The sequence below is a fragment of the Ipomoea nil genome, unplaced genomic scaffold, assembly GCF_001879475.1.
Source record: "Ipomoea nil cultivar Tokyo-kokei standard unplaced genomic scaffold, Asagao_1.1 scaffold2971, whole genome shotgun sequence".
NCBI lineage: Eukaryota > Viridiplantae > Streptophyta > Magnoliopsida > Solanales > Convolvulaceae > Ipomoea > Ipomoea nil.
Genome location: NW_017619399.1, coordinates 180,792 through 252,880, shown reverse-complemented (window position 1 = coordinate 252,880; position 72,089 = coordinate 180,792). Strand labels below are relative to the sequence as shown.

At 36.6% G+C, this 72,089-nt stretch overlaps 6 protein-coding genes and 1 pseudogene across 8 annotated transcripts in view; 3 read left to right on the top strand and 4 right to left on the bottom strand.

The window, feature by feature from the left end:
* Window positions 1-25,313: 25,313 nt before the first annotated feature.
* LOC109162947 lies at window positions 25,314-28,115 on the top strand (annotated as a pseudogene).
* Window positions 28,116-28,782: 667 nt separating this feature from the next.
* Window positions 28,783-32,472, bottom strand: LOC109162955 (serine carboxypeptidase-like 45). Its single transcript, XM_019311663.1, has 10 exons — window positions 32,172-32,472; window positions 31,949-32,053; window positions 30,872-30,967; window positions 30,656-30,748; window positions 30,289-30,377; window positions 29,881-30,150; window positions 29,674-29,798; window positions 29,475-29,564; window positions 29,243-29,360; window positions 28,783-29,103 (listed from the first exon to the last, which is right to left on the bottom strand). The coding sequence occupies exons 1-10, from the start codon at window positions 32,401-32,403 to the stop codon at window positions 28,897-28,899; spliced, it is 1,425 nt and encodes a 474-aa protein (XP_019167208.1). The 5' UTR covers window positions 32,404-32,472; the 3' UTR covers window positions 28,783-28,896.
* A 5,697-nt stretch (window positions 32,473-38,169) lies between these two features.
* On the bottom strand, window positions 38,170-53,758 carry LOC109162954 (serine carboxypeptidase-like 45). Of its 2 annotated transcripts, XM_019311661.1 has the most exons (11): window positions 53,424-53,758; window positions 53,117-53,221; window positions 52,858-52,953; window positions 52,673-52,765; window positions 52,505-52,590; window positions 52,121-52,423; window positions 51,892-52,025; window positions 51,708-51,800; window positions 50,739-50,856; window positions 50,478-50,637; window positions 38,170-38,291 (listed from the first exon to the last, which is right to left on the bottom strand). In XM_019311661.1, exons 1-11 carry the CDS (start codon window positions 53,659-53,661, stop codon window positions 38,266-38,268), a joined length of 1,452 nt encoding a protein of 483 aa, XP_019167206.1. In that variant the 5' UTR covers window positions 53,662-53,758; the 3' UTR covers window positions 38,170-38,265. The 2 variants fall into 2 exon arrangements, with proteins under 2 accessions (XP_019167206.1, XP_019167207.1); XM_019311662.1 differs by lacking the exon at window positions 38,170-38,291 and having other exon boundaries at window positions 50,336-50,637.
* Window positions 39,187-41,811, bottom strand: LOC109162958 (serine carboxypeptidase-like 46). 2 transcript variants are annotated; one of them, XM_019311667.1, is made up of 6 exons: window positions 41,722-41,811; window positions 40,378-40,485; window positions 40,211-40,303; window positions 39,989-40,074; window positions 39,402-39,701; window positions 39,187-39,307 (listed from the first exon to the last, which is right to left on the bottom strand). In XM_019311667.1, exons 2-5 carry the CDS (start codon window positions 40,463-40,465, stop codon window positions 39,603-39,605), a joined length of 366 nt encoding a protein of 121 aa, XP_019167212.1. In that variant the 5' UTR covers window positions 40,466-40,485; window positions 41,722-41,811; the 3' UTR covers window positions 39,187-39,307; window positions 39,402-39,602. The 2 variants fall into 2 exon arrangements, with proteins under 2 accessions (XP_019167212.1, XP_019167213.1); XM_019311668.1 differs by having other exon boundaries at window positions 40,378-40,481.
* A 1,607-nt stretch (window positions 53,759-55,365) lies between the features above and the next one.
* LOC109162957 (probable CCR4-associated factor 1 homolog 10) lies at window positions 55,366-56,258 on the top strand. Its single transcript, XM_019311666.1, has one exon. The coding sequence runs from the start codon at window positions 55,650-55,652 to the stop codon at window positions 56,127-56,129; it is 480 nt and encodes a 159-aa protein (XP_019167211.1). The 5' UTR covers window positions 55,366-55,649; the 3' UTR covers window positions 56,130-56,258.
* A 582-nt stretch (window positions 56,259-56,840) lies between these two features.
* Window positions 56,841-60,259, bottom strand: LOC109162956 (pectate lyase-like). Its single transcript, XM_019311664.1, has 3 exons — window positions 59,946-60,259; window positions 58,686-59,334; window positions 56,841-57,753 (listed from the first exon to the last, which is right to left on the bottom strand). Exons 1-3 carry the CDS (start codon window positions 60,146-60,148, stop codon window positions 57,277-57,279), a joined length of 1,329 nt encoding a protein of 442 aa, XP_019167209.1. The 5' UTR covers window positions 60,149-60,259; the 3' UTR covers window positions 56,841-57,276.
* Window positions 60,260-69,448: 9,189 nt separating this feature from the next.
* Window positions 69,449-72,089, top strand: part of LOC109162945 — a 6,149-nt gene continuing 3,508 nt past the window's right edge. The window contains exon 1 of the mRNA XM_019311651.1: window positions 69,449-69,750. Coding sequence (XP_019167196.1) covers window positions 69,449-69,750 — 302 coding nt within the window. The remainder of the gene's footprint in view (window positions 69,751-72,089) is intronic.

Here is a 72,089-nt window from a genome sequence, read left to right as displayed (position 1 = left end):
ATTTCGCAGCTTAGAAGTGGACAAATTTGAGATTTCAAAGCTTGGGGGGAAAAAAAAAAACCTTCGATTGTAGATTTGTAGGTATAAAAAGAAAAGAATGACTGTTGCGCAATGGGTTTCAACATAAGAATGAGATTGTAATTGGAAATTCCTATTTTATCTTTATATTATTAAATTGTTTTTAAGTTTTCCGTTATCTGCAGACGGAATATTAACGCTAGGGACCAAACTCACCACTTCGCTCATAACTGATTGACTGAACTCAGATACGGCCATAATTTAAGGATTGAGTCGGAACTTGGTTATAATTCAAGGACTAAAGATGCAATTTTCTCTAAATATAATCTTATTTAAAATCTATTTGTAACCTCCCATAACAAACCATCAATTCTGTAAATAACAACTAATGTTATAACCGTTACAACCGTTAAAATTTTGGAAACTAACGAGTACTTAATTACTCTCAATATAATTAATTTTGCTGAAAGAGATTATACACCAGTAGAGGTTACTATAATGGAAGACAAGTCTTAATTGGTATACCGTGAGGCAATTCAATTCGATAGACTAGCCGGTAGAACACCCAAAGGCTATCACCGATTACCCTTGCCAACAAACCCAAACGTTGCCCAGTCAGCGGACCCAAGGTCTGTCATGTTCAATAGATCGCGATGTATGTCCAGTAAACCACAAGGTCTCCTGGTACGTGGCAATTGAGCAGTCCAGCTTCTATAGTTTGGAAAAAATATAATAAGTTTTAAAATTTGGCAAAATATTAGCGCACAAAGGTTGCCAATATTCATTTACGCAAGTTATAGGTGCACATGAATCAAGCATTTTTATGCTCATTTTGGGATTGAATTTATAACCCCTGCGCACGAGAAAAAGTTTTAAGGTACATAATTGCATAACATAAGACACAAAAATGCATAACACAAGACACATATATATGCTTTACAGTAAAAAAAAATAAAAATAATAAATCTGTAACGTGAATTGAACAACAAACTGTCGCTATCAAAATTAAAATTCAAAACTACGTCATTTAGGACCAGAGTCCATAGTGCACTATGGATCCTGATCCACACTATAACCATTGGTGTGTTGCATTTTACATCTAATATATATTAATATTTTTATTTTAACATAACGATTTGACCAAAATTTTGACTCCACCCCTGTTTCTACTCATTGTATAAATACCAGTGTTACATAGCGCCTAACTCGGCCAACTAGGCCGAATTTGGCCGAGTTAGCCCAGTTAACCTGGCCGATTCGGCCTTGTTTTTTTTTTTTTTTTTTTCCATGTATATGACACACACACACACACACACACACACACACACACACACACACACACACACACATATATATATATATATAGGGAAGGGATCAGGTGCATTTGTGGCTTCTCGTGCGGTTGTGCGGTTGATTAATGTGCGTGAGTTTTATACTTAATGTGCGTGAGTCTTGTGCTTAATGCGCCTGAGATTTGTACTTAATGTGCATGAGTGTGTAATGTTAATGTGCGTGAGTTTTGTACTTAATGTGCCTGCGTATTGTGCTTAATGTGCGTGAAGTTTGTGCTTAATGTGCGTGACTTGAGTTTAGAATTACGAGCTCAGAAGGAAGCAGAACAGAAAGAGAAGGTGGGTGAAGCTTTTCTGATTGTGTGTGAATGGATGGATATATGTAAACGCACATATGGCTGTTCTGATTTTATGTTTTATCTATACAGGAGAGAGAGAATGCTAATGAGAGCGAAAATGTTTCAATCTGTGAGAGCATAAAAGACATTGTGAATGAGGCTGAAACAAAGGAGACTTGGGAGGGTGGTAAAAAAACTCAAAAGGCCCCTTAGTATGCAAAGAAAAACAAGACAAAATCCATTCCTCCACCACTTCGAAACAAAAACAAGAAGAAAATGCAGCAGTGGATGCGCATAATTTTCACAACAGTGGATGAAGAACACACTCACTCACATTAAGCACACAACTCACGCACCTTAGGCACAAGACTCACACACCTTAAGTACAAAACTCACACACATTAACATTACACACCCACGCACATTAAGTACAAATCTCAGGCACATTAAGCACAATAATCACGCACATTGAGTACAAACCTCACGCACATTAATCAACCGCACAACCGCACAGGAAGCATTCAACCGCACGTGAACCTTTCACATGCTACGATTCTTTGTTTAAGCACCTAAACAAAGAACACGGCAAACAAAGCAAAGCTTAGAATACTGCTGGGTAAAGAAGAGAGTAGAAGCAAAAGTTTTGAAGCAAAACAGTACTGGAATTCCTTTGGTTTTGTGCTGTGTAAAATGCTTTTGTCCTACCTCTCTTTATATAGGGATATGCTTTTGTCCTACCTCTCTTTATATAGGGATGTTGGAGGGATAGCATTCAACATGGCCATTAAATTGGTATTAAAACCAATTGTGTAACACCCACCCACTGAGTAGGATTTCCGGACGACATTCGTGCCGGCGCACGCGAGCTCGGGCTTGAATCAAGCCTTTTCGATCTCTTCTAGTTGGATTTTGATTTGCACCCCACCCACCCCCCGCGCGCGCGCGCGCGAGAGAGCCTCTATGCTATACAATTCTACAAGCTTCAAAAGAGCTCTTGTATATAAGGGGGGCAAATCTTCATTCCAAACCAATGTGGGACAAAGTCCACTATTTCCCTTCATTTCCCAACTCAAATGGGTCTACTTTGAGAATCAATATCTCATTCACCCATTATCCGTTTTGAGCGTACAATATATCAATCTCTTCGTCTCACTACGAAGAATCCGAATCCAATTTGACCCGACCCAAATTGAAAGTGGACCCCACTGATAATTGTACCACAAAATAGCCACTTAATATGCCATTTTATGCCATTTTAAGCTAATTTTTCCAACAGGCGACCACCTAGACCGCTCAGGCCCCCCGCCTAGGCCGTCCGCCTAGGCCGTCTAGGCGCTAGGCGTTACTCTACCGCCCGACTAGCGCCTAGCACCTATTGCAACCATGATAAATACTTGGCTCCACCCCTGTTTCTACTTATAGTATAAATACTTGAATACAAATTAGTGGTGGAGATCCCTTGAGAAATGCCTTAAAAAGTGTGAGAGCTTTCGAGGGAGATGAAGATGGCACATAATGAACTCCACCCCTTACTGTTACAAATGTCAAATTTCCCACCTTTTTACATCCACCCGATTTTCCAAATGTTTGACTCCATCCTCCAATCTACAAAAACCAAAACAAAACAACCAAACTTATCCAATTTCTTTTCTGTTTATTTATTTTTTTGTTTATTGCATTTTGTTTTAAAATTTTCAACTTTCTTGAGTTAGGTAAAGTGGTATATATTGTTAGAAATAATTATTTCCTAATAATGATTTATATAATAAAGGTTGTAATTCAATAAGATACTCACGTTGATGATTAGTGATGTGTAAAGCGGAATTACTGGGTGAAATTCCCTCCATCTCATTCTGATTGTTAGAAATAATTTATTTCTAACGTTGATTCATATAATTAAGGTGTCATGCTTATAGGAATCAAGTGGGGGACTGTTAGAAATAATTATTTCCTAACAATGATTTATATAATAAAGGTTGTAATTCCATAAGGTACTCACGTTGATGATTAGTGATGTGTAAATGCGGAATTATTGGGTGAAATTCCCTCCCTCTCATTCTGTTAAAATTTAAGTTTATGAGGATTAAAAATGTATAATGAAAAATGGTTATGGGTTTCACATTCCTAAAGGGATTTCTATTCCTAAAACGAGGTCACATTCCTAAAAGGATTTCTATTCCTAAAGGAGGTTCCCCATTCTTCTTGAAAAAGGGTTTCTCATCACATCTATAAATAGCCAGGAAAACTCTAGGGATCTTAACGGTTTCAAGTCTCTAAGTTTTCTAGTCTCCATATCATCAGGAGGTGATTAAGGTATAAAGATCAGAGAGGTGAAACATTATATTCTTGATTCATTCAATTAAGAGATTACATCTTCAATGGATTCAAGTTATAGCGCATAAAGGATTCATTCAATTATTTTCAGTAGCAACCTATGCATGGCAGAGAAGAAACAAAGAATTAAGATTGAAAAAATATTCATGATATATATATATATATATATATATATATATATATATATATATATATATATATATATATATATATATATATATATATATATATATATATATATATATATATATTGAGAGAGAGTGAGAGAGGGGTGATGTTTAAATGAGATTACCTCTCCGATTTGGGGAATAACATGAGTAGATTGTGTATATTCATGTACAAGTTCGTACAGTCTCACGAAAGAGGTGGTCTCATTTGATCACTAATATAAATATATATTAGCATTCAAACGCGAAGGAAGGCTTTAGTTCAAAAATAATATTAAATCTCAGACATAGATATACTCCAAATCAACAGTCCAAAATGAAGAAGAATTAAAACATGCGGTGATTTTGTTGTAATTTTGTGTAGGTAGGTTTAGATATCCTTTGTCTTTGAGAGCACATTGTGTCCGTACACATTTTCTTTCTTCGAGTGCATATGTTTTGTCTTAGTGCATAGTTTCTACCATCGAGGGCACAATTTTGGCCTTCGAGTACATATATTTATGTGCCTTCAAGTGCAAAATTATAGGTCAATCTTTATTATATCTTTTGTCTTCTTTAATTTTGCAATAACGTATAACTAATTTTTTAATGAAATTTGTGAGATTTACAAACGATTTGTAAGCGTAATTACTTTAATAACACTTAAGTTAAATAACTTCTACTTTTTGGTACCATAATTGCTTAGATTGCAAATCTTTGTGCCTTCAAGTGCATAATTATGAACCAGTATTTATTATATCTTTTCTTTCTTTTCAACAATGTATAATTAAGTTTCTAATGAAATTTCTAAAATTTATCAATGATTTGTATGTGTAATTTGTTGGTCCCGGTAGGGTCGAAAGAGAGTCTAGAGGGGGGGGGGGGGGGGTGAATAGACTCTACTCAAAACTTGAAAATCAATTCCTTTCGGAGGATAAACGCAGCGGAAAAGATAAGTTCGTTTTAAAATATGCTTTGCACAGTTTGATTATGAGAAACTTAGGGTTTGGTCAGTATGCATGCAATGCCAAATCGATAGTTGTACGAAAGTAAAGAGATATGGAGAGAGAGATTTTTATAGTGGTTCGGCTATTAACGAAGCCTACTCCACTCTTCTTTCACAACTTGTGAAAGGGTTTGCACTATCACTCATAGTACAAACTACTCAAGCTAGCTTCCTTGATCACTAACCCGGACAACTACTTGGAAGATTTTTCAACTCCCTGAGCTTACTCCGCCTCTATCAACTTCTTCTTCAGAGTTGAATGTTGGATGAGAATGACGTGTTTATCCAACTGCTTGAAGTCTTGACTTGATGAATGGATGAATCTTCTATAAAGATGCAAGACTTCTTGAGGATTGTGAATAATAAGATCCTGGATGAGCTTCTTTGAAAACTTCACAACTCAAACACACTGGTTTTGAAAAGCTTTTTGATGAACTTGTTTGAAGAGCTTTTCTTAAGATAGAATCAATTAAAAAACCAGCACCTTCTTCAGTAGAGAAGAGATGTATTTATAGGTGAGGAAAAATTCATCCGTTGGAGGGAGATGAAATTTCAAACCTATTAACCAGCGTGTATAAACCATTGGGCATGGAGCATTTATTGCGGCTGTACTGTGTAGCCGTTGGTGTCAAAAAGCAACATGACTTTTTGTCCTTTTTCGCTGACATGAAGTACCAATCATTTAATACTCCTTGGTTTTTGTGAATATCATTCCTAGGACTCCTTTTGTCTAGGATGATTGCCCATCTGTGAGACATAGACAACATTCTTCTTGCTCGTGTATTAAATTTGTCTATTTAAGTCTGACTTAGACTTAATGGTCTCGAAATTGTCAAATGAAAGATTGTCTTTATCTTTCGTTATCGCTGATGATCAAATGCCTTTCCTTATCATTTGATATTTACACGAGAGCTAGACCCTTCCATCTTTCGATCTATGCTGTTCTCTCGGTCTTCTTCTTCTTCTTCTTCTTCTTCTTCTTCTTCTTCTTCTTCTTCTTCATTTCTTCTCGTAGACCTAATGTTCTAAACACAACTCAGATTCGTGTAGATGTATTGCATGTTACGAATCACATGGTGAGTTGCTATTGCTTTCGTTTAACACGAAAGTTCGAAGATAAAAAATGTAAAACGATGGGTCTACGGTCCTAACAAGATTGGTATCATCAAAATCTAAGTACACTTGTTCATAACATAATTGCTTCAATAACACTTAAATTGAATAACTCACATTTTTAGCACCATAATTGCTTCAATTGCACGTCTTTGTGCCTCAAGTGCATAATTTTGGACTTCGAGTGCACACTTTTGTGCCTAAGAGTGCATATTTTTGTGTCTTCAAGTGCACAGTTTTTGTTAATTCGAAGTGTTTAAAAAAAAGAGTAATAGATCTGGACGAAATTAATGACAGAAATTTGTTCGCACTTTTCACCTGGGAAGTCCTTCGCACCTAATCCTGAACATATATGATATACTGTAACAAAAAAAAATGGTAATGGAATATTCCGTTAACTATTTATTATTCTTAACATACTCATTAATTTATATAAGAAAGTTCTTATGTTCAAACCGCATCCCAATTAGAGTTGACATAATTGTTAAACATATATTATGAATATGTTAAAATGTATTAAAAATATATATAATATAAAATTTAGCACAAACTTTGGTCAAATAATTAGTTCGACTAAATACATAGTATTAGGGCTGTGCAAACCCGACCCAACCCGACCAACCCGTCCGATCCAAAATCCGAAACCACCTCATCCGACCCGCCCGTGGTCCGATTAGCCATATCCGAACCGAAGGCATAAACGACGTCGGATAAAGGAGGTCGGATAGGGTTTGGTTTTTTCCCATCCGACCCGTCCGACAATCCGATCTAACCTAGGGTTAGGTTTTATGTGTATGCTAGACGATGTCGTATGAGGTGAGTATATATGTATGTTGAAGCCCTTGTGAAGCCAGATGCGCAGCCCTACTCTTCTGATTCTTCTCTGAGACTCTCTCACTCTCAGATCTCTTCTCTCGTTCTCTGCTCTCTACTCCTCTCAATCTCATCCTCTCATTCCTTTGAGTCTCTCACAGTCTCACCTCTCTCTAGTCTGTACTCTCTGAGACTGAGAGTCTGACTGTATGAGACTCTAAGTCTCTGTGGACTGTGGAGTCTTCGACTGTCCAATTGTCCGATTGTCCGGTGGGCGACTGGTGGAAGCCCTTCTCGAGTTGGTGGTGGAACGTGGACTGGTGATTAGAGGCCCTTGTTCTCCGGGGAATATTAAGGGGAAACCAAGTAAATCAGAAACCCTAGTTTTTGTTTTTGTGATCTGTTGATTCTTTCCTCTCTGTATGTTCATATGCTCGTATATTTGTGTTAGATTATGCTATGTTGTGTTCTATTCTCTTATCTATTATGGTGGAAGCAGAAACCCTAGTTTTTGTTTTTGTGATCTGTTGATTCTTTTCTCTCTGTATGTTCATATATGCTCGTATATTATTGTTAGATTATGCTATGTTGTGTTCTATTCTCTGATCTATTATGGTGGAAGCAGAAACCCTAGTTTTTGTTTTTGTGATCTGTTGATTCTTTTCTCTCTGTATGTTCATATGCTCGTATATTATTGTTAGATTATGCTATGTTGTGTTCTATTCTCTGATCTATAAAGGTGGAAGCAGAAACCCTAGTTTTGTACCTGTGATTTGTGTGGACTGTGATATTGTAATCTGTTGAGAAGTTCCAGATTGCATCTCACTTGTCTCTAATTTTGTACTTGTGATTTATGTGGACTGTGATATTGTAATCTGTTGAGAAGTTCCAGATTGCATCTCACTTGTCTCTAATTTTGTACTTGTGATTTGTGTGGACTGTGATATTGTAATCTATTGATACTTGAGAAGTTCCAGATTGCATTTATTGGTGGAAGCCATTAAATGTTCAAATAAAAGTTCAAGGCTTGAATGTGAAATTATCAAGTTTCAAACTTGAAATTTCCATTTATTGGTGGAAGCCATTAACTGAAATCCAGATAATGATGAATTGGATACAATTCCTGAATCTGGATTTCTTTCATTATTTGAGTATGTTTATGGATGTATTACCCTTAATTGAATATTTGAATGTAAATATGTAAATATGAAAATGTGAAATCTTGATACATGATGACACAAAAAGTGTCTGAATCCAGATTTCTTTGTATGTTTATGTGAATGTGATTGTTGGCTTGTTGCCTTTGCTGAGTAATTGATGCCCATCATTTTAGATGGAAAGCATCAATGTTCCTGACTCTGGACCTCAACCCTCAACTCAAGAGGGACATGGAGGACAAGCCCAAGGCACTGAGAATCCTGCTCAGCAGCCTCAGGTTGCTCCTGCAAAAAAGAGGAGGGTGGTTGAGTCTAGATCTCCAGTCTGTGATCACTTTGAAAAGATCAAAAACTCTGAAAATATAGTGGTTCAAGGCAAGTGCCTTTACTGCCTGAAAGTGTTTTTCTGTGAGTCAAAGAAACATGGCACATCATCTTTGAAAAATCATATGATGGCATGCCTTAAAAATCCTGTTTCAAAGGATATGAGGCAGTCCCTTCTCACATTCAATACTGTTTCAACTTCTGCAACAGAGGCTCCTGTGAGGGTTTTGGGGACTTGGGTCTTTAATCAAGAAGCCATTAGAAGGGCATTATGTGAGATGATCATAATAGATGAACTCCCTTTTAGGTTTGTTGAGGGTCAGGGGTTCAAGAAGTTTACTCTTGTAGCTTGTCCTAGGTTTCAGATTCCTTCTAGGTGGACTATTTCTAGGGATATCTACCAAATATTCCTAGATGAGAGGTTGAGTCTTAAGAAGTTGTTTAGGGTGGGCACCCAAAGGGTTAGTTTAACCACTGATATTTGGACTTCTGTCCAAAGGATTAATTATATGTGCATTACTGCACATTTTATTGATGACCAGTGGAGGCTTCAGAAAAAAATCATTTCCTTTGTCCCTGTTTCTTCTCATAGGGGGGAGTATATTGCCAAAGTCTTAGAGAGTTGTCTGTTGGAGTGGGGGATTAAAAATGTGTTCACTGTGACAGTGGACAATGCTTCTTCTAATGATACAGCTATGGGATTTTTTAAAAGCAAGTTGTTGTCTTGGGGGGTTCTTCTGTTAGGGTGCAGTATATGCACATGAGGTGTATAGCCCATATTTTAAACTTAGTGGTTCAAGATGGCTTGAGGTTTGCAGATGAGTCAGTTAAAAGGGTGACGGATGCAGTGAGATGGGTTAGGAACTCACCTGCTAGGTTGAATAAGTTCAGAGAACTTGCTGAACTCATTGGGGTGGAAGCCAAATCAGCTTTGCAGCTTGATGTCCCTACAAGGTGGAACAGCACCTACCTTATGCTCAACACCGCAATTCAATATCAAAGTGTCTTTGACTCATATCATCAGAATGATCCTTCTTTTTCTGCTGACTTGGGTTCTGCACCTTCTTTCCTTGATCGGAAGACTGTTGAAAGCTTAATGAAGCTTTTGAAAACTTTTTATGAAATGACTGTGAGAATATCTGGTTCTCTTTATGTCACTTCTAACACATTCTTCTCTGAGATCTCTGATCTCAGTTGCATGCTGGAAGATATGACTAAAGCTGAGAGAACTGAAAAGGTAAAAAACTTGTGCAATTTATTTGTGTAATTCTGTATATCTTGTAAGTTGTTTACTTGTTTGTGTTTTTAAATGCTTATGTTTTCTGAGTTTCTGCATTTATTAGGCAATGGGGACAAAAATGAAAGAGAAGTTTGATAAGTACTGGGGAGATCCAGAAAAAATGAACCATATCATTTTCTTTGCCAATATTCTGGACCCTAGAGATAAAGAGGAGTACATGCCTCACCAGTTTGTCCAGTTGTATGGAGAGGCCAAAGGCAAAGAATGTTTTGCCAAGGTCCAAAATTCAATGGTTGCATTGTACAATGACTATGCAGCTACATACTCTGACAGTTCATCCTCTAACCAACCTGTCCAGTCTCAGCCTACTACTTGTACAGTTGGTAGGCCTGTCTCAAGGATGAAGAGTGAACTTAAAAAAAAAAAAAAAAAGAGATTGGAGAGTGGTGGTGGAAGCAGTAAGCAGACAGAGCTACAAATTTACTTGAGTGAAAATCTGGTTGAGGATGATGAATCTGTGAGTTTTGATGTTCTAAAGTGGTGGAAGAATCATAGTGAGAGATTTCCTATTCTCTCCAAAATGGCTAGGGATGTACTTGCAGTTCCTATTTCCACAGTTGCATCTGAGAGTGCATTTAGTACAAGTGGGAGGGTGCTTGATGCATTTAGGAGTTCCTTGACTCCTAAAATTGTGGAAGCTTTACTGTGTACCCAAGATTGGTTGAGCTTACATAATCAGCCAATCACACTTGAGGAAAATTTAGATGAGGTTGAAAGATTGGAGAAAGGTAAATATATATTTCTTAAATCATTTCTTTTTTACTTTTGTAACTTGTAAGTCTAGAACTAACTACTTAACTGTTTTGCAGAGTTACCCACTGGAGCTGGAACTACTCTACCATCAATGCTGCCATCCATTCCTGTAATGTTTTCAGTAATTATTATTTGTTTAACTAATTATTTATCTTTATATGTTATGGTGTTGTACTGTTGTTTGCTGATGGCCTTCACAAGATGAAACTCTAAGAGTCTTAATAGTCTAAGTGGCTTGGCAACTTTCTATAATTATATTATAGAAATGTTGCCCCACTTAGAGTTGAGCAGTATTCACTATTCAGTACTGATGTCCCATACTCCCATTACATCCATTCTGGATCTCTGGTATTACTCTCATCCTCTTAATTGATCTCTGTTCAGTTTTAATGCATTATTATTTATTCTTACTTCTTTTTTTGGCAATGATGATGCTTCCACCACTGTCTGAGCAAATGGTATAGTGTTGCTATGTTGCTCATGTGCTATAATAACACATTTGAGCAATTTGCCACTAGCCTTGCTTGAAATGGAAAATTGCAATCTAAGCCTATAAGGCTATTAGCCTAATGCCCCTACAGCATAATATTGTTACTTAGTTAGCTGTTTAGTACATAGGTTGTCTAATAATCTAATATTGTGTTAAGTTTTCATATTAACAGGAAGAAGTGTAGAAATGGTGATTGATGATTTGATGAAAAGGCCTAGACTAGATTTCTAGAATGATTGCTGTCTTGCTGAAGTTTAACTGTTTAAGTGATTAACTTTAAATTTTTGATGTTTTGAAAGTTAAACACTTAAACTTATATTCATTTTGTATTGGTTTACTTTTTGCAATTTTGTTTGTAAACTTAAATTATTTAGCTCTGCAAACTGTCCATTAAAAAGTTGTTGCATGTTTTAGTTTGTTAACTTATCAGTTATTACTTATTTTGTTAATAGAAACTTGGTAGATTAGATAATATCATATTAAATTAATCATATTATGTTTTTTCAGTTTTTAATTTTCAATTATCAATGAACTTTTCCAAATCCGAATTAGGTCCGACATCCGATCCGAATAATCCGAAATCCGACATAGCATATCCGATAGGGTTTAAGTTTCAAAAAAGACGGATAGGACTTCAAAATTTCAATCCGCAATCCGATCGGATGAACGGAAAAACCATCCGATCCGATCCGATCCGTCCGTTGCACAGTCCTACATAGTATTCAAACTAACATGCATGTGATGGCAACATGTAAGCCATTAGGCAAACTAACATGCATGTTGTGAGCTTCTTCTTGGTTTTTAGCAGGTTCTTATGGCAAACAATGTGGTGAGTGCCACCACTATCCAAGAACCACTTACTTTCATTATAGGCTACAGAATATGATGAAGGAATCATACCTTCTAGTTGGGCCCCTAGCAGTGGGATGGCAGAAATAGATATGGTGTTAGCCTGTGCCATGGGCTGATCAAATGGGGTTTTCTGATGCCCTCCAGATGCCTTCTGTAACTGCATAAAGTCTAGGAATCTCGTGAAGTCTTCTCGAGTGAAAGACACACTTTTATCATGATATGACTGATGTGTTACCAGAGGTCCTTGAGCCTGGTTGACAGAACCTTGATCTTTGATCTTGGTTTCCAACCCAAGGGGTAGCCATGCTTTTTATAGTACTTATCTTGTGTATGTCCAGTGTAACCACAATAAGTACACACTGGTTTCTTACTGCCTGTTAGGAATTTCTTGTAACTCTATTGATTACCATGGTCTGCACTAGTCAAGAATATGCTTTCAGTTGCTGAACTTTTGCCAGTCTGATGAAGCTGACTTCCAAACCCAGCAATGGTCATCTGAAATTGCCTTTCTTGTTGAGCTATCATAGAGTAGGCTTCACAAACATCTGGTAGGGTGTTGTGGCCACGTGAATTGTTGAAAATATTTTAGAATTAGTTATATTTATTTATTTATTAATTAATTAATTAATTAGGATGACTATCTTTAAATTATTTTAGATTTAGTATGTTAGAATTATATTATTATTTAAGTTTATCCTAGTTTGTTGGTTAGGATTGGTTTATTATATTTTTAATAATTATCTCATTTATGATTTATGAGGTTGTAATATGTTTGTTAATGGCTATTTAAGGCCATTGCATGCCAAATAAAATATAGAGTTGAGAATTTTTGAATTAGAAAACTGAGTGTTTTCTGGAACTCGGAATGAGTTCGGCCGTGAGTTGGTCATGGCAAACCTGACTTATCAAGTGCACAACCACACTTGTGGCGTCATCCCAAATCCTACGTATCACCGTATAACCCGGTGTGGTCGAGGACTTATCAAAAACCACAAAAACAAACCCTTATACCCAGCCTAAATTAAACATTTTAATCAGATTTCACCTAGCCTAATAACCAGCCCCTACGTTAGCCAAATATCATCTCGTGCACCCCAAATCTTAGTTCTTGTTGCTGCTGTGTTTGTGAAGAGAAGATCGGGCCAACCAGGGCCACATCATTTGGTATCAGAGCCCATGGTTGTCTCTTCACGAAGACTCATGGAGCTTCAACGGCGCGCGGCGCGTGGAACGTGGATTCGAGGACAAATCCCTCTAAAGAGAGAGGGAATGTTGTGGCCATGTGAATTGTTGAAAATATTTTAGAATTAGTTATATTAATTAATTAATTAATTTGTTAATTAGGATGACTATCTTTAAATTATTTTAGATTTAGTTTGTTAGAATTATATTATTATTTAAGTTTATCCTAGTTTGTTGGTTAGGATTAGTTTATTATATTTTTAATAATTATCTCATTTATGATTTATGAGGTTGTAATATGTTTGTTAATGGCTATTTAAGGCCATTGCATGCCAAATAAAATATAGAGTTGAGAATTTTTGAATTAGAAAACTGAGTGTTTTCTGGAACTCGGAATGAGTTCGGCCGTGAGTTGGTCATGGCAAACCTGACTTATCAAGTGCACAACCACACTTGTTGCGTCATCCCAAATCCTATATATCACCGTATAACCCGGTGTGGTCGAGGACTTATCAAAAACCACAAAAACAAACCCTTATACCCAGCCTAAATTAAACATTTTAATCAGATTTCACCTAGCCTAATAATCAGCCCCTATGTTAGCCAAACATCATCTCCTACACCCCAAATCTTAGTTCTTGTTGCTGCTGTGTTTGTGAAGAGAATATCGGGCCAACCAGGGTCACATTAGGGGTTTCATCAACATAATTTGGTTTCTTGCCCCAATGTACCTTTCATGTAAACCAATTAGGAAAATAGACAGTTTGTCTTTCTCAGCTAGGTCATTCAGGCCATCTATCTTCTTCCCACACTGGCACTTTGGATTGCAGTTACACAATACAGTAGGTATAAGGATTGAGAGTTCATCCCATAACAACTTCTGTATGGTAAAGTACTCGTTCAAGGAGTTTTCTCCTTGCTTTATCTGGTAAATTTTACACTTTATTTTTGCAGTTCGGAATAGATCTTGCTGGCTGAATCTTCGCCTAAGATCATCTCATATTCCATATGCAGTCTCTATCCAGAGAACACTCCGACCTACTGTAGGTGATAGAGATCGAACTAACCATAATAATACTGTATTATTGCAGCGTTCCCAGACCTCATACTTGCGATCATTTAGGGGAGGTTTGGTAATGGCGTCATTAATGAACGCGATCTCGTTCTTACAAGATAGGGCCATTGTCATAACCCTAACCCAAGGATGGTAATTCTATCCATCCATGGGAGGCGAGACCCGTACTAATGCTAGATTCTCATTGGCGTGTAGAAAGTAAGGATTGGATTGAGTGTCTCGATCAAAGGTTACCTCTCCAGGATTTGATCCAATCACCGGTGCAGGAGGAGGTGCCGAATTGAAAAGAGGAGGTGTCGGATTCTCAATAGTCGTCGGAGTTGCGGTGGCATTGTTGACCGGAGTCGTTCTGTTGCTGATAGGAGGCCAAGTTGCCATGAAGATGTTCTCAAGGAGCACTAATTCAGAGCTCTTATACCATGTGGCGATTTGTGCTGTCAAAGAGAACAAAAAAAAAAAAAAAGAAAAGAAAGATGGAAGGAGAAAATTTGTATTATTCAACTAATTGGAGAAGGGAGAACAGAGAGCTACATATATATAGTGCACACAGTAAGAATGAGGGAAAGGAGGGAAAAATGGTTTGAGAAGCAAACTGAAGCTAACTAACTGTAACAGGAAAAAAGAATTGGGAGAAGCTTGTGATGCTGCCAGGTGTCAACCATCCGCTTCTCCAAATACCAACTGCTCTAAATTCTAGGGCTCTTATCATCCCTTGTAAAATCAGTTTGACAAATTGTTTACCTATTACTGATTAATTTTATGGGAAAAAAAACTTATTTAAAAAATTGGTCCAAAATTATTTAACTTATTATACGAATTAATTTATAAAATACAATTCGGGTAAATAAAAAATTTGAGTCGTGCAGTGTGTAGCATACACTTTCTTTAAAATATTATTTGCTACATCTAAAATTTGTTAGGGTGTTGTAGCCAAGTTTTCTAGGATAACATGGATCTTACAAACAAACTAGTTAAGCATTCAAACGAATTTGTCACCGGCAAACAAGAACAAGGTGGAACACAAGATTATTTTTAGAAGAGGAAGAATATAAGTTTGAGAGCGAGATTTAGTTCTAGAGGAAAATCTATCATATATATATATATATATATATGTGCATGTATAATATTTGTTCATCACCACGGTATTTATAGTAAAAGGTGATCAAATTATCATTAACGTGTCAATTAAATCTTATTTAAAATCTATTTGTAACCTCCTATAACAAACCATCAATTCTGTAAATAACAACATTTGGAAACTAACGAGAACTTAATTACCTTCAATATAATTAATTTTGATGGAAGAGATTACACACCGGTAGAGGTTACTATTATGGAAGACAAGTCTTAATTGATAGACCGTGAGGCAATTCGGCAGACTAGTCGGTAGACCACCCAAAGGTTATTGCCGACAACCCTTGCCAACATGCCCAAACGTCGCCCAGTCAGCAGACCCAAGGTCTGTCGTGTTCAGCAGATCATGATGTCCAGTAGACCACAAGGTCTGCTAGTACGCGGCGGTCGAGCAGTCCTGCTTAGACAATTAGGAAAAAATTAATAAATTTTAAAATTTGGCAAAACCTTAGCCCGCAAAGGTTGCCAATATTCATATACGCAAGTTGGAGGTGCACATTAGTCAAGCCTTTTTTAGGCTCATTTTTGGATTGGATTTACAACCCTTGGGCAAGAAAAAGAGTCTTAAGGTACATAATTGCATAATATAAGACACAAAAACGCATAATATAAGACACAAAAACTCATACACAAGACACAAAATTGGATGTTATATTTACTTTATTTCAGGTACATAATCCATATGCTTAATGTACAGAATTGCATAACATGAGACATAGAAACGCATAACACACAACAAAAAAATACATATGCTTTACAGTAAAAAAAAATATCTGTAACTTGAATTGAATAACAAACAATCACCGTCAGCATTTAAATTCAAATTTACGTTGTTTAAGACCAGAATCTATAGTGCACTCTAGACCCCGATCCACGATATAATGATGGGTGTGTTGCCTTCTACATCTAATATATATTAATATTTTTATTTTTGTAATTAGTCCCCAAATTTTTGGACTTTGTGCAATGGCCCCGAACAACTTCGTAAAGACATGTATGCAAGAATGTCATTAACAATGACATATCTAGTAACTCATCTCATTACTTTGCCCTCAGGAGTAATGGGGCAGTTGTCCCCTCCCTAACCCCTATGTGTGTGTGTGAGAGATCTAATATGGGAAATTCTTTTCACACCACTTCTTTTGCTATTTGCACCACCTATTTAATAGGTGTAGTAACTTTATAGGGGGTGCAAATACAAAAGTGCTATTTGTACCGCCATCATTAATTGTGGTCAAAAAGTAATATTGATTATCAATTTTTTTATCACTCAAAATATTAATTAAAAAAAAAAAAAGTATCCCGTCACCTTCTCCGGTGAGAAGGCAGTTGCCTTCTCACCGGAGAAGGTGACATTTAGTTTGTGTGTGTCTGTGTGTGTCTGTTAATTAATTAAATTTTAAATTAACAAATTATTAATTGCAAGTTTGTCTAGGTGGTGCAAATAGCAAAATGTATCTCCATTTGGCTATTTACACCATCTACAAATTATTAAAAGTTTTCACTTTTTACAATCTCAAGATGTTTTATACCCACTTTTTGTCAAAGGGTGGTGCAAATAGCAACACCCATCACCTAGTCAAACTTGCTATTAATAATTTATTAATTCAATATTTAATTAATTACAATATTAAAAAAAAAAATAAAACGAAACGTCACCTTCTCCGGTGAGAAGGCGAGGGACTGCCTTCTCCGGTGAGAAGGCAACCCACTGTGGGCAAAAAGGTGTGGAGATATATGTGTTGGAATTCGAAGGGAGAAAAGGTGTGGCAACATTGGCCTCGACGCTCCATCTGGATGGAACACCGGTACCCCGGATGCTATGGTGGATTTTCAGCTTATTTGAGGGAAGATGAGAACAGAATCAAGAGAAGTGGTATTAATTAATGGAAACCCAAATTCTTCTGGTGGGGGTTTTAAGGAAAGGGGAAAAGTGAAGCCGAAACCTGTTATTGAAGCTGCATATCACGCTGCTACTGGGCAGCCGTTTGAAGTTGTTTATTATCCACGGGCAAACACACCGGAATTTTGTGTTCGGGCATATCTGTGAATGCCGCAATGGGTATCCAGTGGTGCTCGGGGTTGAGGTTCAAGATGCCCTTTGAAACTGAAGATTCTTCTAGAATAAGCTGGTTCATGGGAACAATATCCTTTATTCAGGTTGCTGACCCCATCCAATGGCCTAATCACCATGGCGACTTCTTCCTGGATCGCCTTCTCCGGTGAGAAGGCGACCCACTTGGCTGCCTTCTCACCAGAGAAGGTGACGATTTTTTATTTTTATTTAGTTAATATGTTGATTGTTTAAAAAAATGAATAATATATATTATTCTTGGACCACATTAATTGATGGTGGTGCAAATAGCACTTTGCTATTTGCACCACCTATAAAGTTATTTGACCTATTAAATAGGTGGTGTGAATAGAATTTCCCAATGTAATACATGAAGTTTATTGAAAGTTGAAGTAACATAGTTGGTTGGTAGCAATGTGTTTTGATTACAAAAGATCTAGGGATCAACCTTGTTGAATATATTTTGAAGTTTTTTCTTTTAATTTTTTGCCCTCGTTGACCGAAATTTCTATCTATCTATCTATCTTGATAATTAAAAAAAAATCAATTTCCTGCCCATGGTAAACGACGTGGTATTTGGAGTACTTTCGGCGATGCATTTAATGAAAAAAATAAGGCTGTCCCATGCCTGTTAGGTTTCCCATAAAGCATTAACTATAACAACAACTATTTAATAATAGCAATTGTCAGACACAGAGCTATATAAGGAACCATTACCCAAACAGTTCTAATCAAACATCAGTAATATACATTTCAAATTCTGCTATGGAAAGGAAATGAAGATAAACTTCTAGATGTTTCTTTTATTTGTGGACTGTCAGATTTGTGATGCTTGGATATATATATATATATATATATATATATATATATATATATTTCGAATCCGGTGCACCCCCCTTGCTAGGTGAGACCGTGAGACCCTCTTTAAAATCGTTGATTTCTTTCAATTTAAGGGTTCAGATTAAGTTTGCTTTTTTTGCCATGTGCTTTTGATATGTCAGGATGGGAAGGGCTATTTTGTACTTTCTTAATGGGTTTTATTACGGTGTATTTAATTCTCTCCCAATTCAAGGGTTCAGGTTCATTGGTTGTCTCTCCCACTTTTTTCCTTTCTCCACGGTGTATCTCCTTTGTTTTCTCCCTCTCCGGGCATAGACGTTTTTGGTGGCGTTCATCATGGATGGTTCGAGTTTCTGGCGATCTAAGAGGCTATGGAGCTCATCTGTGGGTTCTATTGTAGGTATTCTCAATCACCCTTTTTAGTCGTTTCTTTTGTGGTTCGATTGCAAGGGTTGGGGGTTTTGTGGTCTGTGTTCGATTGCAGGGGTTTGGTTTTTTTCGATCAGGTGTTTCGTTTTCGTTGTTATTTTTTGGGGATTCCTTTTTTTTTTTGGGCGGTGGGCGGTGGGTTGTCGCTGCTTGGGCGTCTTTCGAGGGTGGCCGGACGGTGGCAGTTCAAGTCTGCGCGGCGGGTTGCGTTAATCAACCAAATAAATACCCATATGGGGTGTGTGCGTACATCTCCCTTAGTATGTGCATAGTGCTGTAACGTGGCCGGGGTATTGGCATGCCTATGGTATTATAATGTATTTTTCCTTGTATTTGGTTAGAAATCTTTGTTTCTCAGAGTGAGCATGAGTTTTTCACGTATTTCTAGAATCTTTTTGTTTCGAGATCAAATATTTATATTCATTGTATTTTTGGAATGCAAAATTTTTTACTGTGTTTTTTTTTTTACTCTGGTTTGTGCGTAGTGTATGTACGCTTGTGCACTTTACTGTATAACTTTTTATTTCCTGGTCCCCAATGTGTATAGCCGCGTTTCAGCATACTCTGTGCGTGGTCAATTTATGGCATGAGTTTTTGTCGTCGTGTGCATATTAGTGTAGATTTGGTGTGGGGTTTCGCCATTGTTGGTCTGTAATGGATTTTTATATATGCATGTTTGTATTGGGTGTGAGAAATTGTTGAAATTTCTAGTATTGGGTATTGCCATTTGAGGTTTATTCTTTTAAAATTTCATGGTGTGTGTGTTCTTGCATTAGTGTGTTGACAATATTATGTTATTTTAGCTGGTTTTGGGGCTTACAATGTTTGGTGACAGGGCATTTGGGTAGTGGTGTCTCACTGTGTGCGTTGCATTATATCCCTTTGTGTATGTGTATTTAGAATGTGAAGTTAAATTCAATTTTTAAGGTTGGTTTGCACCCAAAAAAATAAGGTTAACTTGTATGTATTGTCATTTTCATTTACAATAGTCTATTGTCAAAAAAGGGGTATAGTGGGTTATAATTGAATGTTTGGTTGCTAAGTTTGTGCGTAGTTGTATGTACACTTGTGCACTTTACTGTATAACTTTTTATTTCCTGGTTCCCGAGATGTATAGTCGCGTTTCAGCATACTCTGTGCGCGGTCGATTTATGGCCTGTGCATTTTTCTGTGTAACTACATACTGTTTGGTTGGGGATTTTGGAGGGTAGTTTTTTCATGTGCGTTTGTTACTGTTTGTTGGTGCATACTAATTCATATGTCAATATATTAAATTCTCCCTTTTACTACTCGTCTTTGTTAAGCAATAGTTGGATTCTAACATTGTAGACTGCTGATGAGATTTTTGCTGACTACGACGTGTTTGCTATGTGTCACATTGAGTCGTATGTCGGACAGTCATTCGGTTCATGGGACTGCGGGCTTCGAAGGGGTGATGCACGGGCCATGCTTGCACTACGCGTGCGCTTTTGTACGAAATTCTACTATTTCTGGCTAACACACACCGTGTATCGAATATCAATTGTGTTGTGTGTTCCGGGGACATGCTCGTTGACACCTTATATGCTGTTTAAAATACTTTATGTTTGTCTCTTCATTTTTATTACGATGACTTTTGACTTATTTCGTTTATTTTAGTTAATTTGAACTGTTTTTTTAATCAACTCTGAGTAATGCAATTTCCCCTCTCGTCGTATTCATTTTTTAACAATTTTGATTGTGTTATTCTATTCCATGTTAATGTTCATATCTGCAGACGCACATGCTTTTCTAAGCATACGCCCGTTCTTATGCAATTACAGACACACCAATTACACGCACATGCCTGCAACTATAAAGCTGCTTGCACAGACTATTACCCACGATCGCACAGACGTGGAACCCTTCAAAAACACGTTCCCACATACACGCACACACCTTCACACATACTCACACACACTAACATGTATAAAAAAAAAAAAAAAAAAAAAAAAAAAAAAAAAAAAAAAAAAAACCGTGGCATAGTAAATCAACCAAATAAATACTCATACGGGTCTAATTCAACCAAATAACTTCCCGGGCACAAATCTACCAACATACACGTACACACTAGTGTCTATAAAAAATATGTTTCATAGCAGACCAACAAATAATATCTATGACGTCTAATTCATTCAAAATGAACTAAAAATATCATTACACGCACAACCCTTTATAATAATTATTTTGGATACAAAATGAAGAACAAACAAATTTCAAACCCCCCTAATCTACAATATGCACATGCCATTTTAAACATACGCACACACCAATAGTCTACCCATTACCCAACTGCTTTTTGCATTCTCCTTTTTAATAAAAATCAGAAACAAAAACCCCCCAATTGCTTCGTGTTCCCATTACATATTAATTGTTCAAAATACATCAACAAAACACAATAACAAATGCGTTAAATGTTCGTTCGCACATGCCATAGGTCCACACTGCACAAACCAACGTTCAAAATCAATTTACAATTCAAAACAGCATCACCTACCCGTGTTATTTCTCGCCATCTTCAACCTCTGGACTGTTTGTGTGCTTCAACACATTTTGTTCACGGTTTGACTGTTACACCTACTAACAACAATGGATTACTACTACTTTCCATTAATTTTGTTGTCTTTTATTATGTCAAAGATTCCAATCTATTTCTAACCAAAATTAGCACATTAATACAATTAATTTTAAACCCCCCTATTTAAAATATGTCCTTATTTATATTATATTCCTCATTCAATCTCATCCATCCATTACAAATTAACAAATGGATGGGATGTCTACGCACATACTTTTTGTTGTCTACGCATCATCCCGCCATCATATCGGTCAAACAAATAACCTTGTACGCACCCACCTGAACACGAACACGCTACGCTCGTCAATGGACTACTACTTCGTCCAACAACCACACCCCCCTCCCACACCCCACCGGAGGAAAAAACCCATTCTTCAGTATATGCACAGAATATGCACACGCAATATATCAGAAACGCACATACCTGAAGGGGGGTCGCCGGAGATTGTTGGTGTTCACTCTGCACTTACAGTCCTTAGTTCTTCCTGTCGGAGCTTGGTAATAGCAGGGTAAGTGCATCAGCCTTTGTAAAGCTGAGAAGCCATTAATTTTCATTGAAGAGCCCAATGCGTAGGATGCTTCACATTCCAATCATAACACACGCATTAATTACGATTAATCAGTCAATTACCCTTATATCCCTGTGTTTGGGGAATAACTTTAATTCCCACCTACATTAACTACAATCTTAGTCATCCATATTAATAAGATCAATGGATATTATAAGGGGCTCATGGGCTCATCTAATATAGGGGGTGCACCGGATTCGAAGCTTTTATATATATATATATATATATATATATATATATATATATATATATATATATATATATATATATATATATATATATATATATATATATATATATATATATATATATATATATATAGACTTTGGTTCCTGTGAGGTCAGGTCTTCCCGTGCGGTCAGTGCGGCATACACCATTAGGTATGCATAAATGCACCATACAGTGTTCGAAAATATACCAGAATGAAATGCAAAAAAATGCACCACACACAAAAAAAAAATACACCACACATATAGTGTATTTACAAACACTGTGTGGTGCATTTATGCATACCTAATGGTGTATGCCGCACTGACCGCATGGGAAGACCTGACCTCATAGGAACCTGACCCTATATATATATATATATATATATATATATATATATATATATATATATATATATATATATATATAACAAATGTATGCATTACACCTGATGGGAATTATACCCTGCACATACGGTGATCTACGGCCGGGCAGCGCCGCGGGAAGAACACTCGGTCAGATGGTTTACAACGCTCCGCTCCGCAGTCGACCCGGGTTTGGCCTGTAACCGAGGGGCAAGACCGGGTAGCTCCACGACTCGTTTCGGCCAGGTTGAGGGCTCAGCCATCGTCAGAGGTCGCCTGCCACGCGTTCGGCTGCATTCCTGCCCTGTGAGGCCCGGCGCATGGATGCCACGTGCCCGTCATGCCGGGCGCTGCTCCCTAGGCCCTCTATAAATACCTCATTTATTATTTGAGGGAGGACTTTTCACCTACTAGAAACACGGTAATTAAGAGCTTCGCTGTCACGTTATACAATCGGTCACCCTTTTATTGTATCATATTGGTACGGTGATTTAATACACATCAACACCTCAAATCTGAGATTTATTATGCAGGTTACACGTGCACACACATCATACAAAATATATATATATATATATATATATATATATATATATATATATATATATATATATATATATTTGTATAGAGAAATAGATTTTAAAAAAAAAAAGTATACAGATTAATTTATAGATAGTGTTTATATTATAGGTTTTGATATAATATATATTTCGTACTGATTTAATTTTTTAAAATTAAATTCTATATAATTGTGTTTGTAGAGAATGAAAATAATGCGTTTCAAGAAAATTTAAGTTGCCAACAAATCACCGGATTACCATCCTATCAAAATAAACGTCATGTTTTGGAGTTTTTCAAGCATTGCTTTTAATTGTGTATTTCTTCCAAAAAGAAGAACCCCAACCTTAAGAGCCCCCACACACCCCGAACCACAGAGACTAGACTGATGCTCACTGCGCACAAGGAACCCCGTCACTTTGAGAGGTAGCTCCCACACTGTCGCTGATGAGACTCGATCCCTGGTCATTCTTCCAAAATTTCACCTCTATGACCAGTTGAACTGCTCATGCGGGTTTTAATTGTGTATTTCTAACAATAGTATAACTTTGTATAGGAGAAACTTCTAGCACCAATTTTTCATTGACAATGATAATCGTACTCCATTCACTGAGTTACCAATTACACCTATAATGTGTCATTCTACAAGTATAACAATATTTTAAATTAAAATATATTAATTAATAATATATTTTTTTATTTCCATATTTTTGGTAAATTTAAATCGTATGTCGGTTTTTTTTTTTTAAAAAAAATCATGTCATAGCAACAAAATAGTACATGGTACTTATCTTCTCCTCAAAATCAGCTAAACAACATGGATATATCAACAATCCTACTCAACAACATTCTGCAAGCGTCGAGCGTGAAATGCGCAGACAAATTGGTTGCCTTAGTAATGGTTATAAGTATATTTCAATTTTGCTTACTCTAATAAAAAATTTGGCTTGCATGTTAAGCTTTCAAAATTTCAATTTTGACATCACCGCCGAGAGCTGCCGCAGGACGTTCAGCTTCGCGGAGTATTTGGTTCTGACGGGGAAGGGGAGAGCGAAAAGGGGAGCGGAGAAAGCGAGAGCGAGTCGAGAGTGAGGGGAAGTCTAAAGGTAGTCAAAGTAGAGAGTGAGGAACGAGCTTTTGGGTTTCTGCAAGTCAACTTCTTCACGGGAAGAAGATGATTGGGAGCAAATTTCAATTAATCATCACAATTTTTAATTATTTTAATGCCATGTAATCACTGACACTTTATTTTAACCGGGTCAAGTCATAATTTTAAGAGGTAAGTGTGCCTGATTGCAATATGTTTTAGATGGTGGAGTGAATTGAACACTTCAAGATAGTAGATATGCATATTTGACACTTGTGCTTAATTATTATCTTTTCTTCTTTTGTAGAGAATTCTACCTGGGAGATGCGGCAATCAATTAGTTTAATAAAGTCAAAAATGATTAGTAAAAATAGACTTCATTAAAAAAAAATAGTGACATTGTACAACCATCAATTGCTAATTCCAGTACTATATTGAATTGTGGTTAGTTTAGTTCATAGCTTCACATAATGAATCATGTTTATAATTATTGTAATTGTGTGTTCTTTTGGAAGATACAAGTACAAGAGAATGAATATCTAACTATATATTCAATCTAATATTCATCTTTCCAAAACAAGCAGAGCGCAAAAACATTCAGTATCCGACTCACTGAATATACATGACACTTATAATATGAGTAGCGTATCAATTAAGTACGTCATTTACGAATCATATATTTTATTTAACTATTCAAGTAACAAAATTCTTGAAAGTTATGACTTATTTGTTTTTATATGACTATAAATAGGGAGCCAGCTCATTACAGAACCGATCAACCATAAGATTACAAGCCAGTTAACACATATTAGGAGTGATTACTCAACTGAATGTCGAAACCTACACAATGAGTTCAATGAAGCAATTGAACAAGAGCAAATCACACATAATATTCCAGTTGGTTAGTTTCGCTCTTACAAATGTTTTTTTGGATGAAATATAGATTTCGGGTTTTTAAATAGAAGTTGTTAACCAAAATTCTAACAATACTTTTTATTTGTTGACACAGTCAATTACGCTGATTTTGGTGACCCTATTGATTCATGTGTACCTACATTGTGCGGTGTTTTGGAACCGCAAGAAGTCCAAGGTTAATGGGATTGTTAAATATTCCTTATGTTGCAGCCTTAGAAAGATCAAATTACATATGTCTACAACATCGCCCAAAAAATTATATAACTTATTCTTTTATCCAGGGGACAAACGAAATCATTTTTTAGAGAATATTAGGTCCTATAACAATATGTTTTGTTTTACGTTGATGGGTGAGAAAGTTGATAGAACAGTTAATACTGGTGGTGCCCCACCAGTGTACCGAATAAATGGCCAAAATTTCCACCTGATAGGAAGTCTATTACCTGCTGATGGTGCACATATGAAGTTTGCTCAGATGTACATCCATGACACGCCGAATGAGATTACCAATCGTCTTAATTCAATAATGTACATTTCTTTTGTTTTCATCATGTATCTTATTTTATTTTTAAATATTGTTTTCATTTTTTAAAGTATACGAAAAGTAATTTATTTTTTTTCTTTTTACGTACGGGCAATAATGATCAAAATTCAATATTAATTTGTGGTGAAGCACAAAATAATGGTACTTCTACTCAGTGGCGGATTCAAAAAAAAATTTTTCCACGGAGGGCAAAACATTAAAGCAAAAATGATAATTAGAAACAAAAATGAAAAACTGTACTTAAAAAGTATAGCAATAAATATTGTTGGATATAGGTAAATTATAAAACACATCAAAATATTATAAAAATATTCATAACAAAATATGAACATAATCAATTTGATAAAATAATTTTAATAAAAAATTCACTATAAATTACACGTCTCATCTCATTATTAATATAAATAAAGATTTTATATATATATATATATATATATATATATATATATATATATATATATATATAGAATAAAGTTCAAATGCGGCGGGGTCTTCCCGTGCGGCGGTGCGGCGGAATTCCAGAATACACCAACAGTGTTAACAATATGCACCAACAGTGTAATAAAAACACACCACAATGAAATGCAATAAAACATCACAAAATACACAACATACTCAAAAAAAATACACCATATAACTCACCACCCCCAATGGTGTATTTCCGAACAGTGTATGGTGTTTTTACTCACACCTAATGGTGTGTGTTTGGTGATGCAGGGCTCTGTTTACTCTGTTTTGTATGGTGTATTTTCCTAACGTTGATGGTGCATATTTGTTGAACTATTGGTGTTGCCGCACTGTAAGAAATCGCTGCACCGTAAGACACTGCCGCACCTGAACTCGCATATATATATATATATATATATATATATATATATATATATATATATATATATATATATATATATATATATATATATATATATATATATATAGGGTGAATCAACGATTTGGTCCCTCACTTATTCGCGACTTGTCAATGTTGCCCCTGAATCACGTATTCATCAATTTAGTCCCCGAAAATAATTGTTTTTCGTCAAATCAGTCCCTATGGCCGTATTCCGTCAAGTCTCAGGCGAGAGCTCCGATTTGCCCTGGGCATTTTCGTCATTTCAATTCGGGACCTAAGTCGCTCAACTCCTTAACGAAGGCCATGATGGCGGATCTAGCTCAAGGTTTTAAGTCTCTGAGCGCAGACAAATCGGTTCGGGTCATCATTCTCACCGCCTCCGGCGCTTCTTTCTGCTCCGGAGTCGACTTGACAGCCGCTGAGGATGCTTTCAAAGGTGACGTCAAGGACGTTGAGGCTGACCCTGTGGCCCAGATGCAACTCTGCCCTAAACCCATCATCGGAGCAATTGCCGGCTTTGCTATCACTGCTGGCTTTGAGATCGCCCTCGCTTGCGACATATTGGTTGCTTCCAACGATGCTAAGTTCATGGATACTCATGCAAGGTTTCATCTTAGATTCTTTTTTCTAGTTATAGTTGCTTGCACTATGTTGCGTTATAATATGCAAATTACCCGCTTTCATGTTTGTCTCTCATTCTTAGTTTTGTCAAATTAGCTCAATTTGGATGCTTGATGTTACAATTTGAATCCTAATGCTGATGTTAAAAATATTTTGTAAAATTCCTTTGCTTTGGATTTGTCTCTGTGATCGATCATTCCTGGGTTAGACCAATTTGATCAATTTTTAGATGGCTTTAGTTTGTTCAGAGCATCCCCAAAGCTCTCTGCATCTCCTAGTAGATACTGTCCCTTGAACAAACCTACCCCATTCACCCCCACACCTAATCACTCACCCTATCCTATGGGATTGAAAAGAGTAAGATTTTTATCACTTTTAAATGTACTCACACAGTATTTGGTTGGACCGACCACTTTGAATAAGATGGATACCAACCGCTAAGGCATTGAGTACTTATAATATCTCTAGGAATTGTTTCTTGAGTGCTAGTCCTAGAGCACAATCTATCTGCTTCAATGTTGCCTTGACTTGTCACTGTCCTATACAAATTGATGATATGCTACAATATCAGTTTTCCAATTCCAAACAGGAGATAACATGATTTAATAGGTGAAATAGACAAATAGTTCTCCCCTACCATGAATGGTTTATGGTTGCAAAAAACTTCTGTAGTCATTTGTGTAAAAATAACAGTAAGTTGAATGGTTTTATGTATGTTAGATCAATCTATCAATGGACACTCTTATTGTTTCTGCAGGTTTGGGATATTTCCTCCTGGGGTCTATCTCAGAAGTTTTCACGCGTAATAGGGCCCAACAAAGCTCGTGAAGTGTCACTTACTGCAACACCTCTAACTGCTGACAAAGCAGAAAGGCTGGGTTTTGTGAACCGTGTTGTAGAAAGAAGTGAAGTATCAAACCCATTAATCCTCCGACTCCTCATGGTGTTGCTCCAATGCTTATGATTTTGCTAGGATTTGGTGGAATTTGGTTGGGTTTAGGGTTAGGGCTGCGATTTTGGTTCAAACAGACTAAGAGACTAATTTAGACTAAGAGAGGAATATACAAAGCGAATTGAGATGACGAAAATGCCCAGGGCAAATCGGAGCTCTCGCCTGAGACTTGACGGAATACGGCCATAGGGACTGATTTGACGAAAAACAATTATTTTCGGGGACTAAATCGATGAATACGTGATTCAGGGGCAACATTGACAAGTCGCGAATAAGTGAGGGACCAAATCGTTGATTCACCCTATATATATATATATATATATATATATATATATATATATATATATATATATATATATATATATATATATATGAAATTGTGTTGAAGCAATACGCAAACAAAATAATAGTGCAAATATAGTGTTAAGAGCATATGAAAGGATTCAAACCCTAGGTTACCATAACCTCAAACAAACACTTAGCCAACTAGGTTAACCCATCTTCTTATTACATTTGTCTATTTCCTAATACTTATACTAAAACTTGTACTATATATACATATATACATACAAGGGTTATATAAGGGGTGGGAGTGGGGTGGGGGTGGGGTGATCGAGTGGGTACAGCTGATCCCACTGCCGCCACTGTAGGTCCGCCCCTGCTTGTACTACTAATACAGTTTACAAGGAGGTTTTGTAATTTAGTCGATCTTTCTTTAAATAATTTAATATGTTATTTTCTCTATTTTTTTTTTGGGACAACAACGCTTTATTTTTATTTTATTTTATTTTATTTTGAAACAACGCTTTATTTTATTTTATTTTATTTTGAAACAACGCTTTATTTTATTTTATTTTATTTTATTTTGAAACAACGCTTTATTTTTATTAAAACTGTATTTACCCAGTGCATCGCACGGGACAATATCTAGGAATATAAATACTTGAATACAAATATAAGAGTTAGTATTTGGGCAATGCCACTAAATAGTGGTCCGGGTGAGTGTTGGGTGGTGGAGATCCTTTAAGAAATGCCTTAAAAAGTGTGAGAGCTTTTGAGGGAGATGAATTTGGGACAAAATGAGATCCACCCCTTACTGTTGCAAATGTCAAATTTGCCACCTTTTCACCTCCACCCGAATTTCCGAATGTTTGACTCCATCCTCCAATCTACAACAACCAAAACAAAACAACAAAACAACTAAACTTACCCAATTTCTTTTATTTTTATTTTTATTTTTCGTTTATTGCACTTTGTTTTGTTTGTTTGTTTTTTTTTCAAGTTTCTTAGTTAGGTAAAGTGGTATACCTGCTTGCCATCATACCAAGGTTCATTCATCTCCATAGTGGTTAGGTTCAAGCGTGTAGCAAGCACGTTTGCAAGTTCTCTAGTGTGTGACACAGGGATCCTTAAATCTTCATCTCCACTACAACATAGTGTAACTCTAATTATAGTTAATAAATAACTTGGGCAATGGCATATATATGTATATATATATTCTCTATCTAATATATGAATCTGATGATGTTATATAATGAACCTGTAAATCAGAAGTGGGATACCCCTCTTTAGAAGTGCTGACAATGTTGGCAATATGTCAATAGCAAGGTTGTTCAAAATCATATTCCTCCTGCATTTTTCATAGTTGATTATATATAGATGGAGTTTTAGCACACAATTACAATTAAGTGATTTCAGACACAATAACAGAATAGATTATTACAAACTTAATTAAATACCCATGAAAAATAGAATCCCAAGTAGATGCATTGGCATGTAAAGCTTCCTGAACTTCTGGCCTGCTTAAGTAGTCATCTACCCAAGTAAGAAGGCATGGATCAGCTTTGGCTGTTTCAGTACCAAGCTATATATGCATGGCAGAGAAGAAACAAACAATTAAGATTGAAAAAAAATACTAGTATATATATATATAATTGGTAACTTACACAATGTCGTTGAGATGATGAGTATTGGTCGGTTTGGCATGATTGAAAGAGTAAATTGTCCTTATGCATATCATCCCCAATTTCCTCCGAAATCATAACATTTATGTCAGAGCAATCTTCCGACATTTCTCCGCTTAATATTTCCTGAACCATTCTTGTTGAATCACACTGTCTCTTCTGCAGATGGTACAGTTCTGTAGAAATGATCCCGTAGTGCCACAGATGCTCAACATTAGATAAACCCATCTTTTCTAGAAGTGGGTTCCCAAGCTGAAATGTTTTTTTTTTTTTTTTTTTTTTTTAATTTTTGAAAAAAAAAATGAGTCATTTTCGCTCGATCATACAAAATTACATATGATGCAGAAGATCATGAGAAGAAGAATTGATGGATGGAAGCAACAAACTCACAGCAATTCCTTTGAGCTTTATTGGTCTCACATGCACTGGTTTTCTGTTGTATTCAAGTATTAATTCAGCAAGTTGTGGTGCCAAGTGACCTACATGCATGTATGATATTGTTAGGATTAAGCGCTTACCACTCACGCCAAAAACTATAGCTAGTAGGAATGACGCAATTTATTTCGTTACTTATAGACTGTTAATCTGCTATCACATTGTTCTAGAAAGACTGGGTGCTGGACTTGGCCCTTAGAGTTTTACCCGTCTCCCCTAACAATCCCCAGCTACCGGTACTCAACATGGCCCTTTTACCGACCCTGCCCGACTGATATAATAATTACAAAAAAAATGTATTGTACTGTACTGCAGTGTTTACCTCCATAACTATCTCCGGCAATGTAAAAATCTAGGTCTCTGTATTCAGAGAATTCAATAAACCACTTTCGAAGAAACTTCAAATTTTCACGGGCTGCAGCATAAAAATGGCAAACAAATTAAATAAAAACGCTAAATCTAATTTAAACATACAAATTAAAGTGAAAATGCATGCATGAATAATGATGTGATCCAAGTTGCATGGCACCTTACGTACCTGTCATGGTATCACTCCATATTTTATAATCTGAGCTTGTATTGGAGTATGAAAATGCAACTCCAATAGGAGTGTCTACGTATAACATGTTCGACGCTGCTCATTTCAACATAAGTTAGTCAATATAATACAAATTCATGTAATAATAAGGTTGTGTTTAGTTTATGGGTTAGACCCAAGGAATGTGAATGAAAGTCATACACGTTGTTTGGTTGACAATTTTTAAAACACAGATATATTATTTCATTAATTCAACCTTATACCTCCTCATTTCGTCACCTCCACACTCATCTCTCCTCACATCATCTACTTCAATTCATCGGTGCATTGCATACTCACTGCATCGCCACTCAAGATCAATTGTCACGATTTTTTGTTTTTCTATTTTTAAAACATTTATTCCGATTATAAAGTCATATACTCATATGTAACCAAACATCAATATTAATAATTATTCCAATTACACCTTACTACCAAGATCATGTTCTAGTCTGCTTGTTGGTTTAAGTAGGCGTGCTCGGGTTACTAGCTTAACAATGAGTCAGAAGGTCCCGGACTCAAGATATGTGTATGCAAGGTGCCAAAAGTCCCCTCTTCGCCATAAATACGGTATTTATAGGAGAGACAAAGGAGACACATGCTGGGCCTCCGGCATGCCTGCCACGTATCGTGCATGCAGTGGTCGAGGTCAAGAGTCGCGCCTCACCAGCCACATGTATTAAGATTCATGAATCTTTCGGGCCGTCGCTATTGAATTTGGCCAAAGGAACTAAGCTTAAGGCTCTAAATACCATAGGTCGGGTGGTCGGCCCCAACCTGATATGGTCGGGTGAGATAATGAGAAACAGGCTTTGCTGGCGAGTGAGGCGGCTATGTTCGGTCTGCGATCTAGATCGGGTTAACGTGAAAAGTGGTCGGTCATGCTCGAATATAGCTTTACTCAGTAGGCCGGCAACTTGATATCGATCATGTATAAGATACGGTGTGATTGAGAATAATCCATATCAATTCCATTCCCATGTTCAAACCAAACACACCCTAAAAACCATACATACAAAACAAAACATTAATCATTACCTAAATTCCAAGAAAACTGGTTCTTTACCAGCTCTCCATCTTCTGTCGGCCTAAATGGACCATTTTCGTAGAACATCCCAATAGCAGCACTGGAACAATCATGACCTGATTTTAACACATCCAAATAAAACCCTCAACTCTTTTATATTTGGCAATAATTAAAATAAAGATGAGATGAGAAAAGAAGAGAAGAGAAGTTAGCATATATAAACCCTAAACTAACCTCCCCCCAGCCAAAGTGTAAGCGGCATTGAGAATTTATCTTCTGATTGGGCTTCTGCAAAATAGTAGAATAGAGCTCTGCCACGAAATTTATGTGTAACAATATACCCAGAGTACTGATTGAAGTCCACATCCGAGGGCTGCCCCGGGAGAGAATCTATTATTTCACCATTAATCCTTATTGAGATGGAATATAGTGTATTCACCAACAAGAACCATAATAAGAAAACCATTATTTTTTAAATGATATCTATGATGAAAGTGAAGGCCTAATTAAGTTTTTAATCACCTACCTATATAGCAATGGGATTATATTTCATTCTGAGTATTAAGAAGCAGATGGATGGCTAAGTTTGTTAGGAGTTCATTAAATTATTACTTACACATAGAAAGTGTGGGGAAGAAAATATGGTGTATGGGACAGTACAACCTAACAGATCAGATATGATGTTTTGTTCTTTGTTAGTAGTTGATTATACAAATTAAACAACAAAGTGAAACAGAATAAAGATAAACATTAACAACGCGTTTGGTTTGGAGAAATGGAATTGAAATTCCATAAAAAATAAATTACAGAAAAATAGATTTCATTGTTTGATTAGTTGAAAAGAAATAAATGGAAATATAAATTACATTGTTTGTTTGGATTTGGAAGGGTAAGGGATAATGAATATAAAGACAATAATATCCCTACAGAATAATAACAACAACAATAATAATGGTAATTAAAAAAAGAATAAGAGTAAAATAGGTCATCCAACTGCACACGATAATGCAATTAGCCCCGTGAACCTAAAAATTCAACAATTAAGTCCATATACTAATCAAATTCATGCAATTTCTTCAATTTGCAGGTTTCCAACAGGTCATCTCAAATTAAATTATTTTTTAAAAAAAATAAAAAATTAATTATTTAAAATTAAAATTTAAATAATTTAAAAAAAAAAATAGAACTTCAGGTCTGAGACGTCTCTGTCCAAACGAAGCTTCGTCTCCATCCAAAATAATTTAATTTGGGATGACCTGTTGGAAACTTGCAAATTGAAGGAATTGCATGAATTTGGTTAGTTTAGAGACCTAATTGTAAGTTTTTTTAGGTTCAGTAGCCTAATTGCATTATCGTTTGCAGTTCGATGGCCTATTTGACCCTTATTCTATTAAAAAAAGTTGGTGAGGATATAATTGTCCTCATTATTTTTTATGGAAAACAAAATACCAAGAGGACAAGGAAAATGTTTTCCAATGAAATCCATCCAACCAAACAAAGGAAAATCTTACTTTTCTCAAATTCAAAGAAAGCATTTTCCATCCAACCAAATAACTCCTAAAATAGCATGATTTCGTAGTGTATTTGATGTTGTATATCCAACTTTTTTGAAGGTCAATCATGCGATTGTATTAATGAATCAAAGCCGAAATAGCGTCAGGTGGGATAGAATCCCAGTACATAGCTTGATCCTGTGTAAATGCTAACGAAGCTAAAGTATGCGCGTGTAAATTAACCTGTCTAGAGACATAATTTAAAGTAATACGATCAAATAAAGACATAAGAGTTCTGCATTGGTCAACCGTGACCCCAACGTATGAACGAATCGGCGTGTGATGGTGTCGGATAATTGTAGTCAACTCCATGCAATCCGTGAGTAAACTTACTGATGTGTTGTTCCGTTCAAGTAGCCAAGACAGTGCTTCCTTGTACGCCTGCACCTCCGCCATAAGTGGTGAGAAGCAAACCGGTAACTTGCCATTTTTTGCTGTCACAAAAGAACCATCTGGCGCTACTAGTAATATGCCGTACGTAGCCTCGCCCGTGCCGTGACGGAAGCCCGCATCCACGTAACACCGCAGGCCGCCACCTCCCGGCTCGGTTGATGTCGCCGACGCCGCAACCGGATGGGTGCGGTAATCCTGGGCAGCACCGTATGCCTGAAGTGCTGCGGCTGCTGCCCTGCCAACTTGGGTTGGCCGCGTCATAGATCCCTTCCAAACAGTTGAGTTTCAGGTTCTCCAAATATAGTATAACACCGCTACCATCAATCGGGTTTGCTCCTCCGTCAAGACCGCCAAAGCCCCTTTTAGCCATGATGTAAAAGAGTCTGCAATAATATTAGTGATAGGCAATTGTGTTACATTCCAAACACGTGTAGAATATTTACAGAGCACTAAAAAGAAATAAATGGAAATATAAATTACATTGCTTGTTTGGATTTGGAAGGGTAAGGGATAATGAATATAAAGACAATAATATCCCTACAGAATAATAACAACAACAATAATAATGGTAATTAAAAAAAGAATAAGAGTAAAATAGGTCATCCAACTGCACACGATAATGCAATTAGGCCAATAAACCTAAAAATTCAACAATTAAGTCCATAAACTAATCAAATTCATAAAGAAACATTTTTTTTGTCACTTTCAGTCACCCCTGAGTCTATAATTCTACCTTGTTATTTGAATTAGTAGTGGTCTTACCAATTGCTCTAAATTCTGGGGCTCTGATCATCCCTTGTAAAATCGGTTAGACAATTGTTTTCTTATTATTAACTAATTTCATGGGTTAAAATTGAACTTATTTAAAAAATTGGTCCAAAATAATTTAACTTATTGTAAGAATTAATTTATGGAATACAAATGGAAACAGAACATGAGGGATAACATAAAAATGAGTTAATTATTGAAATGGTCCCTTAACTATAACAAAATTACCAATTTGAACCTTGACTATTTTTTTTTAACCAATTAAGTCCCTTAACTTTAAAAATCTTAACTAATTTGGTCCTCCGTTTGTTTGACCGTTAGTCAACCGTTAACTTGGGACCAAATTGGTAATTTCGCTATAGTCAAGAGACCATTTTGGTAATTAACTTTAGGGGTGGACAATTCGGTTTAGTCTTCTCGAACCAAACCGAACTAGTTTGGTTTGGTAATATACCGAACAACCGAACGGTATTGGATTCTTGTATACCAAACGGTTCGATAAAAAATCGATCCGAATTGTTCGGTAAAAAATTGAACTGAACCGAATACAGTTTGATTTTTTTTTAAAATAATAATAATAATAATAATAATAATAATAATAATAATAATAAATAGATAAATAAATAAATAAAAAGTAAATTCAGTCCCTTGCTGTTTGCTCTGCCGTTCAGCTCATAATCTCACGGGTATCTCTCGTAAATGTTTTATTTGATTTCTTTATGGTTTGTTATGAAAAGTTCTATATTATGTATTATGGTGTTTACATAGTCCATATCCAAAGTCTAATATATAACAAAATATCAATCCAAAGTTCAAACGGTATTCGGTTCGGTTCGATTTTTACCGAACAATTCAGTTCGGTTCGAGTTTTTTCCGAACCGTTTGGTATACAAGAATTTATTACCGTTCAGTTGTTCGGTATATTACCGAATCTAACTAGTTTGGTAGGGTTCAGTTCGAGAAAACTGAACCGAATTTCCCACCCTTAAAGTTAATTACCAAAATGGTCCATTGACTATAGTGAATTACCAATTTGGTCCCAAGTTAACGGTTGACTAACGGTCAAGCTAAGCAAACAGAGGACCAAATTGGTTAAGATTTTTAAAGTTGGGAGACTTAATTGGTCAAAGAAATAGTCAAGGACCAAATTGGTAATTTCGCTATAGTCAAGGGACCATTTCGGTAATTAACTCCATAAAAATTTTACCTCTACCCCCACATCCCTCACATATAACAACTAAGTTTTTTTTTTTTTTCATCAAAGTACAATGAGATTCCTGTACTATAGTGTTTTATTCAATTTAGTCATTATACTTTTATTTTGTTTAATTTAGTCCATGTACTTTATAAAGTGATATAATTAAGGACAATAGTTAACGGTGTTAATATTACAGTTAACTTAGCTTACATGGTGCTGACATCATCACTGTCACATCGTTATATTTATATCCCAACTCATATATTACTTTATAAATATTTAAAATTAATTATTTTACCACCAATATATTACATTAATATGCCTAAATAAATAATTACAATCATGCTCCCAATGAGATTGAACACTTGATGACATCATGCTTGTAATTATTTATTTTTGACATATTAGTGTAATATATTGGGCCTTTCAAAAAAATGTAATATATTGGTGGTAAAAGTAATTAATTTTAAATATTTATCAAATAATACATGAATTGGAATATAAGTATGATGATGTGGTATTGATAATCTCAACACCAAATAAGCTAAGTTAACGGTAATATTAACACCGTTAACTATTATCCTGAATTCAACCACTTTTTAAAGTACATGGATTAAATTGAACAAAATAAAGATACAAGGACTAAATTGAACAAAATATTATAGTACAAGGACCTCATAGGTAGTTTGACCCTTTTTCTTTTTTTCAATTAAGCAACTAGTGTTTTTGTAACAAAACATGTGTATACAAATAAATAAATGTATATATATTGATTCAACTTATAAAGTTTACAATATATGTGTGTGTGTGTGTGTGTGTGTGTGTGTGTGTGTGTGTGTGTGTGTGTGTGTGTGTGTGTGTGTGAAAGGTTCCCGTGTATTTGTTGCTTCCCGTGCGGATGTGCGGTGGATTAATGTGCGTGAGATTTGTACTCAATGTGCGTGAGTGTTGTGTTTAATGTGCTTGAGATTTGTACTTAATGTGCGTGAATGTGTAAAATGCAGCAGAAAATATTATGTCAGCTTCTTCCCCATCCCCAGTAGTCATTTGCCCCCTCCCTGATGATGATGATGCGGAGGCGAGCTATGGAGGTTAAGAATTATGGGAATAATACAACAGAAATCCACACTTTGTTGCTGTGCAAATTTTACTGTGCGTGCGTTATTTATATAAACATTCAACTGCATTGAAGGTAGCTGATAACCCAGAATCCATGGCCAAATTGAAGGAAGAAGTAACAAGAAGCTTGGGCGTTAATGTGCGTGAGTTTCTGTTCTGCTTCTTTCTGAGCTCGTAATTCTGAAATACTCAGGCACATTAAGCACAAATCTCACGCACAATAAACAGAATACTCAGGCACATTAAGTACAAAACTCACGCATATTAACATGACGCACATTAAGTACAAATCTCAGGCACATTGAGTACAAATCTCACGCACATTAAGCATAAACCTCACGCACATTAATCCACTGCACATCCGCACGGGAAGCAACAAATACACCTGATCCCTTCCTATATATATATATATATATATATATATATATATATATATATATATATATATATATATATATATATATATATATATATATAAAATAATTAATTATATAATTAAAGCATGTAAACATAATATAATTAATTTAATTATATATAATTTAATTTATAATTTTTTTGAAACAAGATAAAACACATTCTTTAATTTAGCATCATAGCTTATAAAAGGCAGGAAGAAATCAATGGCATAGCTAATAATCTTTTTTTTTTTTTTTTCATGAAGGAGGAGAAAACCCAAGACTTAAATTAAAAGTTCCTCTCGTTGGACCATCTATGCCATGTGCGGCCAATGCCATCTTCTTCAATCCGGCTAAAAACACTCGTCGGTGGTATCCGAACGTCTCTAAGAATATTGGTTTGAGTTCTTGCCTCCTTAGCCATAGCATCGGCAGCCATGTTTTGCTCTCTCAGAAGTCAGAACATGAATCAGCCTCACCTCCTGGCCACTTTTTGAATTTGCATCCTCGTCTTTTTTCATAACTTAATTTGGTCGTCCTTTGATATGAGAATGAAATTTATATTCAAATTCGTCCTTTGTTAGGGTTTCAATTAAATTCGTCCTCAAAATGATCATTATTTTAAATGCGAATTTTAGTTAATTTTCCAACACTTATTTGCAACATCATATACCAACTAAGAACACATTCCAATACTCCATTAGTACAAAGCTAAGGAGAATTAAGATATTGTTGTATGTCTACTTCCAAGTTGAACAGAGAATAGATTGAGGTTGATACATCATCAGCTAGCTGTAATGCTGTATGTTATTTGTTTCATCCACAAATATATCCATTCACAGAGGGCAATATAATGCAAAAGAAAACTGCAGAGACGAGGAGTAATTCTGAGTCCAGAAAATTCAAACAATAATGGCATTTGTTCTGGGTGGAGGGTATCCTTTCAGAAAAGCGCGAAACATAGTGAGGGCTTGTGAATGGCACTTCATGTGCTCCACCCCTAACCGAAGCAAATGTCAAAAGGCTCACATTTTTTCCCCCACTGAATGATTGACTCCACCCTCCAATCTGCAAAACAACATCATAATTAAGCTATGATGTTTAAATTAAAGAATGTGTATTTCATTATCTAACCCATGACATTATAAACCCATATACCCTCTCTTATTTTATCAATGTGGGACTCTTACGAGATTTCAACTGAATGTGTTTTGAAGTCATTGTCACAAACACATCCTTGGTAGTTGAATGAGGTCTAAAAATCCAAAAAGATTGAGTTTGACTGCTTAACCTCCCTTTTGGTCAAATCCTTAGAGACGACAAAACACTACCACTAAAACTACAATTATTCAAACATACCTGCACCCCATCATACCAAGGACCATGTCTTTCAAAGGCTGTGAGTTTCAGTTCTCTGGCAAGCATATTTGCAATGGTCCTAGTTTGTGTGACAGGGATTCTTGTATCTTGATCTCCACTGCACAACAGGTACTATTCTCAATTAAGAGCTTTAAAACGTACTTTATTTATTAAACTACCTTAATTTCTTGAAATATATTCATCTTCTCCATTAGCTACCAATACAAGTTAAGTTCAATGAAGGGACATAATAAACACAAATCACTTACCTGAAGAGCAGAATAGGGATGCTCTCTTTCAGAATTTCTGATAGTGTAGGCATAATATTGAGAGCTATATTTTGCAACTGGTATTGAAGAGTTCTGCAACATTGACATGTTTTTTTTTTTTTTTTTTCAGTTTTGCGAGCAAATTGAGAGAAATATTAGCATGAAAGAGTTAGAATTTAAACCCTGAACAAAAATCCCAGGCCCATGGGAGGTGAGTTGTATTAGCATGCAATGCTTTCTGAACTTCAGGTCTCTGTGAATACGCATATATCCGATCTGTAAGGCATGGATCACTAGCTGCAGCTCTCTTATCAATCTGTCATCAGACATTGTTGAGATTAACAAGAACAAGAAACAATAATAATGACAGAAAATAAAGAAGGCAACAGTAATATATACACTTGACTTACCTTTGTATGGGTGGTGACAAGATTTTCAAAGAAAACCATTTGCTGCTTTGCTTTTGAGGATAAACATATTGGTAAGAGGATATCATGAGGATCAATGTTGCCCCCCACCTCCTCCGCTGTGAGTTTGTTTACTAGAGCGCATTCCTTAGATATATTTCCTTGGATGTACTCCAAAGCGAACCTTGTGTTGTTACAGATTGCTCATTTCATAGCAAGCAAATCGTCAGATATGGCTCCGTGATACCAGAGAAACTCAGCAGCATTCATGCTGATCTCAATATCCAGAAGTGGATTCCCGAGCTGTAACATATGTGGGGAAAGTAAAATGCTTTGAATGGATTCACCGAGTGTTGGGCGGAGGCCGGTAAAGGCCACGTCTAAGTACTCGGTGGCTAGGGGATTGTTGGACGGAGACCAGTAAAGGACTTAAAAGGCCAAGTCTAGCACGTCTTGAAAATGTGTGGCGGTATAAGGAAATAAAGTTGCGCCTTCACTACTAGTAGTAAGCGCTTGGTCCTAACAAGTGGTATCAGAGCCCGGTTACGGGTTCAAGTTTCAGCAATAACATTAAAGACGGGTTGACTTACTGCAATGGCCTTGAGCTTGATAGGCTTGATGTTTGTCTGTTTGTTGTATTTTAGCATCAGTTCTGCAAGCTGTGGTATATAGTGACCTGTTACCATTTTGAGAAGAAATATTTAATTTTCTGCAGATGATCAGTTCTTCACAGAATGAAAATTTAACCCAATGAATTTAAAACTTAAAACTTGTAAGGGAATTTGAGAGTAAATATGAGCATTTCAAACAACCTGCATAACTCTCCCCAGTTAAGAACAAATCTGAATTTTGGTATTGTGGGAATTTCTCAAACCACTTGAGAATGAAACGCAGATTCTCCAGAGCTGCAGAAACCCAAGAAAGACTTAACCAGGGCGCAGTAAAGTAAAGAAGCTATAAATCCAGGGAATGGACTAACCGGTTTGTGTATCATTCCAATTGAAATAGTCTGAGCTTGTGTTTGAGTACGAAAATCCAACTCCAATAGGGGACTCTAGGTATAACATATTTGATTCTGTTCATCTTTCTAGATCGAGTTAGTCATCCATCAAATTCAAACATAAAGATTGGCAATGTTGTTAATTTGGTAATCACAAGATTATGACAATTATTGACTTTCATAGGTCATTTAATTATTGATAATCTAGACTGATTTATGGACAAATTATACTAAGGACCAGGGTCTATCTTGTATTATGAACCCTGATCTTTAGATTATGTTTCATTTATCTGCCATTGACATATTTTATACTGCAATTATATTTATGTGTCTATAAATAAATTGGAGAAACATAACATCTTAACTACAAACACATAAATTACTACAGGTACAAACAACAGACATTTACCTGCAATTAATAGTTTGTTTGTAGTTATCTTTTTATGCGTATGTAGTTAACATGTTATGTGCTTTCAATTTATTTACATGCACATAAACGTTAACTGCAAATACAAAATATATCAATTGCAAACACATAATTTTTGAACCAGGATCAACAATGCAAGATGCACTATAGTCCATGGTATAACAATTGACCTCCTTGTGGTCCTTTGCAAGCTAGGGCTACAATGCGTGATTTACCTAGGGGGTGTGCAATCGGTTAACCAAACTGTTCAAACCGAAATTTTTAATGGTTTAACCGTTAACCAAACCGAACTTTGTATTATCGAATTAATCGAATTAAAGTTTTTTTCGATTAACTGAACTTTTTTAAACTAAAGTTTTAAATCTTTAAAATAATACCTATAATAATAAATTCAATTTAAATAATACCTATAATAATAACTCTATACGAAAATACACAAACATAATACCATAACAACACTCCAAACATAAAAATACAAATTATAAAGTCCAAACATCTTTTATATATATATATATATATATATATATATATATATATATATATATATATATATATATATATATATATATATATATATATATAAAATTTCGGTTAACCGCTCGGTTAATTTAATTATAGTTTCGAACCGAATTAACCGTTAATCGAAATTTTACAAATCTTTTAACAATTAATCGAATTGATATTTTTGAATTAAAAACCGATTAACTGAAATTTTTCGGTTCAATCGGTTAATCGAACTTTCATAATTTCACCCAAGTTTGCACACTCCTAAATTTACCTAAACCACACAAAAGTGATTTCACCCAAAAAAAAAAAAAAAAAAAAAAAAAAAAAAAAAAAAAAAAAAAACTTCACCATAACATTGAAAAAGGGAAATGTAGGAAAGCTTAACCTACCTAAATTCCAAGAATACTTGTTCTTAACCAAGTTGCCATCTCTCCCTGGCTGAAACGGACCATGTTCCATAAACGCACCATAGCCCAGAGATGAACAGCCAGGGCCTGAAGTCATGAAATTAAGTTACAGAAAACGAAGAAATTAAAAGAAAGAAGGAAAGAGATTATTAGATTACCTCCATTGAGCCACAATGTAAGGGGGAGGGAGAGTGGATTTTGTGCCTCTGCTTCAACGAAATAATAGAATAGGGCATCTGTTACAATGTAACCTGAGTATTGTTTGAAGCTAATATTTGGAGGCTGCCCTGGGAGGGAAGTAATTAGCTCAGCTCTCAATATGGACCAGAAAAGAGAAGATAAGCATGAGAAGATGAAGAACCAAAGAACCATTTTTATATGAAAAAGTGAGAGAGAGTTTGATTGGGGAATGGGGAGTAGAGAAAATCATATTCCTTAGTTTCAACCACATTTTAATAGCATCATTTCACCACTTAAGTCAACAGAGTCAAGCTCCCCAGACCCAGAGGCCAGAGTCAGCTCAGCAAACCCAAAAAAGGTTTAAAAAATTTTGGCTCAATAGTAGGAGTTTTGGTGTAATTTTTGTAAATGTGATTAGGAAAGAGAAAATGAGAGAAAAGGGAGAAAAAAAATTAAATTCTAAAAAAAAAATATTGAATTACGCACCCAGGCAGGCGCAACACACGTGAGGCACACCTCTTTCTCTCCACTATGGGACCCACAGCACTACAAAAGCTTGGGTGCTTGTAGGACACACCCATTCACTCTCTCTACTCCCTTCTCTCTCTTCCAACAAAGTAATTCAGCATGAAAGCCTATGCAAAATTTCATTAATGGAGTTACTCTTAAAGGTACTAGTGGCCTAGTGGGCACTAGAAGGGAGGTACTGCTTTAACTTTTGGATAGGCTGTAGTGACGAGCATTTGAGGGTCTGTAAATATGTACGTTCCATAATATACCTACTTTAGACTTCGGAAGTAGGGCTGCCCAAGTCATCCCGTTTTTTCTCGTTAATTTTTTTTATACAAATAAAATTAACGTATATTATTGAAATCTTTTAAATTACACCCGATTAATAATTTTTTTCAAATTTTTAATAAATCTACTAATACATAAAATTACTACTTTAGGTTTATAAATCATTATACTACATTTGGTTCATAAAGTTACAACTATAAGTTCATAAATTTATTACTATAAATTTATAAAAGAGTTAATGAACAATTTGGTCCCTCAATTATTAGTGAACTGTCAATGTAGGCCCTCAATTGCTTATTCATCGATATCGATTTGGTCCTCGAAAATAATTATTTTTAGTTGATTTAGTCTCTCAGTCCGTCTTCCATCAATGGCCGGAGGGACTAAATCGACTAAAAATAATTATTTTCGGGAACTAAATCGACAGTCGAAGGGACTAAATCGACTAAAAATAATTATTTTTAAAAACCAAATCGATGAATAAGCAATTAAAGAACTACATTGACAGTTCGCTAATAATTAAAAGACCAAATTATTCTTTAACTCTTTATAAAATTACTACTGCGGATTCATAAAGTTATCATTGCATGGTCATAAAATCATTATTATAATGTTATTAAGTTACTACTATAAATTCATTAAATTATTACTATAAATTTATAAAGTTACTATTGAAAATAGTGCTACCAATATGGCCATATGGGTTGGCCAAGGCACAACCCACGCAGAATAGCACTAGGATTGTACGGACATGAGCCTATATAAGGGGTCATGCCAGTTTGCCCTTAGTTTTAGTTCAACCTAGTGATGGCAGAATATTCTTTACATTGGATTATTAGCACAATGTGCATATGATAATTAGAATATATTTCGTAATTGATATAATTATTAAATATATATTATAAAAATGTTTAGAGTGTATTAAAAAATACATTATAAAATTTAATATGAACTTTGATCAATTAATTAGAATCACGCATTGGACATTAATAAAACGGTACACCTAATTTACAGTATATATTCAACACATATAAGAAATTATGTCTATTATCATTGTCTTTTTGAAGAATGAGGATTTAGTTCTATTTTTGAAAGTACAATGCGCCAAGGCACTAAAATTGTAGTGAAGCACACAAGGGGATTAGATTAAATCAATAATTCATTTCTGACGGGAGTGGCAACAAGAGAAAGCATAGATCATGCCAATTAATAAGGTTTTCTGTTGTAAAAATTATGCTTGGGTACTATCTAGTGAAGATGTTTCCCTCTAAAATTACTATTGCACCAGTTAATTTTATGAAAAATTATGCCACAGGTCATAGTTATGCATTCTTGAAACATTTACTTTTATGAAAAATTTGATAATCTTGTATTGATATATGTCAGGATACCGATTGATACTTTGATGAATTTTGAAACACTAAGTCCGTTTACTAACAGAAAATTGTTTTCTGTTTTCTGTTTTCTAATTTTCAGTTTTCATTCTCTGTTTTCAATTCTTTGTTTTCTGTTTAGAAAACTTGTTTACTAACAGAAAATTGTTCTCTATTTTCTGTTTTTTAATTTTTCAGTTTTCACCTAAACTTTAGTTTAGATAATATAAATATTTTTTGAGCTAATATTTAAAATAATTTTTTTTTTGGATGTATTCATTTGAATGACATGTATATGAATATATAACTTTTACTTTGAATTCTAATATATGTGAGATTTCAATATCCGATATCTGGACCGAACTTGTATTATGATGTAACATAACTAAAAATATTTGAACTAATAATCTATTGGGTTCAATCAAAATCTAAAACATTATATAGAGTTTAATTCTTAATTTTGATAATGTAAATAATGTATAACTTTAAAGTGTAAGCAAATAAATTATGTTTAAATAAGTAAAGTAAGTAGAAAAGATAGAAGATAGTGATAAGTAAAATAAGATAATAATGAATGTAATCATAGTAATGTGGTTATAGTGACATATAACTAAATAGATGATAGATGATTCTGTTTTCCATTTCGAAAACAGTTTTTTAGTGTGTTTCAGTTTTCCAGAAATTTCCAGAAATTATTTTCAGTTTTCAAAATGGAAACTGTGTTAGTAAACATGTTTTCTGTTTTCTATTTTTCAGTTTCCGAAAATTTCCAGAAATTTCCAGTTAGTAAACGGTCCCTAAATTTTAAAAATATAATACACATTGAGCATTGGACTATTCGTGCAATGCGCGTGCGGTAACTAGTCCATGTATGTGTGCTCATCTTTAGTTGGTATCTCCTTGTAATAAATATTTATAGTTGTGTTGTATCACGATTAGAGCTCACCTTGCAAGGTGAATCATGATGTAGATCTAAAATTATGTCGTTTTGTAACCTTTTAAAGTGGTGTTATTATTTTTTTTCGCGCAATTAGAAACAACTTTCTTTGGTACGGCAAGCACATACTCTGTTAAGTATAGGTTCGTAAAATCAATACCTTAACTCTATAATAAAAACTTGTTAACTTTCAACCAAATATCTCATAAAACTATATCATAATCATGATTATATGTCAAACACTAATTCAAAACTACATTTAAATTCAAACTGAATACAACCACATAATCTTAATTATAATAAAGCCATATGGTCTTGTGAAAATTAAATGTTGATATTAACAACATTTAATTTTTACAAGACCATATGGTGTATATATATATATATATATATATATATATATATATATATATATATATATATATTTACTTATCAATTTATGTTATTAATATTATTAATTATTATCATTATTATTATTATTATTATTATTATTATTATTAGTGTTAGTGTTATTATTATTATTGTAATATATATATATGAATATGAATATGAATTGCAACTATGTTGATATTAGGTTATGTATTTTTTAATAAATAATATTATTATAATGTTGTCCAATATTCATTACGTGCATCGCATAGGTAGCATACTAGGAATAGACATACTCAAGATAAAATATGTATACCGCTAGCTGCGATTAACAATAGTAACTTTTTGTATCATACTATTTTCAATTATTAAATTAAATATTGTAAATACAATATCATAATTATTTTGTCATATACTTAATAAAAATGTAATTTTAAACAATTAAATTGTGGTTCATGTTTTCTTCTTCTGTACTTCAAATACCATTATTAAAAACCTTTTTTTACCTATTCTAACATTACAAACAAATCTTTAATATTTAGTCCGTGCATCGCACGGGACAATACTAGTTGTACTAATAAACAAAGAATAAGGCTACTAAACCAACCAATAGTTTAAAACTACATAAATGCAATACTCCAAGTTCATAAACTTAATCATTAATTTCATAAGATATCGATACACTCAATTTATGAACATTTAGTTTTAAGTTAATTTACCTACAACAATTATAGTTAATAGATTATGTATATCTACAATATTAAATTTATATATACTTATAGTTAACAATAATTATGTATCTATTGCAAAGGTAAGTATTGATCAAACAATAGAATAAAAAGAAATTCTTATTAAAAAATGTTGGATTAATTTAAGCAAAATAATATTGTTTTAAATAGTACTAAAAAAATAATGTTTTAAATCAAAATCAATAAATATATAGGGGTGTTTGGTAAATAGCTGTTAGCTGATTGGCTTAGTGGCATGAGTTTGACTAATTGATAGTATTAGCTGATTGGTAAATTAGTTGTTTGTTGATAGCTGATTACATGCAAAATGACTTTCTTAAAAAATTAATTTGAATAGTTTTTGAATTTTAAAATTTTGGAGTAATAAGTTGTTACAAAAAACTAATTAATCAAACACTCATATTGATTGTTTAACTAAATCAAACAGCTTATAGTGGTCAAATAAATCAAAATTAATTTATAAGCTAATTATTTTACGAAATGGTGCAAATTATATCGTGCACCGCGGTGCATAATCGATTATGCATTGAGCTTCAAAACGACGTCGTTTTGTTTAATGAAAGAAACGTCACCTGTTTCCCGTCGTTCCGCATTGTTCCGCAAAAAGTAACTCTATTATTCAGTTTCATTTTGCATACAGTGCAATTTCAGTTCAACACAACTACAGTTCCATTTCAATATAACTACAGTTTCATTCAATATTTATACACTCAAATATGTGAAAATGTTATTTAATTTTATTTTATATACAGTATAGTTTCATTAAAACACAACTACATGATCATTTCGATATAACTACAGCTTCATTGCACAATATACATTCAAATATGTGAAATGTTATTCAGTTTCATTTTATATACACTGTAGTTTCATTTCAACACAACTACAGTATCATTTTGATATAACTACAATTCCGCTGGATAATCACTCAAATATGTGAAATTGTTATTTAGTTTCATTTTATATACACTGCAGCTTCATTTCAATACAACTACAATTTTATTTCATTTCAATTGCAATTTCACTTGATAATATAAAAATAATACGTGAGGCAGTGTCAGTTTAAATACACTGTAATTTTAATTGGTAAATTAATATACAAAAATACACATTTCACTAACGATAACGACGTCGTTTTTTACCGCGGTGCACATGCACCGCGGTCCACGATATAACCACTGCGAAATGGGACCCTAATGTATAATGAAAAATGAACTCTGATCAAACAGGGCCATAATGTATGGTAGTTCTCGTTTACTTATATGAATGGACCAATGTGCACCTATAAATGTTATGTGGTCCTCGTGGACCTCGTGCATAATTAGAACCCATATACATTGCTTATAATGGGGACCACATGTCTCCATCAAATAAGTGCATAATTTGTATCCATATACATTGCTTATAATGGGATCACGCGTCTCCCATCAAATCAATTCTTGAATGTGAAAAAGAAAATTAGACTGATGCAGAAGAACCTCAAAGCAATTCCTTTGAGGTTTTATTATTATTATTATTATTATTATTATTATTATTATTATTGATAGAAATATTGGGCATGGGCTAAGACTTATTGAGTTAGCATTATGGACCACAGATGGACCGAAGGAGAGCGGACTGGTGAGATGGGGGTGGGGGTATCGCCGACTGGGGAAGATGGTTGGTGCCGGTGGTTGGAAGGGGTCGCCGACTGGGGCGCTGGCCCCAGCCGGCGACGACGCGCCCCCGCGCGCGGGGGGTAGTATGCGGCACCGCTGGCAGCGCGTTACGGCATGCCCCCTCGTCGCATGCGCTCATGTTCCGATGAACGCGGGGGATGATGTGCCGGTGTAACATGGGGAGTTAGGGGGGGGGGGGGGGGGTGGAGTAGCGGGTGTAACGTGGGGCACGTGGCGCTTGCTAGGAGGAATGTCGATCTTGGGACGTATACGTGGAAGGTATAAGATGCGAAGAGTATGGTATAAATAGGGGGGTCTGGATTCCTAACAGGGGACAAGTGGGACACGACAGACACTACAGTCTAGTGATTTTGATCCCATGCTCTCAACAATCGTTATGCTATGGACCCGTGTCCAGCATGCATGCTGGACACGGGTAACAATGCCGTTAGTGGCACCTGTTATCTTCCACTTTTTTAAAAAAAAAATTTCAGACCGCTTCATTATAGAAGTAGGAGTATATGTTCATAATTTTATTACCATATGTTCATAATTGTAAGTTCATAATGTCAGAGCTCTATGTTTATAATTCCATAATTGTATATTCATACTTCCATAACTGTACATTCATAATTCCGTAACTGTACATTCATAATTCAATAACTGTAACTTCATAATTTTCGAAGCTCTATGTTCACAATTTTAGAGCTCTATATTCATAATTTTATCACTATATGTTCATATTGTAAGTTCATAATGTCAGAGCTCTGTGTTCATAATTCCATAACTGTACATTCATAATTGCATAACTGTACATTCATAATTGCATAACTGTACATTCATAATTCCGTAACTGTACATTCATAATTCAATAACTGTAAAATCATAATTTTCGAAGCTCCATGTTCACAATTTTAGAGCTCTATGTTCATAATTTTATCACTATATGTTTATAATTGTAAATTTATAATGTCAGAGCTCTGTGTTCATAATTTTATAACTTACATTCATAATTTCATAACTGTACATTCATAATGGCACAAACGAATAACGACGTTAACGACGAGACAAAATCAATTTTTTTTTTTTAAACTAGAATGACGCGTTTTCCCTGAAAACGACGTCGTTTTGGACTCGTGTCCACAATGCATTGTAGACACGGATCCAGGGCATAATTTGCGTGCTCTCAACCCCTTGGCCTGGGTTCGATTCCTGTTAGTAGCATAGCCCATCATTTGGGCCTCGTTCTTTGTAGTTGGGCCGCCGTTTTGGGCCGATACCTTGGGCTTTTGTACGTACTTTTTGGGCATAGTGCCCCGTGTAATAAGGTTATTCTTCCCTATCCCTGTTCTGTACTGCTGTACCTGGTTTATGGTAGATCCGGTCCCAATAAAATTATCAATTATTATTATTATTATTATTATTATTATTATTATTATTATTATTATTATTATTATTATTATTATTATAAAAAACTCGCAGTTACTATGCGAAAGTGTACACTGATCTAGCCAATAAAGGAAATTCGTTTGAACTTTATTATTATTATTACTATGGATTTGTACATGCAATATGCAAAAATTTGAGCCAAATACTAAAATATGTTACAATTATTAATAAAAATAAATTTAAAATATTATTTTAACCCATTAAAATTATACTTGTAAGATTTATATTTTGAAAAAAAAAAAAAAAAGAAGAAAAGATAAAATATGATCAATATCATAAATTAATTATTGTCATATTATTTTTATTTATATATATATAAAAAAAAAAGTAATTCGTGAGCAAATAGTTTTGTCATTTTTTTTACTTTAATTTCCTTAATAAAATGTCTCTTAATTAGTTTTAACATGAGATTGACAAAGTTAAAACTAAATTAAATTTAAGAAAAATGTTCAAATACACTCTTTCACTTTATGTAAGAAGTTAATTATGCCAACTTTTGAAAAGTTGCAATTAAACACATTAACATATTAATTTAGTACATCAAGGCCAAAAATCCTAATTGTGACCTGCTATAACAAGTCAATAATGTACAGGCGGAGCTCCCGCGACATCCTGACGAAGGGATGACCAATAGGTCGTCGGAAAAGATGACCAAAATGGCCGCCACCTCCATTTACCAGAGAAGGCGACCAAACTGGCCTCCTTCTCCGTCATTGGAGATGGCAACCCGTTAACATGAGAAGACGACCAACTGGTTGCCTATTTGGTCGCTTTCGCCAGTTGACAGAGATGGAGACCAGTTTGGTATGGTCGCCTTCTCCGATCGATGGAGACGGTAACCAATTTGGTCGTCTTTTTCGGTGACCTACTGGTCATGTCTTTGTCGGAGCTTCGCCGGTGCATTATTGACCTGCTATAGCAGGTCACAATTAAGGTTTTGGATCTTGATACACTAAATTAATATGTTAATATGTCTAATTGTAACTTTCAAAAGTTCGGGGCCTAATTGACTTCTTACACAAAGTTAGAGATGTATTTGACTGTTTTCCCTTAAATTAATGATATTAACTTCAATATCAAACATAGAATGGATTGGGCTTGATTCATCATCAACTATCTCTTATTTGTTTCATCTATTCACAGAGGACAATGCAAAAGTAAAATGCAGAGAGAAGTGTACTAGTTCTGAGTCAGTCTTCAAGCAATGGACCTTAGCTTGTTCTGGGTGGAGGGTATCCTTTAAGAAAAGCACGGAAAAGAGTGAGGGCTTGCGAGGGAGAAGTGAATGGCACTTCATGTGCTGCACCCCTTACTGAAGCAAATGTCAAAAAGCTGACATTTTTTCCCAAGATTGACCCACCAAATGATTGACTCCACCCTGCAATCTGCAAAACAAACAACATTATTAGCCAATTAAGTGAAAGCTAAGTACTTCTCTGATCTTATGGAGTCTGTTAGTAACATATATATATATATATATATATACCTGCACCCCATCATACCAAGGACCATGTCTTTCAAAGGCTATGAGTTTCAACTCTCTGGCAAGCATATTTGCAATGGTTCTGGTTTGTGTGACAGGGATTTTTGTATCTTGATCTCCACTGCACAATAGGTACTATTATATTCTCAATTAAGACCTTTAAAACAAATTTAATATAATGCATTTGTTGGGCGGAAGCCAATAAGGGCCAAGTCCAACACCTTGTGGCTAAGGGATTGTTGGGTAGAGGCCGGTAAAGGGCCAAATCCAGTACCCTGGCTCTGGAAAATGTGTTGCTGTATAAGGAAATAAAGCTGTGATTTCACTCTGAGCTATAACATTTGATGTATTGGTACGCACTTGATCTAACAAGTGGTATTACAATCAGATCACGGGTTCGAGTCTGATGGCCAAGTCCAACACCATGTGGCTAAGGGATTGTTGGGTAGAGGCCGGTAAAGGGCCAAACCTAATACCCTGGCTCTGGAAAATGTGTTGTTGTATAAGGAAATAAAGTTGTGTTTCGCTCCAAGCTATAACATTTGATATAGTGGTAAACACTTGATTTAACAAGTGGCATTACAATCAGATCATGGGTTTGAGTAAGATGGCCAAGTCCAACACCATGTGGCTAGGGAATTTTTTTTTTTTTTTTTTTCGGTAGCTCAGGGGTTCCACCATTGAACATAACTAATCCCCTCGATGAATCGTAGGCACCTCTATTAGGTGGGACAACTGACCTGAAGATTAAAGGCTGCTTCATACCCGAAGTTAAGGATCGAACCCTTCCTTTGGTTAAGGCAAGGGATTGTTGGGTGCAAGATTGGTTAAGGCAAGGGATTGTTGGGTGGAGGCCAGCAAGTCCGACACTTTGACTCTCGAAAATGTGGCAGGTGGTAATTTCTTGAAATATATTCAGCTTCTCTTATAGATGCTAACACAATTAAAGCAAATCTCATAATACTCACTCACCTGAAAAGCAGAATGGGGATGTGATGTTTCAGAATTTCTGACAGTGTAGGCATAATATTGGAAGCTATATTTTGCATCTGGTATTGAAGAGTTCTGCAACATTGCAAGCAAATCGAGAGAAACATTACTAAAAAATTCATAAATCTGAGGTAGAAATATATGAAAGAGAGTTAAGAATCTAAACCCTGAACAGAAATCCCAAGTCCATGGGAGGTAAGTTGTATTAGCATGCAATGCTTTCTGTACTTCAGGTCTCTGTAAATACGCATATATCCGATCCGTAAGGCACGGATCACCAGCTGCAACTCTCTTATCAATCTGTCATTGAGATATTGTCGAAATTAATAAGAACAAGAAACAATAATAATGACAGAAAGTAAAGAAAGCAACAGTAATATATACACTTCACTCACCTTTGTAAGGGTGGTGACAAGATTATTTCGAAAGAAAACCATTTGTTGTTTTGCATTTGAGGACAAACATATTGGCAAGAGGAGATCACTAGAATCAATATCACTCCCCACCTCCTCCCCCGTGGCACCGTTTACTAGAATGCACTCGTTCGACATATTTCCTTGGATGTTCTCCAAAATGGCCCGTGTGTCGTTACAGATTGATCGTTTCATGGCAAGCAAATCATCAGATATGGCTCCATGAGACCACAGAAACTCAGCCGCATCTATGCTGATATCGATATCCAGAAGTGGATTTCCCAGCTGTAACATGTAGGGAAAGTATAAAGCTTCGAATGCAAAGTAGAAAAATGTCTATTTTACCTGTTATTAACAGAAACTTACTGCAATGGCCTTCAGCTTGAAAGCTCTAATGTTTTTCTTTTTGTTGTATTTTAGCATCAGATCTGCAAGCTGTGGTATATAGTGACCTGTTACCATTTCGAGAAGAAATATTTTTCAGTAATATTTTCTGCACAGAACAAAAATTAACCCATTAGCATTTCAGACAACCTGCATAACTCTCCCCGGTTAAGTACAAATCTGAATTTCGGTATTGTGGGAATTTCTTGAACCACTCGAGAACGAAACGCAGATTGTCCTGAGCTGCAGAAACCCAAGAAGGAAAAGGATCAAGTCAATGGACTTAGCCTGCAACACTACAGAAACTACAAATCCAGAGAATTGTATGGACTAACCGGTTTTAGTATCATTCCAATTGAAGTAATCCGAGCTCGTGTTTGAGTAGGAAAATCCAACTCCAATAGGGGACTCTACGTATAACATGTTCGACTCTGTTGATCTTTGCAGATCAAGTCAGTCACGTTGACCATATATAATATATAAACATAAACGTGCAATCTAACTATCAGTTTAAATTTTTAGTCAATGATCAAATTCAAGCAAAAACTTCACCATAACATTGAAAAAATTAAAGAAAATGTAAGAAAGCTTCACCTAAATTCCAAGAATACTTGTTCTTGATCAAGTTGCCATCTCTCCCGGGCTGAAACGGACCATGCTCCATAAACGCACCATAGCCAAGAGATGAACAGCCAGGGCCTGATGTAAGATATTATCAAGTCATGAAATATTGAAATTAAGTTACTATTGGGCGGAGGCCAGTAAAGGGCCAAGTGCCTCTCGAAAATGTGATGGCAGTCTATAAGGAAATAAAGTTGCGACTTCGCTACTAACTATAACTTTTGGCGTAGTGATAAGCGTTTGATCCTAACAGAAAGAAGGAAAGAGATTATTAGATTACCTCCATTTAGCCACAATGTAAGGGGGAGGGAGAGTGGATTTTGTGCTTCTGCTTCAACGAAATAATAGAATAGAGCACGGCCATGGTGAGCATCTGTAACAATGTAACCTGAGTATTGCTTGAAGGTAATATTTGGAGGCTGCCCTGGGAGGGAAGTAATTAGCTCAGCCCTCAATATGGAGCAGAAGAAAAGAGAAGAACATAACAAACAGGAGAAGATGAAGAACCAAAGAACCATTTTCAGATGAAAGAGTAAGAGGGAGAGTTTGAAAGGGGATTACAGCAGATCAGATCACATTCCTTTATCATTTGACCAGTTAAGTTAACAGAGTCAAAAGTTGTCTAATATTATATCCTAGGAATTGAACTTTAGATCTTGCTACAATATAGCTTATTAATTACAGCTACACTTTTCTTGCAGATTCAACCTCCACCTGCATTAAGTAACCATTTGCCACAAATCAAGCTGGAAAGCAATAACGCATGTTTCTAACAACTTTTTTTTTTTTTTCTTTTTTCTTTTTTACATTTTGAGTAAGGTTAACAAATCCTATTAACAGATTTTGTTTTTAACATTTTTGAGTAATGTGCAAATGTAACAATTTATATATACTTAATATTCACAATTTACATACTAAATGTTCACAACTTACCTTTTACAAAGTAGTGAACATTCAGTATGTATTGTGTATTTTGGCAATCATTATTGTGTGGACCATATTTTGTATACTGTAAAATAATGTATATTCATTATAAAAATAATGTACTTTTAGTATATTAAAAATGTACATTGTATTCAGGGATGTACATTATTTGTGTACTGAGTGTACATTATATATTATATTATATAATGTATATTCAGTACACAAATAATGTACATTTAGTATATTAAAAATGTACTTTTTGTTATGGTCAATGTGTGGACCATGGTCCACATAATAATTTGCCGGATTTTGGACCCTGATCCACCTTGCAATGTGGATCCGGGTGCACGGGATAATTTGTCAACATCCATCCTTGTCTTTTTTTGGGGTCATCATTTCTAATTATTTGGTTGAAATACAAAAAAAAAAAAAAAAAAAAAAAAACAGAAAACAAAAAAACAAAAAAACAAAAAAAAAAAACTAAACTAGAAAATACACACTTGTAAAAGGCAAATTATGTTGTGCATCCGTGTCCACCATGCAAAAACGACGTCATTTTGACTAAAAACGCGCGTCCAACTTAAAATAAAAAATCAAGTTTCGATTCCCATCAACAACATTATGTTGTGCATAATTTCTGAATGTATAGTTATGAAATTATGGATGTATAGTTATGCAATTCTGGATTTATAGTTATGAAATTATGGATGTGTAGTTATGTAATTCTGAATGTATAGTTATGAAGTTATGGATGTGTAGTTATGCAATTCTGGATGTATAGGAAGTTATGGATGTGTAGTTATGCAATTCTGAATGTATAGTTATGCAATTCTGGATGTATAGTTATGAAATTATGGATGTGTAGTTATGCAATTCTGATTTTTTTTAAAGTCGACGTCAAAACGACGTCGTTTTTGCATCCGTGTGCACCATACATGGTGCACACGGATGCACAGCATAACGACTCCTTGTAAAAGTATCAAGCTCGGGGACCAAAATTGTTCACTAAAATCTATTAGAGTTAATTACCAAAATGATCCTTTGACTATTACAAAATTACTAATTTGGTCCTCGACTATTTTTTTTACCCAATAAAATCATCGACTCTGTAAATGTTAACCAATATGGTCCTCCGTTAGTTTTGGGGTCTAAAGTCTGTTAAAGTCAAGGGTAATAAAGGAATTTCATCCGCTCATGGTCTAGAACCTTCCTCCTCAACCGCCTCATTCACAGCCTGTTCATATCCACAATCACCACCGGCGATCCACCGTCACAGGCTCCACCGTGCCTCCACCATTCCCCTCATTCTCCGCCGCGATATCCACAACCACCATCGGCCATCCGGTGATCCCCATTTTGCGGTCGATTATGCCTTCTTATCGTTCAACACCACACCGGATGCACATTATCGTTCAACACCCGTTCCATGGCTGATTCTCTGTTTCTTGTTGTATGATGCAGATATGAGATCTGGTTTGAATTGAAGCATATAGAATAGATCTGGGATTTGGGATTTTGTATGGTGGTGCAGCAAAAGTGGTTTTTGGTTTTTAGGAGTTTTAGAGTGGATTGATAGACGGCGATGGTAGCTGAGAAGGATTCGGATTCGGTTGAGATTCGGGAAGTGTGGGATTATAATCTGGAGCAGGAGTTTGCCCTGATCCGGGAAGTTGTTGATGAGTATTCGTACATCGCCATGGACACGGAGTTCCCCGGCGTGGTTATCCGCCCGGTGGGCAACTTCAATAACAGCTGCGACTACCATTACCAGACGCTCAAAGACAACGTGGACATGCTGAAGCTCATCCAGCTAGGGCTCACCTTCTCCGATGAGGAAGGGAACCTGCCCAACGGCGGGGGGACCCACACCCAAAACATTTGGCAGTTCAACTTCCGAGAGTTCAACCCCAACAAAGGATGTCTCGCCAACGATTCCATAGAGCTCTTGCGCCACAGTGGTATCGATTTCCAGAAGAGCATCAAGAAAGGGATCGACGCCAGGCGATTTGGCGAGCTGCTGATGCCATCTGGTGTGGTGTTGAACGATAATGTGCTTGGGTAATGATCTGTTGAAATTCCTTTATTACCCTTGACTTTAACAGACTTTAGACCCCAAACCTAACAGAGGACCATACTGGTTAATATTTACAAAGTCAAGGACCTTATTGGGTAAAAAAAATAGTTGAGGACCAAATTGGTAATTTTGCAATAGTCAAGGGACCATTTTGATAATTAACTCTATCTATTGTGTGATATGACAATGTATAAATTTATATTTAATTAAAGAAAAATTACACTTTTATCCTTAAATTATACAATAATTATAAAAGTCGTCCTTAATTGTTGACCATGCTCGTAATTATTACGAACTTTAGATTTGCACTAGGAGTTCAGGACAAACTTGATTGTGCATCGGTTTATAATTGATAGTGCATCCAAGATGTTCCAATAATACACTCAACCTTGTTGTACTGTTACATATCATTGCACATTCCGATGCAAATAAGTCTTGTGTAGCAAATTAAAGTAACAAAAATGCAGTAACGTCAAAATGATAGTGGAACAAATAGATTGTGTTTGTTCAATATATACAATAAAACTTACATTTGGAAAGAGTTCTATTACATTTACTATTTTACTTTCAATTTTTACTACCTCACTCTTTACTTTATGATATGACAAACAAAAATATGATATTTTCATCATGTGGGTCTCAAAAAAAAAAAAATGCTTACATCAAGGATTTGTGAAAATTAAAAGAGTAAGGATTGAGAGCAAGAAATGAGATTCATAAAGTATTTTTGTTTTGGGGAATTTTGAGAATATGTCATATATATCTCTCTTTTGAATAAGCCAAACAGAACAACGAGAAAAGAGACAGAAGTTAATATATATAATAGTTACAGTACAGCAGCCATTTCTTTTCTCACTTATACAATGATGTTTTTTCTCTTAATTTTGGTCTTCCGATCCGATCCTTAGCTTTGCTGTAAAAGAAGATTTGGAGTTGATGTTGATCCCAAGAATAATTATTGAACAACGTATAGTATGTCAGATTGCCTCCTTGTGCTCAGTAAACAAATGTCTAACCTCTGTGTTCAGCTGAGTTACCATAATTTGTGCTCTGTCAGATCGGGACGTGGGGGCCTTATTCCTTGAAATTGGAGATTCAACCTTTTGGAAACAATCAACTACATATAGTACGTAGTTTAGCAAAATCTGCCGACCTTGCACTTTAGTGCGCCAGAAGTTCGAGTGAGGCGTCCAACATATGAAGCGGGCCTGTGTCTGATCCTATTGGTGTTGTTGAAACGAGTGTTGTTGTAGTGGTGGAGCTCTTCCCCGGACTCTACAAAGTAGGCTCCATTCAAGAACAAATCCCCCTCTGATCTCCATTGCCAGTTCTTCCACACATTTTTTGAAACGATTTCCCTCTTGGTCACCTGCTTAGTGAATGGGTTGCTGGAGGCCTTGAACCTGTTGCCCTGGCTCACAATGGTGGGTCTGGAGCTACCTCCAATGGCATACATTTCCCACTTAGTGTAGTCGTTGTTGACGATATGGAAGAACCCCCATCGGCACCTTGGCATCCTCTGAATCAAACCCTTCCCAAACCGATTGAATGCCACCGTCACTTGCATGATGGCGTCTTCTGAAAACAAGTCGCTCGCACCCAACAGCAGCACCTATATGTAGGTAGGTTAGTTTTAGTATTAATTGCTTACCGCTAAAAGTTATAGTAACTAGCAAATGTGCAACTTGAGGGGGTGTAGACTTGGTTTTTCAGGCCTTTGCCTAATAATTGGCCCCTACAACTAGACAATTCCCTCAATATCTAGCAGCCTTAATTGCACAGTTTTTATTCGGGCTCAAATCCGTGACCTGGCTTGGTTGCACAGTTTTTATTTGGGCTCAAATCCTTGACCTGGCTCGGATACCACAGGGACAATTCCCTCAACACCTAGCAGCCTTAATTGCACAGTTTTTATTCGGACTCAAATCTGTGACCTGGCTCGGATACCACGGGTCAAGCACGACTAGTGAAACTTTATTTTCTTATTCCATCACATTTTCGAGATGCAAGGTGTTGGACTTGGTCGTTTAGCCCTCCGCCCAAGAATTTCCCTAATCACCTGGTACTGGATAATTTTCTCACACCTATCAACTTTAATTGCATAAGTCAAGCCTTGTTAATCAAACCAAATAAACAAAATGGGATGGAAGGAGTAAAATTTTAAAAAGTGTATATATTTGTCCACTGCTCTCAAATTTTGTTCATTTCAGTCATTAACCCATTCCTCTAGTCACCTTCAGTTCTGCTGGACAATTCCCCAACACCTACCAATATTAATGGCCCAGTTTAATTTTTACCCTTGTTGGAATTCAAAATACAATTCGTTAAGATCCGGAGCTTACAACTGACGCAATTTTATATTGTCATATTTTTTAGAGACAGGTGTTTAACTTGGTCCTTCAGGCATTCACTTAACTATCTCCTAGCTACTTGGTGTTCAACTTGACCCCTCATCTATAGTCTCAACATAAGTTATGTTGTACGTTAGTACGTTTTGAATATACAAAAATATATGCATGCATGCATGATTAACTAATAACTTACGTGGTTGTGGTGATTGAATTTGCAGTTTGAGATGGTGATGGCAGTGGAAGCCATGATTGCGTCGATGAGGCCATCGCTGCATCTGGACATGGTGAGATGGTCAAGCCAGACATGGTTGGACCCGAAGATGGAGATACCATCTCCATCGCTCATCGTCCTCAGCCCAATATGGTTCACAGAGTCCCTGATCATGCCACCCATTTTGGGCAAAATGTGGTGGATCTTGATGCCATGGATGATCACATTCCTTACAAACTGTATGGTCAACCCAGCACCATAAGCAATGTGCACAGACACCCCCCGCCCATCAATGGTTTTGTCATGGTTTATAATCAGCTCCTGCTTAAGAGTAATCACCATGGATTTCTTGAAGATGATCCAAAGTGGCTCTTCTTGAATCACTGCATGCCGGAGAGTTCCTGGCTTGGGATTCTCCATGTCTTTATCCGATGAATCGGTTACCACGTAAAATCGCCCTTTTAGTCCCCCAGTTGTGCCACTCCCGAAGCCACGGGCACAGAACGCTAGCCTCTTCCTGTGCTTTGCCCAGTCTTGATCACACCTCCAGCATCTGTCTATGGAGTTTGTTGCCTTGCAATGGCTTCCTCTAAGGTGCCTTCTCGTAGTATTCGTCCAATTCATTATCGTACTGCATGCATTAACACACTTCTATCATTATATATATATTCCATCGCCCTGGGAAAGTCTGAGTGTGGCTATGGTGGCCAGCAAATGCCCGGTGTTCAAACCCTACAAAGGGTAAGATCTTGGGAAATAAACAAACACTAAGATCACTATGTTTCATCTCACAAGCTCCTAGAGCAGGGATGTGAGGACCCTTATTGGGATTCAAATTTATATATTCCATCTGGACATAAGTCAGTGGTCGATTGAGAAATTTGGCCCTGCCCGATTGTTCTGCCCACTTTCTCCCATGATCGGAAATAATGACAAAGGTTTTTTTAAATACTCAAATTAGTTGAAAAGTGGTCGGCGTTTCCGACCACTTTTAGGTGGTGGGAAATCTGTTGATTTCCAGGGGTGAAAGTCTGAGTGTGCCTGTGGTGGTGCAAACTCTGCAAAGGGTAAGATCCTGAGAAATAAGCAAGCACTAGGATCATTAAGACACATCTCATGATTTATCTCTTTTCATAACCTCTGTAGGACAGGAGGCCTGAGGCCTTTAGGTTTGGGATTTAAACTAATTAAAAAATGACTTTTTTTTTTTTTTTATAATAATAAAATTTAAAAAGAACTTACTCTCCAACTTCCTCATTGAAATTATCCGTGACTTCCTCGGGATTGTGGTAGTAAGCCTGCAGGGACGATTGCAATGCTTCATCGGCTTTCTTCTTCAAATAGGCGTCATATTCTGCGATATCCGCCTGCAATGTAGCAGCAAACACAAGGAGGAGAAAGAACACGAAAATTGAAATCTGATGGCTCTTCATCAACCCCCTCATACTCACTAATTAATTTCCCAAAGATCAATTCTTTGGTTTTTCTACTTTTAATTTGCTAATCTATAGATACCCTATATATACATATATATAGTTGCGCTCCCAAGCATTAAGAAAGACAACCAGGTTAGACACACATATATATACAGAGTCATATATTCCTATAGTAGGGGAGAGGCATGTAATGGCGGGAAGTGTGGATGGCCATTGACTAATTAGAGGTTGGCAGTTAATTAACGACTTCAACTGTGTACACAGATGTATTTTAGTAATTTGTTTTAATTTCTTTATATTCAATAAATTTTGAGCACTGCACTTTGTGAAAGTTATACACCATGGAATACATGTACAATTTTCCATAATTCTTTCATAATTAATACTTTAAATATAGATTCCTAAACACAATTTTCTTTTAATATGATCGAATTTCTATATTCTTAATCGAAACGAGCCCGCATTAGGCATTACAAGTTATTCGGCAAATTATTGTGTGGACCATGGTCCACACATGTTATGTAGACTATAATAAAAAGTACATTTTTAATATACTAAATGTACATTATTTTTGTACTGTATGTACATTATACAATATAATGTACATTCAGTACAAAAATAATGTACATCCCCTGAATACAATGTACATTATTTTGTACTGAATGTACATTATTTTTGTACTAAATGTACATTATTTTACAATATACAAAATATGATCCATACAACTTGTGTGGATCATGGTCCACACAATAATAATGATTGAAGTTATTGTGTCATGAGCCGTAAGCGACCAGACCTAAGGAAAGCCCAGCTCAGTCCAGGTCACGACCCGCAAATTATATCGTGCACCGCGGTGCATGATCGATCATGCACCGCGCATCAAAACGACGTCGTTTTGTTTAATGAAAAGAAACGGCATCCGTTTCAAGTTGTTCCGCACCCTTCCGCAAAAAGTAACTCTGTTATTCAATTTCATTTTGTATACACTGCAGTGTTAGTTCAACACAACTACAGTTTCACTTTGATATAAGTACAGTTTCATTCGATATTTATAGACTCAAATATGTGAAAATGTTATTTAACTTTATTTTATATACACTATAGTTTTATTAAAACACAACTACATGATCATTTTGATATAATTACAGCTTTATTGTACAATATACACTCAAATATGTGAAATGTATTCAGTTTCATTTTATATACATTGCAGTTTCACTTCACTACAACTACAGTATCATTTTGATATAACTGCAGTTTCATTCGTGAAGCAGTGTCAGTTTAGATATACTCTAGTGTCAGTTGGTGTTTAATACACCAAATATGCTGACTCCATTAACGATAACGGCAGGCCGTTTATTTACTTAAAGAAACGACGTCATTTTTTATCCCGGTGCATGTACACCGCGTTCTATGATATAACGACTGGTCACAACGAATGCCCTAAGTGACTAAGGTCAAAGGTGGGTGTCGAAACTGAGGGATTCTCTTCGGACCCACTCACCCACCCAAATTTTTTTTAACATTAAAAATGATAAATTCTCTAATATAAGAAATTACACATTACTAATCTCCAAACTAAAAAAAAAAATCAAAATATTAAAAAGAATTGTTGACAAGTAAAATTATATTGGAATAAGGGTCAAATATGTCACTCAACTGCATACCAACTGTAATTAAGTCATCGAACTAAAAAAAATATATAATTGGGTCCCTGAACAACACAAACTCATGCAATTAAACCCAAAATGACCTGTTTACCTAAAATTATACTGACATGACAGTTACACATTTTTAAAATAATTTTTTCAAATTATTTTAAATAATATAATTAATTAAAATTAAAATTAAAAAAAAAAACAAAACTAGAATTGTCAGAGACGAATCGTCTCCAGCAGGCTCCGTCTCTATGGCAGGAGACGAAGACCTTCGTCTCCATGGCCAAGGAGACAAAGGGACCTTCGTCTCCTGACCATGGAGACGAAGCCTGTCGGAGACATTCGTCTCTGGAAGTTCTAGTTTTGTTTTTTTTTTTTTTTAAAATTTTAATTAATTATTTAAAAAAAAATATTTTTAAAATCGGTAATCGCCATGTCAACATAATTTTAGGTAAACAGATATTTTGAGTCTAATTGCATGAGTTTGTGTTGTTTAGGGATTTAATTGAATTTTGTTTGAGTTTGATGGCCTAATTGTAGTTTGGTGTGCAGTTGAGCGACATATTTGACCCTTTTTCCAATTATATTGGCAGAAGGGTCAAATAGGCCTATGTACTAACATTGATTGCTCATCTAGCACCATGAATTAAAATATTGTTCATCTAGACTATTACACTTTCAATTATTTTTCATCTAGCATTTTTAGCAAGTTTCTAACAAGTAACCCATTTAATTTGCTTACATGGAAAAATAAAATAAAAACAAAATGCTAACATGTTATTTTTTTCATCTAACATGTTGTTTTTGTAAATTTTTTAGGGAGAAAAAATCAATTTTTTTACGTATTTCCAGATTATGTTGATTTCTTCTACGAATTTTCCAAAAAACACTGAATCTATTTTTCAATCGGTTGTGAAATAAGTATGTTACCGCTTGTGTGGTTTTTGAACTCATTTATTGACATTGGTATTGGTTTTGGTTTTGGTTTTGGATGGTGCGTTTATGAGGGTTCTTCGGTAGACACCTGAGGTTGAGGAGCTTGGAAAAAAACTGGGTAATAGACTAAGTGACAACGATGATCTGTATATTGTTCTTCATTTGAGGTATAATAACAACTAACACGACTTTTGATTTAATGTTTGAGGTGTAACTTAATTAACTGATTTCCTTTGAGTATTGATACGAAAAAGACATGCTTGCGTTTACTGGCTGCAGCTACAATATGACTGAAGTAGAAACTAAGGAACTTCGCGTTATGAGGTATAATGTGTAGTACTGGAAAGAGAAAGAGATATACAGCGAAGAAATGAGTCTGCTTTATGTTCCCGAGGGAAGCCGCCATGTTTCTAAAGGCGATGAGGTACCCCTTCACGACAAAAATATAAATTTTGCAGGGTAAATTTATGATAACAACATCACTTATGCATACCGCTTAGAATACCCCTACGTGTTTTCACACTCAACACTCGCAACAGATGAGGAGTTGGAATCTTTCAAGCCATATCAGAAATCAACATAATCTGGAAATACGTAAAAAAAAATTGAATTTTTTTAACGAAAGACGTGACAAAAACAACAAGTTAGATAAAAAAATAACATGTCACCATTTTGTTTTTATTTTATTTTTCCATGTAAGCAAATTAGATGGGTTACTTGTTAGAAACTTGATAAAAATGCTAGATGAAAAATAATTGGGAGTATAATAGTCTAGATGGACCATATTTTAATTCATGGTGCTAGATGAACAATCAATGTTAGTACATTGGCCTATTTAACACTTCTGCCAATTATATTTGATCCTCCTGCCAAAAGGGGATTTTACATGATTTTTGCATACGTGAGTCAGTGAGTGTACATTTGAAGGAGAAATACAGAAGAGAGAGAAGAAGTTGGGGTATTGTAGGAGGAGCTTGGTTTTTTCAGTTTTTTTCAGAAATTGTGGGTCCCATTGAAATAAAAGCCATTGCCTCATGCAGCGTGAGATGTGTTAGGACTTGTATTTACGGTAGACAAGAACTCTATTCTTGTACATGATAGACTGGGACTCTAGTCTTACTTCCTTGCTGTATATATCCTTTGTGTTATCATTCAGTTATGATTATCAATACAAACTACATTCATCTGGTATCAGCAGTCCCGGGTTCTCTATTCTTTTTCTCCCGATGGATCAGCAAGCCAGTAACGCCGCTGCCTCTTCCGAACAGACGATCTCGGTTCCAGGGGTGACGCCTCCTACGGCGAATCTCTCGCTTTCCACTGCTCACCATTTTTGTTTCGGTGAAGCTCACATCCCGCAACTATTTGTTCTGGCGGACTCAGTTGGTGCCTTTTCTTAGTGGCCAGGGCTTGCTTGGCTTCGTTGATGGCACGTATCCTTGTCCTTCTGCCGCTCCTGTCATTACTGCTTCTCCTGACGCTGCTGTGGTCGATTCTGTTGTACCCGACCCGTCTGTTGCTCGTGCGGCGTGGTTGCAGCAAGACCATGTAGTCCTTTCGATGCTAATCTCCTCTCTTTCGGAAGAGGTTATGCATCATGCGATGGGGCGGTCGACGTCTCGGTAGGTTTGGCTAGCAATTGAACGTGCTCTTGGGTCGACCACTCGTGCACGTATTCTCCGTCTGCTTGGTCAGCTGCAAAATCTTCGGCAAGGGATTGAGTCTGTGGCCGACTACCTTGGTCGTGCGTTGGTCATAGTCGAGGACTTGGCCTTAGCTGGTCGTCATGTTTCATTGGACGACCAGAATTTGTATGTTTTTCGCGGATTGGCTTAGAGTATCGGCCTCTTGCGGCGACTCTGACGACGGGTGAGCTTGTAACAACCCAAAATTTCAATTTATAAATCCGGTATTAAGAAATTCTAAAATAGCTTTTTGACTCCATTAAAAAAAATTTGCGATCAATCGGTGTGAGAATAAAATAATTTTCGTCACGTTTTGAAATTTATTCGACAACGAAGAAAATTATTTCTTTCGAAAATTCCAAAGTTTTCGGGTACTTCGCGTACCAAGATTTAAATCGAGAATTTTACCCGAGAGAGACCGGGAGAATTAAAAAGGGGATTTTGAACAAGTGTTCATCCATATAGCTTTTGGGAAGATTCACTTTTCACCCCAAAGTAATAAAGAAATAACACTTTTAGCCCATGGTTCATGTTGCAAGGTGGACCACAAGGCATCCAAAATATCATCCTGACTAATCTTTTGGCTAGTAGAATTACCTCTTTGCCCTCAACCAATCATTGTGTATCAACCTAGGGTTTTGAACCCTTATAAATAGAATGGTGTTGGCCTCATTTTCTCCTGACCTCTTCCTTGGCTGCCAACACCATAGTAGTAAGCTCTTCTCCATTCATTTCCTTCTTCTTTCATTTTCTCTGCATAACATCTCTTTAAGGTTTTAGACTTAGGCCTTGTGTGATTGTTTGAGATGTTTAGGTGGTGAAAGAAGTAGAGATCCTTGAGTAAAGTGGAGCTGAGAAACCAAGCAAGAAGAAGAGGTCTACAAGAGGTATAACCCCATGGATTCCTCTTTAGTTTTGGCTCTGTGAAGCCTAGTATTGAGTAGAAATGAGTAGAAACTATGAGTTCTTAATGTGTTTATGCTTGGAAGTGATCTATGATGTGTCTGTGATTTGTTGGAATTGTTTTGGAAGTGTTTGGACAAGATTTTGCAGGTAGAAATCCATCTGGTGCACAACACAGTGTGCACCAGACCAGAGTGGCGGCCCTAGCCGCGGCGCATCAGAAGGGCCACCGGCTAGAGCTGTGCCACCACGGGACTAGGGCACGGCCCATGGAGAGGGCCGTTGCCTAGTCCCGGTACTTTAACGGGGCTCATGGAGCGGACCATGAGGAGTCCCGCCCCAGGTCCCTAAGTTTGTCCTGATGAGATTTTTGTGTAGTGGTCGGGCTCTTGTGGCTCAGCTACGTGTCGTTTCGAACCGAGTGTTAAGGGCCCTTGTGGTTCGGCTCTTCGGGATCATCTTGACGCATTTTTTGGCTTTGGTTTCGTTGAATTTGGATTAAAAACGAGTATGCTATGAATGATTTTGTGAAGAAATGTGACACAGTGCATATTTTGCCTAACTCTCTGTATTTGAGAAATTGTTGAATTTGTAATCAGATAATGTTCTTGTTGAGTAAAGAAGCATGATCCTTTGAGAATATGATTTATTATGAAAGCATGATTAAATTGTATTATTTGATCCACGAGAATAGAAGCATACTTGTCGAGTGAAATGCATAGAATTTGCTATTTTGCAAACCGAGCATGATGATATATCCTTGAATACTTCATGTTAGTTTATACATGATTTAGAAGCATGATATAGAGCATTTTTGACATTTCACACGAGGCATATTTCAAAAGTGCATTAAGGACAAACGTGAGTCCAAAAATATTTTCAAAAACCAAAAGCATGTGGTATATCATTCTTTGATGCAATGAGAAATAGTAGAATTGTTGCATGCATGAGAGATATATTTATGTATTATCTATATCAGTGAGGTTTTGGAGGATACCGTTTGGACTATGTTCCTCTCGGGAAATATTTATGGACATTGCGGTCCCAGAGTATGTAACGCGGCGTATTCCCACATTACGAGGTTGGAAACTTCCCGCCAGGCTTGGAATCCTGGTAGGGGGTGTGCACACTAATAGTTCGATACCTGATTCCACAGAGTTTGAACCACGAGATTGGTTCCGTAGACGGTAAGAGATATTGGGTCGGAATTATACCGTTCCCGATGGGGTAAGTCACACTTCTGTGAAACCCTAAGCTGTCTACGAGTATAAGAGAAGGAAAGAGAGTCAACAGAGACTCAAGAAAGAAAATCAAAAGAGCCTCGATTATGAGAGTCAATATAGACTCGATAGAAAGAAAAAGAGTCAAGAGAGACTCTAGAAAGTAACAAAGAACCCTCCTGACAGGATAATAGGGCTGGCACCCGACCCGGATCACAAATGGGCATCTGACTCAGCATCACATGAGAACCCAACGGGCAGAAATCCAACGGTCAGGAATTCCAACAGGTGCCACCTTTACTGTCATTGAAGCCAGCATTGAAGCCCCCATTGATGTGAGAGAATTAAAAGCTTAGGCTCCCCATTTATGTCCCATGTTGTTACCATTAGGACTCTAGGTATAAATGGGGCTCTCCTCAGCTAGCAAAGGACACACTGTATTTTCTATACTGAGACAAAGGCAATACAACTATTGTTACTCTCTTATAACGTTATTATAGTATTATTATTACCGGTAACATTATTACCGTCATTGGTGCTCTCGTTGAGAGCCTGAGTCTAATACTCAAGCAGGCTACGACACACAGAACTCATTCCTCTTTCAACAGCAAGCTTGAAAGAATGGTGTCCCGCAGCTCCCATGGTTCCCGCAACGTGAACAATGGCAATGCCTCAGGTGACATCCAGGACCAGCTCACCAACAATCGCGGAGGGGACCTCCGAGAACAGCTCAACAACGGGAGGCCCGGGGACCTCCGAGAACAACTCAACGACGGAGGGGACCTTCGAGACCAACTCAACAATGGAGGGGACCTCCGAGACCAACTCCACAATGGAGGGGCGAACCAAGTCGTGAACCTCCAGGCGACCATCCAGCAAGCAGTGGCGGCGGCATTAAACCAAGTAGCGGTGGGACTACAAGGCCAAGTGCCCCCGACGCGGCCTCAGGAAATAGAAGTAGAATCCCCACGAAGGGTGGATACCCAGGATGCAACTTGTGCCGCGAGGGTCGCAGGGCGACGCACTAGGACCGGGGGTCCGGGAGAGGGCACCCAGAGAAGCGGACCGGCCGGACGGCAACCTAGGCCCTCCCGCTCTGCCTTAGAACGGTTGGGACACGGGGCGCCCGCTCGGCAAAGGCCAGAGTCGCATGCCGAGGGGTCCTCCGCTAGAGGCTTTCGCCGACACGAGGAAAGAGAAGCGGAGAGATCGCCCACAGAAAGGATGGGCGAGTCTCGTGGGCCGGCCTCGCGTCGGCAAGGTGACGAGTCGGCCCTGCGTTGACACTCGGATGAGCGACGCTTCGATGAACCGGCCCCGCGTCGGCACTCGGCGAAGCGACGCGTCGATGAGCCGGCTCCGTGTCGGCACTCAGCGGGCGAACGACGCATTGATGAGTGGGTTCCACACCGACACTTGGATGGACGAAACGTCGAGGAACCCGCTCCGCGTCGACACTCAGATGGACGGCACGTCGATGAACTAGCCCCACACATGGAGGAGCGGCAGCCGGCCCCGTGCCGGCATCCTGACGAGTCGGCCCTGGTCGAAAGGCTGCAGAAAAGGATCGAGAAGTTAGCAAGAAGGGTGGAGGCACGGGAGCAGTCGCCGGAACCCGAGGTACGAATGGCAGCACCGTTTTCCCCAAGCATCATGGACGTACCTCTACCGAGGGACTTCAGGTTAATCGCCATCAAGGCGTACACGGGAGCCACTTCAGGTATCCACATGACTAGGTACAAGGATGCTATGGTAATGATTGGGGCAGGGGACGCCATCATGTGCCGAGCGCTCTTGTCCACCCTGGATGGAACAGCCCAAGATTGGTTCAACACCATCCCGGACGGGTCGATCCAAAACTTTGGAGAGTTGTCCAAAAGCTTCCTAACATACTTCTCTGGTAGCATACATCGTAAGAAACCGTTCTCTCACCTCTGTGTAGTAAAGCAAGATAGAGGCGAAAGCCTCAAAGACTTCCTGATCAAATGGAAAAAGGAACTCAATAATGTCTATGACTTCGACTCCAAGGTGGCGATCCCCAAATTCTTCCATGCCTTGAGATCGGGGTATTTTCACAAGCAACTGAATGCCCACCACCCCCATTCTTACGAAGATCTGATGAGGATGACTAGCCGCTATGCCGAAGCGGAAGACGTCGACAGGAAAAAGAAAGATGAGGAGGACGGCAGGAAAAACGGGAAATCTGGGAAAGCTGGTCCGTCCAGCAAGGCACCACGTCCGAACCACCCGGCTGCAGGGAAAGGCCGGGACTATGAACAGCCTCGCCTGGTTCCCCTACGTAACCTAACTCCTCTTACCCATCCCGTCAGTGTCATCCTGAAACAGGCTGAGGAGATGGGAATAGTCGAGTTCCCACCAGAGTGCATGAAGGTCTCCACAAAAGGAGACCAAGCAAAGTACTGCAGGTTCCATAGGCAACCCGGGCACGACACGGATGAATGTAACGTGCTGAAGAGGCAAATAGAAAAACTCATCCAGCAGGGCTACTTCCGGCATTTTGTCAAGCGATCCAAGTAGCAGCAACAGCCGCAACACGATCCATCAAAAAATCCACCAAAAAATGTCTGGAGGAAGGAGGATGGCGCCGAACCGTCCACCTCGAACGCCAAGAAAAGAGAACATGACCAGATATCTGAGCAAGATGATAGCGAGAAGGAAACCGAGGTGGCGCCCAGACGACAAAAGAAGCACACCATACACTTTATTTGTGGTGGACCTGCGGGGGGCGACACACCCACAGAAAGGAAGAAGTGGAGTAGACAGCTGTACGTGGGAGAAGTGGTGAGTCTTCCCAAAGGAAAGAAGCAGAGGCGGGAGGCCATCACTTTCTCTGACGAGGACCTCCCCGAGGGTCCCTTACCCCATCGCGACGCACTAGTGATTAAGATGGACATCAATGATATGATCGTACATCGTATTTTGGCCGACACAGGGAGCTCAGTCAATGTGATGTACTACGACGCCTTCACCAAGTTAGGGCTACCTAGAGGCCAGCTCAAAGAGGTACGAACTCCACTCTCTGGGTTTACTGGGGACTCGGTAGAAATAGAAGGGTCGGTGATCCTGCCCGTGGAGATAGGCACGAGCCCCAACATCCGCAAGCTGGACATGGAGTTCATCGTGGTAAGACTCACTTGTGCGCACAACATCATACTGGGGAGGCCAGCACTGGAGGACCTCAAGGCCATGTTAGATAATAAATTTAGTCTAACATGAACGGTAGTAAATGAGTAACCTGCCTCGTTACAGCGGAAGCTTTAGGATCGCCCGGATATCCCCAGCCATAGTCGTTGGTATTGCCACGAGATGGTAAACCTGCAGAATAAAGGTTAGTGTCGTTTTGTCTACCACTTCTCTCCCGAATACGTGATGGTACGTGTCCTAAACTCGGGAGCTGTGGGAGGACTATTTTGCTTAGAAGCCTACATGCCATCAACATAGGCAGATATTCAGTTAAAGCTTAACTGAATATCCTGAGTTGCATAACAGATTAAGTCACTAATTGACTCAATCTCCTACTTGCACCACAGCCACCCAATAATACAATATATTATAATATATTGTATTTAGGGAAAATACTTACATTCTCCCACTTGGTGCAAGTACTGGCACAACCTTCATTAAAGAACAAAATACAAGAACCATAGTAATACGTCATCTACTAATCAAGTGAGTAGTATCTACTATGATCACATGCATTTAAATTCTCTAACTTAGGTTCTTTATTAACAAACCCTACGTTTATTCTTAGTCCCTTAATGGATGTTTCTCAAAATATATTATGTGCACAACTGAAGGAAGAAACCATCCAAATTCACTGTATGATCTCCAAAATCTTAGAAGCATGCCTTAAGTAGAGATCTTTTAATGTTAGCATAATGCTAACTATATTCTATGACTTGTTTATAAGTTAACATAAACACTACCTCTAACGGCTAAGAGCTTGGAGTTGACACGTCTGTCACTCCCACTCATTAAGATAGCCCAAAAGATAGTCAAGTCACAGAAACATTCCAATAACATAAACCATAAGGTCTAAGTCAATAATTTGGAATCTTAAACAGACACCAACTTCCCAAATAATCTCAAGGTCCACATCGAAATTAATTGAACATTACGAGTCTTATTATGTCTTACAAAATTGTTTTTGAGCCTTACAAACCAAAAATGGCCCAGGATCAATTTTGAAGAAACTAAAGACTATGTTAATTGCTACTAAAGAATTTATTAATTGGCAGTGCACCACAAGTTAAATGTTTTCATTCTAATAAATTCATTAATATTGTTACAACATTTTCATAAATATGTTGTACAACCAAACGTTCAATGAAATGAACTTATGAATTATAAGAACAAAAGACTAAATTAATACTTGTGAAAACTTTTGGACTTATTGCTAGACGCACAATCCAATTTGGAATGTATGAAAACAACTAAATCCATCAGCTTTAGTGGAGTATCTTAATGATCTTTCCTAAATGATCACTCCCACTGATTAAGATATTCTTTAGCCAAATTGATGATATAACACTCATAATTGATTTGACCAGCTAAATAATGAAGATATAATTATCCACCATTAGTTGGGCACACTAAATAATCAATATTTGGTTCCAATTATAGTCCAACTAAATGAATGATTAATGAGGACAAGATTCTCCACCATAGTTGGACATACTAAAATAATAAAATACGCCTTCCAAAACCAAGTTGGAATTCGGCTCAGAAAATATATTTTATTATTGGAATCCAAAAGAAGTATATCATACCACGCAACTTACTATAGTTAATCCAAATAACCAAGTAAGCTTCGTGAAAAAAAAAAATTAATAAAATGTGTATCTAAATTTTGGGAAGTGACTAAATACATGTTTTGCCAATGCAAACCACGAAACTTAGAATTATAATTGCACTAAATTTATAAATTCTAAGAAATTGAGATAAAGTTATTATCGAATGGGTTGATGAATTTATTAACATAAGACTTGCCTGTGGGCTAAAGCTTTAATTCTATTAAATTCAATTAAACACTTATGATAGTATTTTATCTCAATTACTAAATGGCCAGAAGAATCTAGTGACATAAAACTTGCCTGTGGGCTAAAGTTTTACTCAATAAGATCCAACTGAAATTTTATGATGAAACAATTAGCAAATGAGTTGAAGAATCAAGTGACATAAAACTTGTCTGTGGGCTGAAGTTTTAATTCAATTAGATTCATTACAACCATTATGACAAAAAAAAAACCACTTAAGAGATCATGTTCCTTATCTTAATCCCTGTGGGCAAATTAAGATATATGACCTAAAGTTTACATCATAAAATTAAGCTTCATGATAGAGATGAGAATTATTCATAAAGTAAGTAAAATTCTTTATTTCTATCATTACTGATAAAACTACTAAACTACATCCCGATACATAATTTCCTGTGGGCTAAATTATGATCATAGTTCAGTATTTCATCCTAATTAATCATACAAATATAACGAAATTGCCTGTGGGCTAAATTCCATCATATTACATA

What these genes read in the sequence shown, in the direction of transcription:
- LOC109162955 (XM_019311663.1), bottom strand. Translation starts at nt 32,403, where the DNA reads ATGGTTTTCTTATTATGGTTCTTGTTGGTGAATACACTATATTCCATC. An exon ending in TGCCGGAGATAGTTATGGAG is followed by an intron (nt 30,378 to 30,655) that starts GTAAACACTGCA and finishes ACATGCATGTAG; the next exon opens with GTCACTTGGCACCACAACTT. An exon ending in CTTGGTATGATGGCAAGCAG is followed by an intron (nt 29,104 to 29,242) that starts GTATACCACTTT and finishes TGGTTGTTGTAG; the next exon opens with ATTGGAGGATGGAGTCAAAC.
- LOC109162958 (XM_019311667.1), bottom strand. Translation starts at nt 40,465, where the DNA reads ATGTTATACCTAGAGTCCCCTATTGGAGTTGGATTTTCGTACTCAAAC. An exon ending in TTGGAATGATACACAAACCG is followed by an intron (nt 40,304 to 40,377) that starts GTTAGTCCATTC and finishes GGGTTTCTGCAG; the next exon opens with CTCTGGAGAATCTGCGTTTC. An exon ending in AACTGGGGAGAGTTATGCAG is followed by an intron (nt 40,075 to 40,210) that starts GTTGTTTGAAAT and finishes AAATGGTAACAG; the next exon opens with GTCACTATATACCACAGCTT.
- LOC109162954 (XM_019311661.1), bottom strand. Translation starts at nt 53,661, where the DNA reads ATGGTTCTTTGGTTCTTCATCTTCTCCTGTTTGTTATGTTCTTCTCTT. An exon ending in TTGGAATGATACTAAAACCG is followed by an intron (nt 52,766 to 52,857) that starts GTTAGTCCATAC and finishes GGGTTTCTGCAG; the next exon opens with CTCAGGACAATCTGCGTTTC. An exon ending in ACTTGGGATTTCTGTTCAGG is followed by an intron (nt 51,801 to 51,891) that starts GTTTAGATTCTT and finishes GCAATGTTGCAG; the next exon opens with AACTCTTCAATACCAGATGC.
- LOC109162957 (XM_019311666.1), top strand. Translation starts at nt 55,650, where the DNA reads ATGGTAGCTGAGAAGGATTCGGATTCGGTTGAGATTCGGGAAGTGTGG.
- LOC109162956 (XM_019311664.1), bottom strand. Translation starts at nt 60,148, where the DNA reads ATGAGGGGGTTGATGAAGAGCCATCAGATTTCAATTTTCGTGTTCTTT. An exon ending in TTCAATGAGGAAGTTGGAGA is followed by an intron (nt 59,335 to 59,945) that starts GTAAGTTCTTTT and finishes TAATGCATGCAG; the next exon opens with TACGATAATGAATTGGACGA. An exon ending in AATTCAATCACCACAACCAC is followed by an intron (nt 57,754 to 58,685) that starts GTAAGTTATTAG and finishes ACCTACATATAG; the next exon opens with GTGCTGCTGTTGGGTGCGAG.